Source organism: Endocarpon pusillum (assembly GCF_000464535.1).
Source record: "Endocarpon pusillum Z07020 unplaced genomic scaffold scaffold1300, whole genome shotgun sequence".
Lineage (NCBI taxonomy): Eukaryota > Fungi > Ascomycota > Eurotiomycetes > Verrucariales > Verrucariaceae > Endocarpon > Endocarpon pusillum.
The window spans coordinates 1-59,427 of NW_006913659.1; the positions used below are offsets into that span (position 1 = coordinate 1).

General features: G+C 48.1%; 13 protein-coding genes across 13 annotated transcripts; 9 read left to right on the forward strand and 4 right to left on the reverse strand.

Annotated features, from left to right (window-relative positions):
- Positions 1 to 4,546: 4,546 nt before the first annotated feature.
- On the forward strand, positions 4,547 to 6,502 carry EPUS_00669 (uncharacterized protein; the record flags this gene model as incomplete). The annotated part of the gene is made up of 1 exon (XM_007789764.1): positions 4,547 to 6,502. The coding sequence occupies one exon, from the start codon at positions 4,547 to 4,549 to the stop codon at positions 6,500 to 6,502; it is 1,956 nt and encodes a 651-aa protein (XP_007787954.1).
- A 1,427-nt stretch (positions 6,503 to 7,929) lies between these two features.
- On the reverse strand, positions 7,930 to 9,157 carry EPUS_00670 (uncharacterized protein; the record flags this gene model as incomplete). The annotated part of the gene is made up of 2 exons (XM_007789765.1): positions 7,930 to 8,801; positions 8,863 to 9,157. The coding sequence occupies 2 exons, from the start codon at positions 9,155 to 9,157 to the stop codon at positions 7,930 to 7,932; spliced, it is 1,167 nt and encodes a 388-aa protein (XP_007787955.1).
- A 221-nt stretch (positions 9,158 to 9,378) lies between these two features.
- On the forward strand, positions 9,379 to 11,074 carry EPUS_00671 (Arginine N-methyltransferase 2; the record flags this gene model as incomplete). The annotated part of the gene is made up of 2 exons (XM_007789766.1): positions 9,379 to 10,635; positions 10,940 to 11,074. The coding sequence occupies 2 exons, from the start codon at positions 9,379 to 9,381 to the stop codon at positions 11,072 to 11,074; spliced, it is 1,392 nt and encodes a 463-aa protein (XP_007787956.1).
- A 2,683-nt stretch (positions 11,075 to 13,757) lies between these two features.
- Positions 13,758 to 15,056, reverse strand: EPUS_00672 (uncharacterized protein; the record flags this gene model as incomplete). Its single annotated transcript, XM_007789767.1, has 1 exon — positions 13,758 to 15,056. One exon carries the CDS (start codon positions 15,054 to 15,056, stop codon positions 13,758 to 13,760), a length of 1,299 nt encoding a protein of 432 aa, XP_007787957.1.
- Positions 15,057 to 15,740: 684 nt separating this feature from the next.
- EPUS_00673 (uncharacterized protein) lies at positions 15,741 to 16,823 on the forward strand (the record flags this gene model as incomplete). The annotated part of the gene is made up of 1 exon (XM_007789768.1): positions 15,741 to 16,823. One exon carries the CDS (start codon positions 15,741 to 15,743, stop codon positions 16,821 to 16,823), a length of 1,083 nt encoding a protein of 360 aa, XP_007787958.1.
- A 649-nt stretch (positions 16,824 to 17,472) lies between these two features.
- EPUS_00674 (uncharacterized protein) lies at positions 17,473 to 18,774 on the forward strand (the record flags this gene model as incomplete). Its single annotated transcript, XM_007789769.1, has 1 exon — positions 17,473 to 18,774. One exon carries the CDS (start codon positions 17,473 to 17,475, stop codon positions 18,772 to 18,774), a length of 1,302 nt encoding a protein of 433 aa, XP_007787959.1.
- Positions 18,775 to 19,943: 1,169 nt separating this feature from the next.
- EPUS_00675 (uncharacterized protein) lies at positions 19,944 to 20,941 on the reverse strand (the record flags this gene model as incomplete). Its single annotated transcript, XM_007789770.1, has 2 exons — positions 19,944 to 20,839; positions 20,893 to 20,941. The coding sequence occupies 2 exons, from the start codon at positions 20,939 to 20,941 to the stop codon at positions 19,944 to 19,946; spliced, it is 945 nt and encodes a 314-aa protein (XP_007787960.1).
- A 289-nt stretch (positions 20,942 to 21,230) lies between these two features.
- On the forward strand, positions 21,231 to 22,274 carry EPUS_00676 (Prohibitin-2; the record flags this gene model as incomplete). Its single annotated transcript, XM_007789771.1, has 3 exons — positions 21,231 to 21,408; positions 21,468 to 21,536; positions 21,592 to 22,274. The coding sequence occupies 3 exons, from the start codon at positions 21,231 to 21,233 to the stop codon at positions 22,272 to 22,274; spliced, it is 930 nt and encodes a 309-aa protein (XP_007787961.1).
- A 1,066-nt stretch (positions 22,275 to 23,340) lies between these two features.
- On the forward strand, positions 23,341 to 28,283 carry EPUS_00677 (uncharacterized protein; the record flags this gene model as incomplete). The annotated part of the gene is made up of 12 exons (XM_007789772.1): positions 23,341 to 23,391; positions 23,441 to 23,954; positions 24,012 to 24,372; positions 24,423 to 24,449; positions 24,504 to 26,466; positions 26,526 to 26,592; positions 26,642 to 26,854; positions 26,911 to 27,174; positions 27,225 to 27,266; positions 27,329 to 27,408; positions 27,489 to 27,764; positions 28,062 to 28,283. The coding sequence occupies 12 exons, from the start codon at positions 23,341 to 23,343 to the stop codon at positions 28,281 to 28,283; spliced, it is 4,080 nt and encodes a 1,359-aa protein (XP_007787962.1).
- Positions 28,284 to 34,659: 6,376 nt separating this feature from the next.
- On the forward strand, positions 34,660 to 36,372 carry EPUS_00678 (uncharacterized protein; the record flags this gene model as incomplete). The annotated part of the gene is made up of 2 exons (XM_007789773.1): positions 34,660 to 34,759; positions 34,817 to 36,372. The coding sequence occupies 2 exons, from the start codon at positions 34,660 to 34,662 to the stop codon at positions 36,370 to 36,372; spliced, it is 1,656 nt and encodes a 551-aa protein (XP_007787963.1).
- A 2,432-nt stretch (positions 36,373 to 38,804) lies between these two features.
- On the forward strand, positions 38,805 to 41,691 carry EPUS_00679 (uncharacterized protein; the record flags this gene model as incomplete). The annotated part of the gene is made up of 4 exons (XM_007789774.1): positions 38,805 to 38,892; positions 39,332 to 40,927; positions 40,977 to 41,064; positions 41,112 to 41,691. The coding sequence occupies 4 exons, from the start codon at positions 38,805 to 38,807 to the stop codon at positions 41,689 to 41,691; spliced, it is 2,352 nt and encodes a 783-aa protein (XP_007787964.1).
- Positions 41,692 to 47,445: 5,754 nt separating this feature from the next.
- EPUS_00680 (uncharacterized protein) lies at positions 47,446 to 48,545 on the forward strand (the record flags this gene model as incomplete). Its single annotated transcript, XM_007801460.1, has 2 exons — positions 47,446 to 47,953; positions 48,055 to 48,545. 2 exons carry the CDS (start codon positions 47,446 to 47,448, stop codon positions 48,543 to 48,545), a joined length of 999 nt encoding a protein of 332 aa, XP_007799651.1.
- A 1,359-nt stretch (positions 48,546 to 49,904) lies between these two features.
- Positions 49,905 to 55,363, reverse strand: EPUS_00681 (uncharacterized protein; the record flags this gene model as incomplete). Its single annotated transcript, XM_007801461.1, has 3 exons — positions 49,905 to 53,870; positions 54,989 to 55,077; positions 55,198 to 55,363. 3 exons carry the CDS (start codon positions 55,361 to 55,363, stop codon positions 49,905 to 49,907), a joined length of 4,221 nt encoding a protein of 1,406 aa, XP_007799652.1.
- Between the last annotated feature and the right edge of the window lie 4,064 nt (positions 55,364 to 59,427).

The following is a 59,427-nucleotide window of genomic DNA, read 5'->3' on the forward strand; positions in this document are numbered from 1 at the left end:
AATATTAATAAGATAGAAAGAGGACTAGGCATAGTATTAATAAGCAAATAATTATAAAAAGCGAGCTATTAATAAAGCTAAGCGGATTAACTTTAGAACAGGAATCAAATATACTAGTAATAACCTCAGAGGTCTATAGAAACTTGCTAAATAAGCAAGAGCTAATAGTCATCGCTTACGTGACTCCTTTAAGTTTATATTACTAGCAACCTAAGGCGCTATAACACATATCTTTAATGACTAGGTTAAGATGCTTAAAGCCGCCTTCTTCTTGTTACTATTAGAGGCACTTCTTAATGATATCAAAGACGTGATATATCTATAGGCATATTACTGCCTTATAGTCATTACTAAAAAGGAGGTATAGAACGCTATTTAGCGTATAAGAGCGGATAGAGCCTTAGGCCTTAATAGGATCTCTAACAGGATTCTTTAGGCCTGTATTAACTAGCTCACATTTACACTTACTTATTTATTCTCCGCCTGCATATTATTAGGATACTACCCTTATACTTTTTAAGAGGCCTATACACTAGCTCTAAGAAAGCCTAATAAATTAGACTACTTATCTCCTAAGGCCTATAGATTAATAGTCTTACTTAATATAATAGGCAAGACGCTAGAGTCTATTATAACATAATAAATTATCTTCTTAGCTAAGTAATATAATACTCTTCTAAAGACGTAGATAAGAGTAAGGGACAACTACTTAACTAAGACAGCGCTAAAGCTCCTTACTAAATAAATATATATAGTCTAGAACTAAGAAAGAAATAAGATAGCTTCTTTATTAAGTATAAATACATCAAGCGTTTATATTAATAATTAATTCATAATCTGAGAAAGCGTAAGATCTCTCTTATAATTACTAAATAGGTAGCAAGCTTCCTGTCAAACCAGGCTTCTATACTTTCTATAAGTAATAAGATGTCTAAGAGATTTAAGGTCTATATAAGGATCCTTTAAGGCTTTTTAGTCTTATTTATTTTATACCTCTTTTATAATATAAATCTATTAAATATTACTAATTATTAAGGGACTAAGGCAACCGCTTTTAGCTTTATTAATAATATTAATATACTTATATTTAGCTAAAGCATAAAGAAAAACTATAAATGCTTAAAACAGTTATATAATAAGTGCTTATACTAGGCGTATACTAATAAGAAAGAATAATAAAGAAACATTTTTACTAAAGTTTTTAACTCTAGATTTAGTCTTTAAGACAAAGACTAACTAAAGAGGGAATAATATTATAACGCCTCTTAGTAAGGGAAGGTTACCTAAGCCACACAGCCTAGAGCTAGGCACTAGGCTTAGACACTAAGGCAAGACTACCCGGATAATTGCTCATGAACAGCCAAGACTAAGCACACTTAAGGTTGCTCACCTCTGCTTATTACTAAGCACTACTGAGCACATACAGGTTGCTTACCTCTGCTCACTACTAAGCAGGACTAAGCATACGAATCTCTTATCTATATAAGCGCACTCCTTTCGCAGATAGTCAGATAGTTCTTCTTACTCTGTAGTCAACTCATGTTATTAGCTTATACCTAAGTTAAAGACATCTTAGTATTGTTTACTACATTTCCTATTCTACCTAATTAACTCTTTAGACCTAGCTTCTAGTTAAGACTTGTCTTAACTAGTTAAGCCTTAACAAGAGTATTAAACAAAAAATATAATAGTTTAGTAGCCTAACATACTTATTTAATTAAAGAAAGAATAGAATAAGCTAGATAAAAGCCTATCTAACTTATTTAAGAGAAGTAAAGCTTGTCAGAGCTGCCTCCTTGCTTATCTATTTAGTGATTACGAAGCCGGGCTTATAACCTGTTAAAGTTCTCACTCTGTAGTGTTGTGTATACTCCTATCTAGATTTTTTAGTAATTATCTAAATAGGATTTTCTGTGCTAAAGTACAGGAAATCAGGGCACGTGACGCGCCAGAGTAGCGCTAAGCCGCTTTGGGATTTGGCTGTACATGTACAGCCACATCCTCTTGGCAGTTGCGGCAGCTCGCGCTGCCTTGCAAGGAGGATGTTAGCTATACGCCCGTACCAGCTAAAGCTGTGTTGCTCAACACAACCCACCCATTCTATCAACAAATTATGCCCCTACGAAGGCCACTACGCGAAATCAGTGGTAATAGGCCTCTTCATTATGAGTTAACGCCTATTAAGCGCGCAGAGATAGTAGGCACAGCTAAATATGGAGTGAGATTCGCTGAAATTGGTCGCATACTCAATTTCGCGCCCTTAACCATCTAATATACCTACGAACTATCTGAATAACGCAACCTCTACAAATCGATCTCGAGTTCAGGCAGACCCTCTATAACGTCTGAAAGAGATAAAAGAACTATTGTATAATATGCTCGTTCCTATCCTAAATCAACTTATACATAAATGCATCAAGATCTACAGATTTAACTCTCTGATAATACTATTAAGCGAATTCTACTTCCTTATTATCTCTATAAATAGTAATACAAAAAAAGACTAGAATTAATACTAAAATTAATTAATCTTTAATATTAGTAGGTATTAAATTATAAAGACTAGAGTATTAAAGAGTAAACTATAATAATATTCTTAAATAAATTAAGTATTAAATATAGCAAAAAAGATTAATATAAATAAGCCTAGTATATAGCTATACAGAAATAAGATCCTTAATTTATATAAACTTATAAAAAGAGTTATAATATAAGTATTATAATATAGAGTGCTATTTAGATTAAAGGATATTCTAATTTAATTATTATAATTTATAATAAGTAAATATAATATAATAAATACTTAGCTAATTCTTATATTAATATACTTGACTAAATTATTAAGAGATACTAGTAATCTAATATAACATTTATATAAGATAATACCTTAATTTATATAGCTAAAAAAGTTACGAAATAGTTTAAAGATCAAGGTATACTAGTACTTAATTAGGCACCTTATTCCCTAGATTTGAACCTAATTGAACACGTCTAGGCTTAGATGAAGCAGTGGATTAATCAGCAGTATCCACATCTTAAGGATCTAAGGGATTTGCAAGCAGTGTACGATAAATTAGCTCAAGTAATCGTAGAAGCATAAGAGGCTATTCCGCAGGATAAAATCGACTCCCTAATCAAGTCAATAGATAACCGGGTGAATGCTGTACTGCGGGCAAAAGGATGGCATACCAGATACTAAATCAAGAGACCTAATTAGGAAATTAGTACGATTACAATGGCTAGACATTAACGGTTATTTTTGTCAGAATCCCTGCGCATACGATACGTATCTGTTACGTATTAGCAGGATGATACAGGGGTCCCCGCATGCGAAACGCACGAAACGCTCTTGTAACTTTTACGCCCTGTTATTTATGGCAGTGAGCATTGCTATACGAATTGAACGCCAAATGCTGTTTCTGAGCTGTTGCAGTAATGCGCTTCCATAGCTATTAGTGTGAGCAAATGCTCCTCTTGATAGGAGTAACTCAATCAATTCAATTGGATCTCCGTACGCTATTTGCTACATCCTCTAACAATTTTGAGCTATTTTTCATAAAATTCCGATCAGAGTTCAGTGTGTAGTAGTAAAATGTATAGAGTAGAGAACAGTTAGGGGGGGTGGTAAAATTCGTGTGCACGGAGACTTTTGACCTAGTACTGTAGATGTTTGAAACAACCCGTCTAGACGAGCCTTCCAAATACGACTTTCATGAATTGCCGTCTAGGATCATATGAGCGCCCCTAAAGTAAGTATTAATATCGCTATTAACTTGACGCAGGTGCTGTTTTCTGCTTAACATAAACCCGCTCCGTTTTGGTCGTCTGCGATAGATCGAGACTGCAAACAGAGGTTAGTTGAATTATAGCGCGGCCTTGTACCTCATTGTTGCTGTATCGCAACCTCCTTATAATAATTGGCCGACTATCGCTTCTTATTTTTGCTGACGATCACTTGTTCCGCTGTATCTGTCCTCCCTTCCGCCCCTGACATGGAGTGTCAGCACATCCCCGCCAAGGATGACGACGGAAGGGAACAAGCAGCAAATATCCAAGAGCAAGGAAAATATGGTCTTGGCCTGAGAAATTTCCCCAGCGACTTGAAGAACGCTGGCACCGCAAGTGGGGAATGGACTGCGCCTGATAGAGATTTTGTCAATCCTGGAGAACGGTCTCCTTTGCGTGACGCCCTCGATGTGGCCTGATTGACCTTAATCAGAGGTCTGGGGTGGACTGCCCGACAGAAGGCGATATCCTCATGAGCCCTTGGTCATCTTTGACCATATCCATACAGGTGTTATCCATCTATTCTACGATTTTCTCTGGGATCTTCCTGGGCATAGCATTGGCGAAGCCTCGATGGGGCCAACAAATCGGTGTACAAGGCAAGATGTCTTACTCAACTGCCACGTTGCTGAGCGCCCTATTTTCCAAAACGATAGAGCTGTCTTTTGTCACCGTCTTTGTTGCATTGCTCGGACAGCTACTCAGTAGACGGGCATTCGCAAAAGGTTCGGGGCATGTTGAAAGAAATTCCAATGCCAACATGTCCGTTAGATTTTGGATCACGCAACCAGGGACCTTGATCACGCATTGGAAAGAGGTGCTGAGTCGATGGGCATTCGCCAAAGGTTCGGGGCACGGTGAAGGGATCTCGATCGCCGAGATGTCAATGAGATCGTGGATCATGCAGCCAGGAACCTTGATCACACATTGGAGAACTGTCAAATACGCAGCCATCACCCTTGTGGGGGGATTGGCGCTTGTCGCGACTCTTGCTGCAACGTTCTACACCACCGCTGCTGAAGCGCTGGTGGCTCCGAAATTGAGGTTTGGACCTCAGCAAGAGCGCGTCCTCTTGGGAACAGTGGCAACATCATTTGCAAACGCTAAATATCTAAGCAAGAACTGTAAGACCCCGGTGTCAGAGGATCAGGACCCAGAAGAGGGTGGAAGGACCTGTCTACAGGTTGAGTATGCCGGCCAATCATATCACGACTTCAAAACATGGCTCGCAGACTGGTCCGAAACGGTGCTTCTGGGAAACAACACCAGTACATCCTCCCTTGATGGACGGCCGCAACCTGTTGCGATGCTACACGATAATACTACGGTGACCGGCCAATGGATCTCTTCGGGCAAAGAGAACATCACCGCAGACTCCGCTGCGCGTGGACGTCTCGTGCAGGATGTGACCATGGCAATGCCGCATGCAAACGTGTTCAATGCCGTCATGAATCCAGCCAATCGCATTTTACAACCACAAGATCTTCAAGGGCAGGGAGAGTATGAAATCAGCGCGTCGACTCCTGCTCCGGCGCTTAAAGTTCTCTGTGTTAGCTTGAACGCCACAGAGCTGTCACCTCTAATTGAAACTGATGGAGGACCTCGTCCATTTTCGCCTCAAACAGTCGTGGACGAGCTGTTCGGTTTCGGCAACGAATCACCGCAGGAGCCTGCCCCTCAGTTCCGCAAAATTCCGTTTAAGTACAATACAATCCATAATATATCCGAACCCTGGGGCCCGAGTGCTGTCTATCTTCTCGCGACCCCGCCACCTTCACTTTGGACTGAAATTTACGTTCTCTGCTCATTGAGAGCCACACAGTATCCCTACTGCACAACCAAGTACCACGCTGCCCAGTCTGGTGGCCAGCTTTCAGTCCACTGTGACGACAGCCCAGACAATACAATGCCTTATATACGATCCAACCCTTCTGCCACGCCTGTGTCCATCGTGCCGGATTGGAAAGACGTTGGCTCGGAGTGGATCAGGTCAACAGGGCTCACTCAGGGCGTTTCTGACGCCAACGCTTCGATTGCGCGACTGGTTACTCAGATGGTCCCTATCAACGACAAGCAAATTCCTGTGCTTAACCCAAACTTGCCATCGATAGCCGAAGCATTAGCCGTCCTTGCTGGCTGCACGTTAGTCATGTCCAGTGCCCATGCGCCATTCGTCCCTTATTATAATTATACGATTAACATTCTCGAATCACCGCAAACCCAATATTTTAATGCCTCTTTGAGATACAAGGACTATGCGTCCGGAGCAAACCATGATTGGCAGGATATGTTCTACGTCATCCTCTTCTTGGTTTTTGCAATAAACGTCTTCTCTTTGATTTATCTGATCAAACAGGTTTGCGGGGATGGGCAGGTGACCGACTACACGGAGCCTGAGAACCTTTTCGCAATTGCCAACTTGATTCCACCCAACCACATATTGCAAGGCGCGTGTGGTGGTGGACCGAGGGGAGGAATGTTGGGAAAGAAGTGGAGAGTAGATATGAAGAATCCAGACGATACGCAGTCTATAACGCATGGGATGAGAAGACATCCACACTTCTATGTCAAGTGCGTAGAGGATGACTTGGGGAGTCCCGAAGTGAGCGGTAAAGAGAGAAAGAGGAGAATCAGGCCAAAGAGCATTGGGCAGTGGTACATGATGGATCAGGCGGAAAGTCCGGCTATCGAGCAGTATAGGAGGCTGACTGGTTAAGGTTTGACGTTTGAGATCTGACAGTTATGATATCACGGTTTAGATACTGCTGGGGACTATCTAATGTATCGAATGATAATCATGTTGGTAATGATGATCGCGAGGCTACTGAAGCACCTGAAGTCCTCTTAGGCTCGATTGAGAGCATGGTGAGCATGATAGGTTATCGCTTGGGTCCGACCAGAAATGCTTGCGAAGATGTCCGCGTGGGTATCTTGCGAAGAGTTCGCGGCAAACTGCGCACGTCTTGACATGCAGAGACACGTAAGAGACGTAAAGAGGCCTTTGTACAGTGCAACATAGTTATTTATGTGTCACAGTGTGGTTTTATCAGGTGTCGTCGAATTGCCGTAAGTATCCAGAGATGCCAGGATCTCCTAGGCCCCTGGGCTCCCAGCCCCCCGTCCTAACAGCCTCACCTTCACCTTCAATACAACTAAGCCAATTCTCTGCTACGGAATCCAAGCATAAGTACTAGCCTCAGGCTCGCTCACGGTGTCCTTAAAGCCCGAGGCAAGTCATGTAGCAGACTTTTTCCAATGAAGATTAAGCCTACGATGGTATATCACCAAAGCTCCGAAAGCGAATACAAGAAAACCCCACAAAGATAGTCTCTTCTTGATGAAATAATTGATAGAACGTGCGCCCCAGGTGCGTATTCCAATATCTTTACATAATATTTTCCGTGCAAGGTAAATGTGTACTAAAGACTTCAGTTCGTAAGCGCTTTGAGGCTCAAAAGAGCATAGCTCGTGATACAGGTTTCCATACCTGCATATTGTTTTTGTTTGCCACCTGAAAGAAAAACTTTCAGTTCGTCTGGTTTTCCTATATCCAACCCCTCATATAAGGCCCTGGGGGCCTCCAGTAGGAAAGGGGTATAATTTCTGGCATTTCAATTCCTATAGCGCCATAAACGGAAGAGCAGCACCAGTGAGATTCACTTTCGTTTTTGGACACAGTCATGGCAATGGCCAGCGATCGAGCCACAAGTTGACCCATCCTTTTTTGGTTGAGCTTTTTGCGAATTGTCCGCACAGAGATGGCGTTCGCAGCATTTGCTTCAATACCGTGTAGTCTGAAACTTGTTTGGCAATTGGGGTCTTTATGAGTATGTCTGAGAGTACATACCGGAAGTCATGTTGTTGCTGACCATCTGTCCTGCCGAATGTCACCGCCTATGAGCCTGTTTGGAGCTCCACTCACATCGATAGATTCATGTTGGAAGTTCAAACGCGAGTTGCAATAGTCAATTCAACGGGGTCTCCCAACTTAGTCTGGTGCCCTTACGGAGAAATTAAGGAGTGGGTACGGTTGCCCATCGAGAGGTGCCTTTTGGCTGCTATATGTAGCTTCTCGGACAGCATCCCAAGTCCGGATATAGAGAAGGCATAGGAAAATGCAATGTGCCTTCTCACCTACCAAATCTACCAATCAGGAATCAAAAGATTGCTCTCTCCGTTTTCTTCATCCACAACTTTCAGAGCACCCTCCGGTCCAACTACAGGTAGCTTGTCAACTTCTTTCTCCGCGCCCTCTTTCGTCGTCTTGAAGGTCGCTGGCACCAATAGAGGATCAAGAAGTCCAACTTGTACCAGTACGCTGGCTTGATCCCAGTGAATATGTTCGTGATACAACTTCTGACCACGTATGCAAACAACGGCAACGATTATGATGTCGACTCTCTTACCAGTAGCTGGTACGCCGGGCAACATCCAAGGTATTTCTTTCGTGTGAGTGAACGAGGCGAGTAGCTCGTCTACCACTCTGTCAGTTCCAACGGTTCTGCTGAGGAGCTTCATTTTCGTGTCCGGCGGATTCCCTGGAATGAAGAACTCGGCATAGAACTTCTTCAAATCATTATAACCAATACCCCCTGTCATGGTCGGAACGTGGTTGACGTAGGGCTCAGCTACCATTGTCTGCATCGTTGCTTCAGCGTCCTTGGCGGCAAACTCAAGAGCCGTATGGTTCTCCCATATTGCTTCGAGGTCTACATTAATATCAAATCCTCTTCGCATCAAGCCAAGACTTCTAGACCAAGCCAGCCGCGAACCAATTTTGTCATATTGATCAGCATCATGCTCTGCAAAGCCTGGAGCTGTATCTGGGTACGTGTACGATGGGTAACGACTACCAAAGTTCTGCGAGGAAGCAATATGAACCTGCACAAGGAGGGAAGGTGGAAAAGCGGTGCTCGTTGTTGGAAGCCGTGTGGGATAATAGGCGACTATGGCACATAGCTTAGGCATTGGCTTCATACAAGCTTCAAGACAAAGTGACGCGGCTTCTCCATAAGCTATACAAAAGAAATCTAATCAGCTTGGTCTCTTGTATGCACTGCACAGAGGGAACAGTACCCACGATGGCGTACTTGTCACCAAGTTCAAGAGGATCGGCCAGGTGTTGTAGGCTGTTTCTGTAGGCCTTTGCATCACTATCATATGGGAGGTACACGACGGCAAAACCCTCCTCTTTCCAGTGTGAGATACTAGTTGGATCAAAGTCTGGAGAGCTGCTGGTCAGCACCAGCCTTGGGCTGAGATGGTGCCAGCTAAAATGCATGGGTGAGGAGTTGATTGAAGGTGATCTTTTGATCATCTCCTCAAGTCTACACTCTGGTGCAGCTTTAAAGTCTACCTCGACCTTGACCATGTCAAGTAGTCCGCAAAGCAGTAGGTCTTCCCAGAATACGAGGAGAAGTACTCCTAACTGACCTAGGAGATGAGGTAGAAGCAATCCGTCAGCTGCAGCATCAGCTATTGGGTTGTAGCTTCACCTCCCCACACTTGACCAAAATTATTTTCCATGCGATCTCCCAGTCCAACAACTCCAAACTCTGTGGCTTGAAATCGCTATACAAGACGACAGTTGCCATGAACAGCAACAACGAAGCAGAGAATGTTGAACTGCACTTACAGGAGATTTTGCTCGCGGCTTCTCAGCATGATCTGACCACATTGCGACATCTCCTGCGATCATATACTTTCTCTAACTGCAAATCTGTCGATGTACAAGATCCAGAAACAGGCTACACACCACTACATGCGGCCATAGCTGCGTGCGAAGCTGAGGAAGACATAGAGCCGGCCACCTCCGCAACTCCGCGCAATGGATCTTCCCTCGAGCAGGTGACCAACGGCGCCCCAGCAACCTCAGGCAGATCGAGCCAGGAGAAAGAGCTTATGCTACGCGCACAAGAGACTGTGCGATGTTTGCTTCAAAATGGTGCCATCTGGAACCAGCTCGACAAGAACGATGAGACGCCAGGGTGCATTGCGAATAGACTGGGCTTTCAGCAACTGTATGAGCTCATGGTAGACGCTGGGGTACGCGCGGAACTACTCTTGAATCGTCTTGAAGGATATGAAAAGCTGGATGACTCGGAAGAAGATGAAGTAACCGGGCCTGCAGACGACCGGACAAATGAAACAAGCCAATCTTGTGATGAGCCTCCGCAATCAAACATAGTCGTGCCCCTAGAGACTGAAAGCAATATTGCTCATTATCTGTCTTCTGCTCTCTCTATCAGCGCCGAGAGGATTCTCGACGAGGACTCGAATGGTGTCATGATGTCTTGGGAATCAGAGATAATGTCACAATCAGCGAATGCGTTGTTGGTGGCCCCAAATATGAAAGTCATGAATATAGGGTTTGGCATGGGCATAATCGATGACCAGTTTCAACTCCACCACAACAGACCTTCAAGTCATCATATTGTTGAAGCACATCCTACTGTGCTAGCGGACATGAAGGCTAAAGGCTGGCATGAGAAAACAGGCGTCCTGGTTCACGATGGGCGATGGCAAGACATCCTACCAAAGCTTGTCTCTGAAGGCCAGACTTTCGATGCGATTTATTTTGACACCTACGCCGAATCTTACTCGGATTTCCGAGATTTCTTCTCCGAGCAAGTGATCGGCCTCCTGGACCCTACGGGAAAATTCTCCTTCTTCAATGGACTGGGTGCAGATAGGCAGATAAGCTACGATGTGTATCAGAAGGTCCTAGAGATGGACTTGTTTGAGGCGGGCTTCGATGTTGATTGGCAGGAGCTGGAGGTTCCCAAGCTTACCGATGAATGGGAAGGTGTCAATAGGAGGTACTGGAACATCGAAAAGTATCGATTGCCCGTGTGCAGCTACATGGGATGATTCACCAAGAAGCCGGCAATACACATCACAAACACTGGCGCGGTAGCAGGTCGACAAATCTTCTCAACTTGCAAGATAAATCTCACAGTGCACCCCTGGTGATACCTGAGGTAATGATAGAGGCGACTAGCTCTACGTGAAGACAATGCCACCCTCAATTAACAGAGTCTGAGTTGTCACAAAAAGGGCTGTCGCTGGAGCAGAGGAATCCGCTCACGACATTCGAGACATCTTCTGGAACGCTGACTCTGCCTAGAGCTGTTTTTTTGCTGTACTTTTGTAGCGACTCGCCTTTCGCTCGACCTTCTACCTCCCCCAGCCTCTCGTCGACCAGATCCCACGTCGCCGTTCCAACAATGCAACATCGAACATTCTTCTCACGTCATCTTCCGAGATGTCAAGCACAGGTGCGACTTGAGCAATACCAGCATTGGCGACATTACAGTCAGCGGGCCTAGAGCCTTGACTGTTGCTTGCATCATGGACTGGGCTTCTGAGGATTTGGTCACATCAGCGACGATGCGAACTGCTGTCCCTTCGCCATGTTTTTGGTTGAGCCCAGCGACAAGGTTGTCAGTAGCAGACTTTTTAGCCTGAAAATCGTTGACCCAAACCGTGTACTTCTCGGCTGCCAGACGCCGGGCAATAGCTCCTCCACTCGTAGGTCAAGCATCAGTCATGTCAACACAAGTTCCCTGGATGTCAATCCATACATTCCGCGGCTGGAACCCGTTAAATAGCTGTTCGATTCGCCATATAATTAATCCCATGAAACCGTCGATACGTCTTACGGAGGTCCTCCAGCGTACCCAGTTACAGTTGTTATGCCGCCAGGGAAGAGGGTTTGGGCGCTTCCATCTCCATTGTTGCGGAGAGTGTACTCCGTACTGGAAGCTTGTCTGAGGTTTGCGGCGCGGGCTCAACTTCGTCCCTCGGCTGCGTTCAAATCATGCCATGGCATGTTGTGAGGGGCACCGCATCTTGGGAACAACTATCTTGGGAACAGAAAAGAGGAGTAAAACGAATCGACTAAAAAGCCGACGATTAGGACTAAACCCATTTTCATTTCAAAGCTCTCGGATATTCACAACACATAAACACCTGTCCAAGATTCCTAGCACTGCGTATCTTTTATATCCTAAAAATTTCTTGCTTGCATCGCTCTCCTTGACTTCCTATTGTGTACCTACATATCTTCGTGTGTTCTTATTTGCTGAACTGCTTCAGTCTGATCGAGCGGCCAGCTAGATCCGAATTGGCCTCAGATCGAGGTCAAATCCATATAAGGTAGCTGCTTTTCTCAACGCTGTATGATTTGATCCGTCTCGCTTCTTGCGCCCTGTCGATGCTGGATACGTTCCCCATTCTGTCCAGCTCATACTCGATGGTAGGTATTGATCCCAGGCCACATAGTAAATGTTGCTTCCACAGACTTTAGGCCTGATCGTACCTTACCGGAGTCCGCAGTTCATGGCTTGCCATGATGTTTATCCAGCGACAAATACGATATCTTCACTGACAAAGCCTTGGGATAGAGTGCTAGTGACCTGGAAACAGCCCACTCTCGGAGCCTTCCATCTTTGCTACCTCTGTGAAACGGGCAGAGTGATATCGAAAGTATCTAGCATCGGTATCGCATGTAAGATAGTAAAGGTCGAGGACTGAAACCACCCGTTGACGGAGGTAATATTGAGGATGGTACTAGAATACCGATTGTGGTTACTCGCTACCCCGTTGCAGCAGGGAGCAAGAATGCAATCGAGGTGAAGTTAGAGGTGAGCCGCAACGTTGCGATATGGCCTTTTCCCTATCAGTTCTTAGAAGTCGCAATAGTCTGGTACGAATATGCTTTTCCATCCTAAGTTCTTTGGCCGTCTCGCCTCTTAGTCTAATGCTGATAAGGGTTTCTAGAATTTTCTCTCTTGACTTAAATTCCCTCTCTCTCAACTAATCAGACAATGTCAAAATTTACGCCAGAATGGGGGGTACGTCTGAGCAGTCTGATGTCTTATTCAAGGAATGTCAGGCGATCTGCCTAACCTGATTCCATTCCTTAGAGTGCTGTACTTTGCTTGACGAAGACATGGCGAGTAATGCTTCTTGTCATACAAGCAGATGGACTTATGGCAGCAACATCTTGAGCTCTGCAGGTCTGTGGGTGTTTCTCTTTCTGCACTTAGTACGCGCATGAACAGCTAAGCCTGAGCTTGGCGGTGAGTAGCAAAAGCCAGCAATAGCCGAGGTGATCTGGGTGGTATTGGTGCGTTGATGCATAGAAACCTCAAATTATTATTAAAAACCCTAGCCACTAATCCAAAGATCACAAAATAACAATTGCAGGATTGTCTTATCTTGTGGAGATAATGATAGCCCTTGAGCGAAAGCGAGTTGAAAATTGAATTCAGCCGTTCAGCCTCAATGGTCCGCCGTACCCAAAATCATGTGACCCTTTTTGTTTCACAGCCATCTGAGATTTCTTACTGAAATAACTCTGCAGATCTAATAGGCGTACTTCACCACGAATGGGATGTGTCATGGTAATCCTTTATGTGTCCGTCTACGCTTTAGTGCCACATCCATACATGGTCCGAGAAATCGATCACTGCCACGTTGAAAGGCGGGTGTAGTCCTGGAGGAACTAAATATGGCTTTCTTTGGTCTTTACACGGCTCTTAGTTCTTTTACAGAGGAGAAATATGCATCACGAAAGGGCTTTTTTTGATCTGTCAACTCAAGTGAACTGTCATTTGAGATTTCATTTTGCCGTGATTTCGGTCTCTTTACTCCGTACAGCTGAAACGATTGTGTGTCTTGGATTTCAAACTGGGGTTGATCTAAAATGATGTTGAATATTTAAAAAGATACGTGAAAGAGCTTGGTATGGAGAACTAATACTGTAAGATCAGGGGGCAGAAGCTCGAGAATGCTAAATGATCGATTCAACAACTCTGTTCGACCATGGAGGGCTCCCCGCGGGGGGACATTTGCAGAGAAAACATGGAATAGCATTTTCGAACCGACTACACTACCTTCCTCGCCACAGATTGCCGCGGCATTAGCAAATATCTCGACTATCAAGGATGAGTTGAGTCATCAGATCCTCAGCGGGTCGACCAAGTCGCCGAAAATCTTGCTACGGCAGCATGTCCAGTCACCACCAGCTCTTTCACACGAGCAAGCGAAGGCTTCCAGAGTCCGGCTCTTGATGAATCCGTCTCCGTATATTGGCTGACTGAGAGAGGCACCGCCTCTGATAGGTCTTGATGATCGAGCACAGACGTATGGTCACAAACCATTGTGTCTGGGCGAGCCACAATTCCGGCTCTATGCCATTTCATCCTCTCAAGCTCTCGTGCATCCTCCCAGCGCCCGATCTTGGGTTTGTACCATTCATCAGCATGCGTGCTACAACCTTCTCCAAAGTTTACCGAGTCGACATCCCAGTCGTCGCCTTGCGCACTCACTGGTGAAGTCGAAATGTTTGCTGCAATTCCTTCTCGCCATGCTTCGATGAAATCCATGCCCTTCTCTTCCACGAATGTCGCATATCTGTCACCAGAACAGAGACCGTCCTCTGGATCATCCACGAAGTGGCATGATTGATTCGAGTCGTCAGGGCTGTAGCCCACTTCAACCGCAAAGCGGCCTGCATCACTGTAAGCTTTTTCAGCTTCCACAAGCTCCCTGGTAAGGTCCATCCTCAGAGCTAGTTGCTCAAGGTCAAACTCTGTCCTCGTCATGTCCTGCCACTCCGGGACTATGCCATCTTCAAAGTCTCGCCGTTGTTCCTCGCAGAGTCTGTCGAGCTGACGAAACCTCATGCCGACATCTTGAACGTTGTTCCTTGTGGCTTCCAGTAAAGACATTGCTTTTCGCATCTGTTCTCTGGTGGTGTCAGGGTCGTCGTTCATTGCGCAGTCCTGCCCAGCATCTGGATCGTTTTGCCTAAGTACGACGTCATGATGGCTGTTTATTGGATGGCAACTGTCTTCCATGCTTTGCCCATGCGGGCTCAATCCTGAATCTGAGATGTCATCATCAGGTCTTACCTGCCCGCTCTGTATCAATGCCAGCCAGATTTCGTCCTCCAAGAGTTCCCGGAAAAACAAACGACTTGACTTATGGTTGCTGAGTTCTTCGGCAAGGCTCACCTTCAGACTGTCGAGCTTCTTAAGATCTGATCCGATTTGCTTGATCGCGTCTAGCTGATCCTTGCCCCCAGTTTCTTCCTGCACTTCGTCATACTCCTGTAGCAGCCTCTCTATTCTGTCTTCGTCGCTTGTAATCTCGTCATTAATCTCGTTCAACTTTTGCTGTTTCTGGGAAATATGTCTCGCGTTGCTCCGGATCTGTCGCATGAAATCCACCGTTCTGTCCGTTACACGTATTCTTCCTCCCATAACGTCGATTGCTAAATGGCGTGTGCGGCAGACTTGTCAAGGTATCTTGCAGTCGTTGTTTAATTTCTTGCGAGCTTATTTGGTTCTGTAATTGTTAATACAGGACAATACCCGAACTGGACAGTCTTCACGTCGACTTCCTGATTGCGTATTGCTGGTTTGCAGTTTTTTTGCGGGACTAAGACCGAATTGCAACAGCAGAAGCTGAGCGGGATCTCGCAATTTCAAAGCTGACGGTCCATTAAAGAGTCTTTGTTACGCCTTCATTCTTTGTCGGAATGTAGCTGGAGCTGTCTATTTTCGCTGATCTATCGCTTCATTGACTGGATGACTCTCCCATTGTTCTAATTATGTGAGTATGTAGACACTCCGTCTTTGTTATGCATACGGACTGATGCCTCGGTGATAAAGGCCCTTTCTTTCGCTTTGTTTTCATCGTCATCTCTTGAAGATCAATCTTGTCTTTATATCACGATACTCCCGCGATATGCTCGTCGCCTATTGCTATACCCAATTTCTTCCACAACCTCGAACCTCACTATCCACGAATATATCCATCAACCATACTGCGGCTTCTACTATCAGTATCTCAATCCCAACAACGGTTGACGTCAAGTACGTCACTGGAAACTCCAAATATATCTCTACCACTCTTTGAATCTATATTTTCTACGCAGGTGGATTATGGCGGCTCTTCATAGCAACCAGCATGCTCCAACACAGAGCTTCATAGCAAGGTCCCCGTCGGTCCTAAAGGCGTATACTCCAAGCAGACTATATTCTGTCGCTAGTCGTGGTGACTTCTATCGACCAGGTGAAAGTACGGGTGATAAACGACGCTTAAGAGACGACGGCAACTCTACAACCTCAAAGGCCTCTCGCTGCACGTATAATTCCCGTTATCCCAGCCGAACCTATGGACAGCAGAACCGGATCGTGCGCAATACACCATCTATTCAAAAACAAGAGTTGTTTAAGACAGGCACAATCATACGTGGTGACCATGTGGAAGAAGCATATAAAAATGGCACCACTTTGATGGATAAAAGCATGATTCATGTCCCTGGCCACAACCCAATATGCAAGAAGGCAAGATTCTTCATTGTTCTGGCAGGACATGCAATGAGTTATGTATGCCTACCAATCTTCACTCACAATGGAAATGGAACAAGAAATAAGCCCAGGCCGGAAGAATTCGTGTCTATTCGAGATCATCGTGCAACTATCGAAGTACAACCGCAGTCTGGCCACGAGCCGTTGATGACGCTAGAAATGTCAGGAATGGAGCTTAAAGCGTCCTCTGTCGTTCATTTAGCGTATCCCACTTCTCGGAGTTATGAACTCCCAGTTGAGGTGATTGGCCGACTTACCGCTACGTCCACAAACCGATGCATTCAGCTTTTCAGGAGGTACATGCCAGTTGAGGTCAGCGAAAGGTCTCCCGCATCTGGCACTGGTGTCTTGATTAACGCTGGCGTGAGCGTGTCCAGAGCCCTTACGAATCTACGCTTCGAAGAATTTACCCATCTCTTCCGCAATATGTCATGGAGCAAAGTCACTTGTCTGACGGAAAGAGAGTTAGGAGCGAAAGGAATCATTTCACAGACGGATCGCCAGCAGATACTTGCAGTCTTTGACCAGATTGCAAAAGCAATCATGTCTGGGCCTGATTGGACCGTGAGCATCAACAATGATACTCTGGCAAAGAAGGTCACTGTAACAGACAAGGATACTGCGGTACACAAGGATACCGTAGCTGTCCTATAAGGGTTTCAACTTCCAGCTAAGTTCAACTGAGCCCCATACAACCTTGTTGCCATCTCTCTGTTTTGTTCAGCCTTAACTGACCAAGTGGTAGAGGAGGTGGCTTCAAAGCCGTTCGGAGCTCTGGATCGCAGCTAGCCACGCGCGAGATTATAAACATTGAATGTGGTCACTACGAACAAGGTGAGTACTCATTCCTATCTTATATCTTGCTGGAAGGGGAATGGCTCGAATAGGTGAGGAATGCGGCTTTGAGATTTGGAGTCTATGTATGTCAACTATTAGTCATCAACATTAGAACCTTTCGTGTTTTGTGCTAGTACTTTGTTGATGCTGTTTGCAATTCCGAATTTGGAAGTACTTGTCCTCGCCTTTCTGTGTGCGGTTGTTGTGTTGCCTCCTCGACTGTGCCGCATCCGGCACAAGGATATCGTCTCATAATGAGCTCGTTGTTTGACGATGGTGGTCAACAATGAACCCACCGAGATTTTCTGTCGATTTTTTTCTCTGGATCGGGGGATACGGTTAGAGAGGAGCATCATCCGCCCTTCATAAAGCTCATTAACTCTGTGTGTATATCAAGCAAGCAATCGAAGAGTAAGGGACTTTAACGGACTGGTTAGACCGCAACATCGCTAAGATCGCATGCCACATGTCGGATCAATTTCCATTGAAAGGCTCCTCCTATTCTACAGTGCTCAAAACACCGGCAGAGGTTGTCAAGGACACACCTGACAAATCTACGATCCTCAAGACCCCGTCAAAACCTGAACAGAAGAGAATGGAGGCACCCAAAGCAAAAGGAAGGGCTGCTGAGATAGACAAGTCGAACAGATTTGAACATCGGAGACTGGACCCTGGCACGATATTCATCGCGGAGCACTACGAAGGGGCTGGTAGTGATTCAAATTTCGGACTCATTAGAGAGGATGGTGTGACGGCAGATGGCATCACCACCTGTGCGTCTCACCGCCCAATCGTCATCAAAGATCGCAAGTTCATCGTCCTTTTCGTGCACACATATCAGTATATATGCATCCCTCTTTTTACCTACCAGAAAGATGGTGCCAACAGCAGGCGAGACGAGGAAGAGCATGTTTCTGTCGAAGATTGCCGACTACATACACCACGGACAATTCAGCAGTCGCAATGGAAACCTCTACGAACTCTTTATATGACGCCCGAAGCTCATGCTTTAGCTGCGAACACCGCTGCGAGAGTCACCTTCCCTATCTCCAGAGCCAAAAACTTCCCAGTCGAAGTCCTCGGGGCTCTTGACAACGAATCAATCGAGAGGCTTAAGGAGCTATTTATCATATTCAACGACTTGGCTCCAAACGGAGAGGTAAAGACCCGGCTCGAAAATAAGCATAGAGATCCAACTTGGACTGGTGCACCTTCTGCAATGACGATCCCGGGCTCGACCACCGCCAATGAAAATCTGAATCCTCCTCCAGGACTAGGTCTACCCACCGCATCGACATCGTTCGGGTCTACCTCGCCAGCGGCCCGTTCCCAGCGCACGTTTGGTCAGAGCTGGAGAACCCACAGCTCAGGCCAGTCCGGTAGTTACCAGGCGGGGGGATTTGATTGGGGCCGTCTGGGGCAACGCCGCGCCGGCGCTGCATCCAGATCTCAAGGAAGCCAGGGTGAAGGAGCGGGGCAAGGAGGCGGTGACAGTCAAGGATCAGACCAGCAATCTGGCCGTGGTCATCTGCCACAGAGTTTCTTCTATGCACAGAGGCGTGCTAGGAGGTCATGGAGGCCGGTTATGGACAAGATTGGGATGAAGGCGTCAGCGTGGAGTGGTGACGGCGGTAGTGCGAAGAAGAATAAGAGGAAGGCGGAGGACCGTGGTGATGATGAAGGTGGTGAGAAGCGACGTGACCAGCCACAAGGGCAAGTCAGGAGGAGCGGCAGGAAGCGGACTAAGGTTGGGAGTTATGCTGAATGATTCGGGTACCTTTCCCTTTCACAGGGCTTGATGCTCACTCATCTCCTATCCTTTTCTGTCCACTTGCTCTTCGCTGCTTGCAGGTACTCAATTCAGCTCCAGCTTTTTAACTTCTCGAAGTGGATTTTTAACTCCGCTAGCTAGCAATCCCTCCTCTCTCAATTCCGATGTATTCAATTACCTGTCTCTTGCTCTGTACTCCCCATCCTCTGCATATCACACGCTTTCATAGTCCGTCCCGTCAACGCCAGCACATTAAATTGCAACATTCCATCCCTAGCCTCCATCCTACACCATGAGGTCTTACTATTTCATCATCTAATTACCATCTCGTTCCCAACCTCATCGAACAAAGAAATCGACGTTAAATACAAAGTCTGACACATGCATGCTTAAACTGATTTTTCATTTCCCCTTCACACCCAAGAACACATCCCTGGCGATCATGATAGAATCTACTCATGATATAATCTACGTCACTTTGGCACTTGTTTTGAACGAACCCCGATCGCCTTTCAGGAGAGACGCCACCAACTAGACAAGTTAGTTCACTATCAAACGGGGTTGGGAGGTCAAGAACATAGTGGATGATCGCCTGGCTCGTGATGGATTGGGTACGCACGGAGCTCGAACGGGAATGATATGGGATGTGACCCTTTACATAGACTGGGGATGTACCAGAGGATGATGGGATTACGGGTGTGCTACGACGAGAAAGCTCAGATACATTAAATAGGAGAAGCCGATCATCAGCAGTCAGCTGAGTGTATTCTCTTGGATACCACAGGTAGCAGCTTCCAAGCTCACAACTATGTTTGTGTCTTCTCAGCCAGGATGTGAAATGACACCCCAGCTCCGGTGCTCAGTTGATAGAAATCCTGCAAGAACAGGCCCGCACACTGAGCTTTCGTGTCTTCACGGCGTCTTTCGGACGATGCCAGGTGCGGGAACCGACGTCCTTCAGTCAACTGTTCATGCACACCCTCTCGTGGCTTTCTTGGAGGGCCCTAAAACTACCATTCCATATCAAATCCGCCACAGAATTTTTCCACGGATGCCAGTTCTTTTGCTTCCTAGATATCCTTGATATCTGCCCACCTAGGAGGAGAGCAATCGTTGTCTCATCCTGACTTGTAAAATAATTCTTATGCCGCATTGCCATTCTATGCTCATCTTACACCCATCTGCTGATATTGCTGCCGCAATTGCATGATCTGCATGCGCTCATTCGGCGGCAACGAATCAATGGTCCTCTGATCCAACTGCATGACCTGCTCCAACATCTGTCTTTGCTCAGGCGACATCCCGGGTGGTGTAGCCTGCGGTTGTGGTATCTGGGCTGGAGGAGGTGGCGGAGCAGCATACTGTTGCGGCGTCGGAATGGTCCTATTCTGCATCTGCGCAGGTGGAGGGTAGCCGTACTGTGGTGGTGGAGGCTGCTGCTGCGGGATTGTTGGAGGCTGCTGTTGTTGCGGCTGCTGCTGAAGTGGGATTTGAGCGTTACTGGCTTGTACGTTTTGCTCCACGACTGTGGCGAGGACGTTTGGATCGACCAGGTTCATAAGGACTAGGGCTTGGAAGACCGCGTAGGCGAGTTGAGGGGCTTCTTTCATCAGGCGTTTCGCCGTTTCTGGGTCGCTCATGGTGAGGGTTTTCATCTGGGAGAGGATATCAAGGAGTTGAGGTGGTGGGAGGGTTTTCAAGGTGTTTGAGATAGCGTCGGCGCATTTCAGGTTCGGTGGTAGGTCGACTCCCAGAGGCAGGGGTGGCAGGGCAGGAGGGCCTCCAGGCGGACCGGCTGCCATGTCGTTGCTGGTGTTGACTTGACTGTAGTCTTGGGGTACCGAGTCCTTTTCGTTGTTATGAGGCCAGTCTACCCTGATCTTTCGGCCCTGGATCTCATGATCATTGAGGTTTCGTACTGCCGAGGCGGCTGAGTCTGCGTCTGAGAAATCTGCGAAACCGAAGCCTTTCGGTTTGCCTGTGTCTGGATTGGTCATGAGTCGAAATTTGGTGACTGTGCCGGCTGAACTGAGCATGTGTACGATCTCCTCTTCACTCATGTCTAGGAGAGAAGTCAGCAACAGGTGATTGGACAGCGAGTAGACATCGACTTACTGAAAGGGATATTCCCAATGAAGATGCTCTTGCCCTTGTCTGGCGCCATGGCTGAAAGAGCTGGAGAGACGATGTTGGTCTAGCTATTGAACACTTCCAGAGAGGTAACTGCGTCGACGACGGTCTCTGTAAGCGAAGAAACTGTCATGTATTGCTAGTTATGCTCAATGGTTGTTGGAAGATTGTATTTATCTGAGATTCCTCTTATCCCTCTCCGCAAAATGCGCTAGTCATCAAGCACCCAGCATCAAGCATCAAAACTTTACTCCGCAGTCTACACGTTCAGCAGCTTGGGACCATCACCAGGAGACTTGGATCAACCAGTAATACCTGTCAAGATGGCACAAGATCCCCGAGAGGCCTTTCGAAGGCTTCAGCAGACCCTACAACAGCGAACTCGTGGTGGATTCGGCGGCAGGGGCGGCGGCGTTCCAGGTGGTGCTTCTGTCAGACCACTTGCTGGTCTGATCCTCCTTGGGTTGGGAGGTCTTGTCGTATCCAACGCACTCTTCAACGGTATGCTCACTGGCTCAGCCTGCCGTAGGAAGGATTGATAGCTAAGCAGACATGGACAGTCGACGGTGGACACCGAGCTATTAAATACACCAGAATCGGTGGAGTCAAGAAAGAAATCTACAATGAAGGTGTGGATATACCCTCAGCTATCTCCTCCTCCCCGCATGTGCTCACAGGATCTAGGTACTCATCTTCGAATTCCGTGGTTCGAGACTCCCATCGACTATGATGTCCGCGCTCGCCCTCGGAACGTCGCCTCCTTGACCGGGACCAAAGATCTTCAAATGGTCAACATCACCTGCAGAGTCCTCTCCCGACCACATGTTCAGCATCTACCTCAAATCTACCGCACGCTAGGAACTGATTACGATGAGCGAGTATTGCCATCGATCGTCAATGAAGTCTTAAAGTCGGTTGTCGCGCAGTTCAATGCCTCGCAACTCATTACTCAGCGAGAGAACGTGGCCCGCCTTGTCCGAGACAACCTCGAACGTCGCGCGGCGCGATTCAATATTCTCCTTGACGATGTTTCTCTTACTCACCTCGCCTTCTCACCCGAGTTTACCGCCGCCGTCGAAGCCAAGCAAGTCGCCCAGCAAGAAGCACAACGTGCGGCTTTCGTTGTCGACAAAGCCCGCCAGGAAAAACAGGCCACCATCGTACGGGCACAGGGTGAGGCACAGTCGGCACAACTCATTGGTGATGCAATCCAGAAGAGCAGAAGTTACGTGGATTTAAGACAGATCGAGAATGCAAGACAGATCGCCACCATACTGCAGGAGGCGGGTGGAAAGAACAAGCTCTACCTGGACAGCCGTGGACTAGGGCTCAATGTTCATGCTGGCGAGGCGGACAAGAAGCAATGAACGAGGAACTTGTAGGATTTGTGGAGATGGACACGGTCGGCATTGAATGGCTCAGTAGAGCATCCTCCGTGACTGCGTCCTGTCATATTACCTCTGCTACAATTCAGCGTGCACTAGTAAGGGCATTTCTCTTCACTCGGGCTTAGCACTCCCTACCCTAACGGGCACGCTTTCCCCACGACCAAATCTTAATTCACTTGTATTAAGCCTCCTTGTTGACCAGACTCGGCGTTTCGCATGACGGCCATGCTGCGTAAAAATTCTATAGCAGCCATCAGTAATGATCCGTAAGGCTTGAAATTTGTCCCCCGGGTATTGGTGATTGTTATACTCCGTATGCGGCACTAACTAGTTGATTTATACTACGTAGTATCATCAACGCTGTAATGATCTGCCCTGCCGACCAATCATTCAATCTATAACGATCACTTGGATACTATCCTACTAGGCGGCCACAGATAGCTTTGTGGATATCATCTGTAGTCAGTCGCACGGGGTACAAGTCGTGGTAAGCAGAGGGCTGAGAAAGGGTGTTTGATCGCACAACAGAACTCTTCATGCAAACAGTCTTTTGACCAGAGGATGGCACTTGTTAAATCTCGGGACTTTCGTTGCCACTCACCCCATCTCCATGTGCCATTTGATATAGATCATAGAGCAGACTGGCCGTCAGCAGATGATGACAGACGAGAAAGCAGTCCGCCTCGGTCTGGGACATTGGCCAACACCATGTCATCGAATCTGGGTACAGTGCTCTACGGCTGCTTGACCAGCCCCATCAATGGAGTGCTGATAATGGTGAGGATAGGACCCCGTGGAAGCTCGCTTTGAGCAATGCTTTCTTCCTATCATTCCCACCATCCCAGCAGGTGTTGCAGTCTGCATCCTTCTTAGTACTGCAATTGCCCCTTTATTCAAGTATCAACCAGCATGGACTAAGCCGTTTGTAGAGGAGTTGATGGATCGTCCACAAGAACTCCTCACATGTGTGAAAAAGCATTGGCACAGCTCAACAATTGCCCTTCTGGTCATTTCTATTCTAGGACTCCTCGCGCAATGTATTGCGATGTTCTATACCTCGTCCCGAATCATTATTGTCTTGACCAGCACATCTTGGGTAAGCTTCGTTTCCAAGTAAAGAATGTGTCCTTACTGTTCTACACAAGGTTGTTGCTAGCGCTCTGGTGGTCATCAATCGTCCAAAGACTACCCCGTTCTCACTACTCGCGCTTTACAGCAGTCTTCTCGTGTCACACTCCATCATCTTCATTGAAAATCACCCAGCGCGGCGCCATGATAGCATTGCCACCATTTTGGGAGCGTTGGCGGCTCTACTTGCCATTGCAATCATTCTGCATATGCCAATGCGAGACTCTGATCTCCCAGACGACCAGATCAGCCAGGTCTTCGAAGCGCCTGATCCGCGACTTCGCAGCCCTGAGGATAATCTGACTCTGTGGCAATTTATGACTATCTCGTGGATGGAGCCTCTCATTTCCTTGGGGGCGAAACGGCAATTGAACGATCAAGATGTCTGGCAACTGGGCTATGAATTTCAGCACAAGAGACTGCACGACAAGTTTCGTGAGCTGGGAGGCACGGTGCTGAGCCGTGTCCTTGACGCAAACAAGATTGATCTGGTTCTCGTGTCGTTCCTTGGTCTCGTGGAGTTACTCGCAGGTATGATTCTCTTGACCCGCAAAGTCGGAAAGAAGCGGTAACTGAGCTGCATCACAGATTATTCGACTCCTGTATTGCTACAGCAACTTCTCCGATCTATGGAAGATGTTCATGCACCTAGACGTGCTGCGGTCGTTTATGCTGTTCTGTCGCTGGTTGCTCGACTCATTGCAGGTCAGACCGCGGTCTTTAGTCTCTGGTATAGCAGGCGTTGCTTCGAGAGGTCACGTGGAGAAATGATAATGATGCTTTACGAGAAGATGTTAATGAGGAAAGTAGTTGGTCTTGAGGAAGATCGACCCGAGACAGATTCTGAACTGGCCATAGGAAGGCCTCCTGAACACCCAGGTGGGACAAACGAAAAACGCGGGCAACCGAAGCAGTCAGCGTCGATGGGCAAGGTATTAAATCTCATGCGGTAAGCTGAGGATAATTTATCTGAGGGTCACATCACTGACTCCTTTACAGTGGCGATGTCTATGAAGTGGCACAAAGGTAGAGATTGCTTCAATAGCCTCTTCGCCCCTGTGCTGACATCTGCCTGATCAGGTTTTGGGAGTGCTCATCACTAACTACGAAACCTCTTGGCCTTATCTTCTCGGCCATATTTATCTGGCGGCTAATCGGTTGGCCTTGTTTCCTCGGCGTCCTTACAGTATTCGTTGCTCAAGCGCTAAACGCGCTGATTGCCCGAGGCCTATTAATGTGGGAGAGACGCCGCAGAGGAGCAACGGACATCAAGCTTCAGCTCATTACCCAATTCGTGGAAGCAATCCGCCATCTACGCTGGTATGGTTGGCAGGACACGTGGCTACGCAGAATTATGGAAGCAAGGCAACACGAACTAAACCTTCGTGTTGTGACTAGCATGTGGAGTACCTTGATCGGCTTTACTAATACCTTTGCCAATGGCATGTTCCCCGTTGCTGCGTTCTACGCCTATACATATCTTGCAGGACAACCGCTGCGAATAGACATCATCTTTCCTGCTCTGCAGCTGTTCGGCATGTTGGGGAGTAATCTTCGCGATATTCCTGGTCTTATCACCGCTTTGCTGAATGCCTATGTTGCGGTTGGCCGTCTTGAAGCTTTCATGCGTGAGCCAAACAAGCCAGAGTCAGAGATAATGCCAGTCGCAGGCGCACAGCTGCAGCTGAAGCATGCATCCTTTTCTTGGCCAGGTGCACGCCGATTGGTGCTAGATGATGTGAGTGTCGCTTTCCCTTCAGGCTTGACCGTTGTCTGCGGTAAAGTTGCCGCAGGGAAGACCGCTCTATTGCAAGCATTACTTGGAGAGCTAGATATGCGAGGTGGCGAGCTTGTTCGACCAACGGAGATGTTCGGGTATTGCGCTCAAACGCCTTGGCTGCAAAGTATGAGCATACGGGAGAACATACTTTTCTCCGCTCCTTACAACGACTCTCGCTATAAGCACGTTATTGCAGCATGCGCCTTGACTGAAGATCTGGCTGCCTTGGAGCATGGTGATCTGTCGAACATTGGAGAGAACGGTGTAGGTCTGTCTGGCGGGCAGAAAGCACGTGTGGCACTGGCACGCGCGCTTTACAGCCAAGCCAATATTCTCCTTCTGGATGATCCAATCTCGGCCTTGGATCAGCGGACAGCGGAGACTGTGGTTCAAAGGTGCTTTGAGGCTTCTTTCTTGGCCGACAGAACAACCGTGCTTGTCACTCACCGTACGGATCTCTGCTGTAGTCTGGCAAAGCAGGTGGTCGAGATTTCCGAAGGCAGAGCTCGACTTCTGGGGCCAGGTACCTCTTTTTCAAGTAGTCTGAGCTCGATGCAGTCATCAAATACGATGACCAACGCAGACCATGCGAAAGACGCAGAGCGTGAACTGGCAGCCGTGCCTGAGAAATTCATTGAAGACGAGTACAGAGCGACTGGGGGAGTCAGAGCGCGAGTGTATTGGGCCTACATCAGAGCTGGAAAACTGCGTTGGTGGCTCGTATTGGTGTGCGTCCTTACTCTATTTCGCTTGATCACCGTGGGCAAGGCGTGGTTTCTCAAACAGTGGGGTGAAGCATACAACCAGCCGGAAGCGTTGACTATTTCTGATCCATTCAAAAGATTTCCATCCCCAGAAGCCAACATCCGACCGTGGCTGATTGTCTTTTTCCTGATCGCTGTCATCCAGGCGGTCATATTTCTCGTTTCTAGATGCTTGATGTTGATCATCATCTATATCGCCGGTCGTCAAATGTTCAAAGATATCATGAAAAGCGTGTCTTATGCTACTTTTCGGTTCTACGATGTTACCCCGGTTGGCCGCTTGATGAATCGTCTTACATCGGATATTGGCACCATTGATGGAAACATCAGTCAGCAATTCCAAAATGTTGCCTGGCTGTTAATCGAATGGGTGTCTTCGATCGTTGTCATCGCATCTGTCACACCAGGATTTCTTGTCTTCTCGTTTCTGCTTACTCTCGGGTTCGTCCTCATCTTCCTGCGGTTCCTTCCAACTTCACAAAGCCTGCGAAGACTTGAGGTACGTACCGGTTGGCCTGTCTATAATATTTGCAAATCCACTGACCAATTCCACTTCAGACGGTCTCCCTAAGCCCGCTAATGTCTAACTTTGGTGCATTGTCTGACGGGCTGGCAACCGTCAGAGGTATATTGCATTAAACACTATTTACTCGCAAATAGCTGACCAACTTTAGCATTCTGTGCACAACATCGCTTCCAAAACCGAGTCATCACCGTAACAGACGCATTCCAGAAGATGGACCATTTCTACTGGAGCCTGCAGGCCTGGCTAATGTACCGATTTGATATACTATCGGCCTCCTCTACCTTTCTTCTGACCTTACTCGCACTGTATACGGGCGTGTCACCTGGTCTCACAGCCTTCGTCCTGGTGGCGGCTTCAAGGTGTAGGTCAAGGTTCAATGACCTTTCATCATACCTCGAACCTGACTAGAATGTATAGTTGTCACCTCCACACATTCATTATGCAGGCAATACGGCCAACTCCAAATGGACTTTGTCTCGGTGGAACGGGTGGTCGAGCTGCTACACGTAGATCAAGAGCCGCCAGGGACCGTCAGTCCTCCAGCTTGGTGGCCTTCGTTTAATGGCGACGTCGTTTTCGAGAATGTTACGATCCGATACGCTCCTCATCTTGATCCGGCATTGTCCTCGGTTTCGTTCAGAATCAAAGCCGGATCCAAAACCGCTATCATCGGAAGGACTGGTACATGTCATATACCTTGGTTGTTGGCGCAGCATTGCTAATCTCGGCAGGCTCTGGCAAAAGCACGTTGGCACTGGCACTGCTCGCAACAAGTAAATCATGCATATGAGACCTTACAGTCCGGTCTTACTTTCCGCTGACAACATCGAACCAGTCCTCCCCGAATCCGGCCGTATCTTCATTGACGGCATAGACATCTCGACCGTTGACACCCAAGCCCTCCGCTCGCGCGTGGTAAGCCATCCTTCCCCATATCCCCATCCTTCCACCCCCCCCAACCAGCCTCATACTCACTTCTCTCAACCCAAACACAGACCTTCCTAGCCCAAGAACCCCTCCTCTTCCCCGGCACGCTACGTCAAAACCTCGACCCGCTGAACCAACACAGCGACCCCGAATGCGAAGCCGTCCTATCCAAGATCCTGGACCAAAGCCGTAGCCACAACATCGACACCAGCCACGGCGACAGACGGTGGAGTCTCTCCACCCAAATCGACACAGCCGGCCGCAACCTCAGCCAAGGCCAACGCCAGCTCATCGGCCTTGCGAGAGCCGTCCTTCGAAAAAGCCCCGTCATCATCCTGGATGAGGTAAGCGTAGCCGGCCCTACACCACCCTTTCTTTACCTACACTTCGTCAGCCTCTCCAAGTCATTCTACCTTACGGTACGGAGTATGAAATTGAGAATCTCTTGATTCTCTTTCTGGTCGCCCGGCTAGAGCTCGGATAGCTGGCTCGCTCGCTAGGCAGTTCTACCCCCCTTCTCTGCCTGAACTTCTTACTGGGCTTTTGTTTTTTGGGGGGGTGGTTTCCTCTCGCCCCTTGCCTACCCCAGATATTTTCCAAATTTGGCTGACTTGTTGCTGGTGGCGGTGGTGGCGAAACAGGCAACGGCGTCGATCGATCTACCAACCGCACTCAGGATCCAACAGGTCCTGGCCGAGGAGATGGAGGCATCTACCGTGATCACGATCGCGCATCGGGTGGAGGCGGTCAGGCAGTGGGGGAGGGCTTGTGAGGTCTGGGGGAATGGGAATGGGAATGGAGGGCGAGGAAATCGGGAGGGGAATAGGGGAAGTGGGAATGTTCTGCAGGGGAGGGATGAGTGAGAAAAGCGATAAATGGATGGACGGATGGGAAATTGTAGGGGACTGCGGTTGGTCTGAGGATGCAGAGGTTTCGGGGTAGTCACGAGTAAGATGATCTGAAAGGGGGGGCGCTGTAAGAGTCAGTGCAAGATGGATGGACGAAAAAAAGTAGGTGCTGAACGATTTACTTCCTCGCAACTAACTAGACTTCGGGTGCTCGTCTACCACTCTACAGATTTTTTTTAGGACAGAAACAAAATGCTTCTTGTTTTTTCTCTCTTTCTTTTGCTTCTTCAGTGCCCCCCTTGGCTGGTCCGAAGCGGATTTGGGGTGGCTATTAAAATCTACTTGGTTCGAGATGGGATGAAAAAAGGGCTGCAACGATGACGGTGCAGCTGCGGAGCAGACAGCGTACCGATTGCATTGCTTGCTTGCTTGCCTGCCTGCTTTGATGGCATGGACGAATGAATGGGAGAGTGGGGGATATTGGAAAAATTCTGGCGCCCCCACCCTCTCCCTTCCCACTCTGTTCTCCCGCTGCTGCTCGTCTTTTCACTTGAAGGATCGTTGCTAAAATCATAATGAACCCCGGTGACGGGGAATAGAGTTTGTTGGCGCGAACATGAAGAGATGGGGCGGAACTGCTTGGCTGGTTTACTGTGGGAGTTTGGATTTTGTAGAAGGGTCGGGAAAGGTGCTGAGAGTTAGTTGATGGTGGTCATGGACTTCGGTTGTCTGGAGGGATGAAGAGCGGTCCTTGCGTGGAGGGTTGGGTCACGAGGAGGTGGAGGCGTATTGGAGGTTCTGGATCTGGGATGAATGGTAAATGGCTGATGCAGCGCGCCTCAGCTCAGTGGTCTAGGAAGGCATGTTGTTTAAATATAATTTGCTTTTAGGAGGGATAGGTGGGGGAAGAGCGAGGGGGGGAGAGAGAGGAGTCTGGGACGTTGACCAGCGAGTAGTAAGAATACATAAGATGGTATTCGGCGGGGTGGACTTCTTGAGATCGACTTTCAAGCCGGATGCTGGACGGACGGGAGAACAGAGCCATAAGTAAAGAGTGCAGGGCTCGCCGGTTACGTCGCTCTTTGTTTAGTTCTGCAGCATGTTGATTTTATGTCGAGAATCAACTGCTTTTGATAGAAAATATATCCATGGGCGGCGGTCAGGCCCTCTTCTGCTTCTGTTGGGGTGAGTATAGAATCCAAAGAAGCGCAAAGGTACGGTAGAGGGACATTATCAAGCACATTCCAGGAACCATATCTTGAGCCAGTAGTAAGCGAGTACGGGTCAGTTGATAAGTGACAAGGAGGTCTGGATCACGGACGTCAATGTGATAACCCACTCTCTACTGATGAAACAACTCGACTTCTTGCATTGGTGAACATTTCCAATGTAACCAAACGAGCGCAGTCCCTCTCGCTTGCATTATTCACCAAACCCCAAGCAGCTTGCTACTTTCCTGCAAAAGCAGAGATAACGAGCAGCAGGTGAGCAGGGATGCTCATGTACCGGAATGCGAGCTGCTCAGATTGCGGAGAATCTCACCTCGCACAATGCTGACGCCGAGTCAAGGGGATTGTTCTTGATGGTGGTACCGACCTATCTAGAGGTCTTGGACCCATGTGAATTAATCATCACACAGCAGCAACCCCTGCGCTGCAGCATGCTTACATATCTTATTCTGGATAACGATAGCCTTCCGGTTGGGCGATACTTGAGATCCCATACTACGTACATGCAGCACTGGAAGAGTCGCGGATGCAGGCACGAAAGTTAGATAAGGTAGTACGTAGTGAACCCGTAGTGAACCAGTAGTGAACCAGTAGTGAACCAGTAGTGAACCAGTAGTGAACCAGTTCGCGCAGGCATACGTACTACTTTCCGAATACAGTGTAGCCGAACAGTCCAACGTCAAAATGCTTGGTCGAGCACGTGTGGCCGCCAGCCTGTCAATATTGCAGGTTGTTATTATGGTGAAACACAACTCCTCTTCGACCTTAAATAGAACGTAATCAGTGTTTTGGTATTCGAGTAGATCAAGCCTGTGAAACCGGAGAGGATGACATTTGAAATATTCAAAACTGGTCCGATACAGAAGCGTGATCATCACAATTAATCACATATCACTATCGGAATAATTCGGTCGCAAGCCACGGGGGGGATTCCCTCCGGAGTTAGGAGCCGGAGACGATGCGCTATCGATAATTTTGGAGCATTGGAAGAACAGTAATTCCAGTCCTAAATTGGCCAAGTTAGTGTTGGAGGACAGCCGAGGCGAGACGATGAACCATCCGATACACACTTACAGTAGCAAACTAAATCAAGGGCCCTCCCAATTCGTCTGAATCGTGAATTCGGCTTAGCGTTCACGATTCTGGTAGGTGATGGCGAGTCAAATAGAACTGGGAACCAACGTGGTCTCTTCTCGAAGCGTGCCGGGATCATCGCTGTCCCCGGGTCCGGGATTGCGTCTGGCCGCAAACGGAATGAAGGTGGGGTTTGGCAGTTGGTACTAACCAAGCCAAGTCTGTCTTGATCTTGCTCTGCTTGCAAGTCTGCCATCAGATCTGGCTAGTATGTTAGTCGCAATATTGCGGACGGGGGGACCCCGGGGGGGAAGTCAAAGGCGCTCCAAGGGCGATTCCAGCGATAGCAGAGATCCTGGAGACACTACGGCGTTGGCCTAACTAGCGGAGGAGACATTTGCTGCAGTTAGCCAGAATCTAGCGCTCCCGGCGGCAGGATGTTCCCCGCGGAGCAGCGGTGTGGCTATGGTCATGTAGCATGCAAAATTTCCACCGTCCCCAGCGTTGTGGTGTGACAACCGCCTTACAACTTTCCCCGGAGGTAGGCCTGATTTCACAAACCTTGTTGTTGGTCATGGAGTGGATATGTTTGTCGGTTTGGGAAAGTGTTATCAATCACTTTCAGAAGTCGGTATCGGCCCCTGTACCCTGGCACTATCTTCTAACATAATGTGTGTAGAGGGAACTCGCAAGAGATCTAGCTAATCGAGGTTGGTAATTGTTTAACCACTTTGCAATGCAGTATCAAGGTATGTTAGAAGGACTGCGGTACGCATAACCCAAGGAATGTCTAGAGAAGAGGACGAGCATGACTGTGTAACTGAAGCAGAATCACTATTACTACACGATTCGTGAACTCCTGCGAGCCGCCATCATGTTTGGGAGTCGAATACGTAGTAAACAACCAGTTCTATTTAAGCCGGATTATAGAAAGTGATTTCTCCGCAAGGGCCGAACGGGTCACAAGGGACTTCCGAACCGACAAAAAGGTCCGATCCGCGAAGGATTCTGGCAATGATGACTCCACAGGAAATCAGGGAGAACCAACAGTTGGATAAACGTTAGCAACCTACTACGTATGTGTTGGTTGGCGTAACTGTTGGATGGCAGCCTTGTGCCAGTTCCAAGTCCCCAGTTGTGTGAAAATGTGTCGATCAGGAGGAGGATAGTCTTCGAACGCAAGCGACTTTGATGCCCGATGCAGCTCCATGGCAGTCACCTGCACAAAGGTCATTGTCATGTAATCGAGGTTGTCATTTAATGCACATCCAGAGTAAGAGGGAGCTCTCAGGCCAAGCGAATGGGATTTGGCCCCTCACTCCCAAAGTCGCCACCTCTGTTGATCAACACATACAAAGCTGCAGTATTAGCGCGTAGCTGTTGGAGGGAACAGGTTTGGATCAGGATTTCTGCGTGGTGAAGTCGTTGGCTTTTGCAATAACCGGAAAAAGGTGACAGATGATGGACAACGCATCCATCACATGGTGTCGCGCCTCGCGGCGGCTGCCTGCGCCACCATCATTACCAACGTCTGAGAGGTCAAATAGAGATGCTTAGCAACCAGTCATATTAAGACGAAGAGAGGCGGTGATAGACAAAGACTATTCATCCGACGTGTTTCTCGAATTCAGTGGTCGATACGCAAGCGATGTCAGATGGATCGATCCTTTCGGCGTATCATCATCCCAGGGTGATCACACATCAACGTTATTTGCACCCGCGGAGGCATACGGCTAAGTGGAGTGAGATGATAATTGCTGTACTGAACAGTAGGGAGGTTGTGACTCGATTGAGAAGTCATTATCACATTTTGTGAGTAGTAAAGGTCCTCTTTACGTTGAATGATGGGTCACCAAGAGCACACTCGCGATTACCCGCATACGTAATCATCATTGCTTGTCGATTGAATCCATTCATAACATCATCCATGCAACGTGGGTGAGACGTGGATGTTCACTCTGTACTCAGAGGATTGGTACAGAACGAGTTGATTTTCATCGTAACTACTCCGTATTACCTCGGAAATTGTGGACATTGAACCCATTCGGATCGAAATTGTTTCCTGTTGGGAAGGGCTGTATGGCTCGCTCAAGAATTCCATTATGATGCACGATTGGGAGAATCAAAATGCCAGTGGCTGCCTCGCGGGTGAACGCCTCACCCATGGAATGGCTGAAAGCGTTGGATTGGGGCTTCTTTCGGAACATAAAGTGCGCTTTCCGCGTAGTAGCGTGAAGCCTCTTTCGGCTAAGCAAACTAAGACCTATGATTTATTAGGGGTAGTTTGGGCAGTGTGACTTGCAAACAGGGAGCGCCCAGAGCAGATCACTGCAGACCAGGGTTCATTTCAGCGCCCAATACTAGTAGTGGGGTTCCCCTGGTCTCAGAATCGAATGGTAGCTTCTAGATTCAACTACTACGTATTATGGTACCTCTGTGACTCGGAATCAGAGGTCTGGGTAAGAGAATTGTGCCAAAAATACAAACGAGAAGATTGAGTAACCGTGGAAACAATCAATCGAGGACAGACCTGGGTCTGTTCGTCACACACGTGACTGTCGTTGGGCAGCGATCGGTCAAGCTCTTTTGAGAATCAACAAATGCCAAAAAGGACAGTTGTACTGAGGTCGCTCGTCATGACGGACCCTATTGTTATTGTGATTTTGCCGGATTCCAAATGGTCCGACATGCTTGGTGCTGATGACACGGACTTTACGAGGATAAGGGAAAGTCTTGTGAGACTTTGAAGATGATTCCCCACTTCTGCTTTACCAGGATCAGGGGGGAGTCAGACCGAGGCGGCGGCAAAACCAAATGCGCAGTACTAGGCAGCGTGCCCGGAGCATGGGCATGGCATGGCATGATGGGGTACATGACTTTTAGCTGAGATGGCGTGCCAAGTAGAAATACCAGCATAATTGTCGAATGCCTAAACTGCCTCCATGTCCAAATTACCGGATCTTGGTCCCCTAGAAGCCCATGATTGTACAGTACGCCGCCGCTATCAAATTCGTGGTAAGGGCAGAATCAGATGCAATCACCCTTGGTTCTTTCCGGTTAAAGTCCTGAAGAACGGGATGCCGTAAAGCAAAATCCATCTTCCAGCTCCCCGGTATTAGCGTAGATCCTATTTGGCCGAGGGAGGCCCATAAAGTAGTACATAATAGTACACGTCCAAGGAAGAGGTAGCAGTAACTAACTGGCAGGACATGTCTTGCCATGTGATGCGGTTCGATCTGGGGCAATCTCATGCTTTGGGATCCATCGTGACTACAGGTGTGTACTGCTCGGCCATGTGGGTACCTGAAGGAAACTGTCAGGTCACTGACATTGGACAGAGTGACAAGAGAGGTAGGACAGCAGAGGCAGGTCAAGCAAAAGATAGCAGTTAGCGAGAATGGGAGTTTAGGCAGGTGATGGAAACGCAATCTATCTCCATTGATGGATCCAGATGCAAAGGCTGTGGCACCGGAGATGGGTACTAACCTAGTTGAACAAAGGGATGTGTTTGATCGGTGTGGCCTTAGCCAGTCTCAGCTTGTCGACGACATAGCCCCAGAGCAAAAATACATTTGTAATGACGGTATGGTATTAGTGTATTTACTATAATCGATCGCATTCGGTTCCGTTCCCATTGCTGACTCTGTCCCACCGCCGTCTCATATGTATACAGCCCTCTCTCCGCGCCTCCCCTTCCAACATCCCTCATATTCTCGTCCCTGTCGCACGATTTTCCACCTGATTCTCAAGAGCACCGTGCATGAAACCCTCCACATCACACATTACATTTCACATCTACGAATAATCGCCTCTAACCCCCAGGCCCTCGGTCCACCCGCTTTCGGACTCCCTGACTCGCGCTACTACCGGAACGATTCAGCGAGTTGTTGAGACATTCGTACGTGGCACCGACGAGAACTAGAACCAGGAAAACAAGTCTTGTGTTTGCTCTACAAAGACACAGACGCATTTGTGTTTGTTCCGCATCTCAAACAAATAGATGCTGCACCTGCTCCAGCTGCTCTCACCTTTTTGTCAATCAGAAGCCTCAGATCTTTGACATTTACCGCGTGCGGCTGCTCGACACGATGCCTTCGCGTCTGGCCGCGCCTGTCCTCACAGTGGATGCCGGCAAAATGCACAAGGTGGACCCCCGGAATGTGGAGAGCCTGTTTGGAATGTGGACTGGTAAGTGGCATTCGCTTGCGTACTGAGTTGGTGCGCGTGATCTGACTTGGTAATTAGTCTTCTCCAAATGCGCAGAATCAATTGAAGGAGGGAAGCGACTAGAAAATCTTAGTTGGCGTTTATGGAACCGAGAAACCCTTTGTTGCGAAGCTCAACCGCAATATTCTATCACACCCGCCATTGATGTATCTCGTCAACGCCCAAGCCAGAAAGAAGTCCCTGCCCTGTCATCTAGTGTCGACTCTGCCGATTCTGATGAGCCATCCGAGCAAGAAACTTGCTCGGGCCAGTCGCCACTGAGCGACGACTCTGCATTGAGCCGAAGTAGAGGCAAAGAAAAGCACCTTACGTCGCTTGAATTGGAGAAAATGGTCTTCAACATTAAAGAACAGACCGAACTCGAACCTCTTTCGCCTTCAGTGGCGGCAAATTGTCCTGTAACGGCAAGCGAGACGCATAAACCCTCCTCACCATCACCTCAGGTCGAACCGATGCACCCCGAGCCCTCCGCTTCTCTGCACAACTCCTCTGATTCCTGTTACTCCGCTGCCATCGGCCAGAGCTCACGCCACGGTGATCATCGCGATTCTGACACCAGCGTATCCTCTGGCAGCATCATCAAATCCGGCAGTATTGTTCATGGCTTTGCCCCATCGCTCTTTTCAAGTTCCTACCGAGCACGAATGAGCCCAGACTCCACCACCCTAATACCGAATGACTCGTCGTCAAAGCCAGAGGTGTGCAAGAAGAAGGCGGGTGGCATGTTCACGCTTGGCGGCTCTTCTGGTGATGATGAGAGCTCATTTGAAGACAGAATGTGCAAACAGCCGCAACTCAGCTCGTTATCCGATCGATTAAAGTACCCAGAGGCTGTTTCGAGACCGAGCTCGTTCAGAGCTGCTCTGCAATCCGGACAAATACGGACTATCAAAGAGGGCCAAGATGAAGATGAAGGTGCAATCGAAAGTGACGATGAGGAGATGGACGAAAGTGCCATAGAGGAAGAGGAAGACTCTGACTGGGAGGACTCTGTCACAGAAAGCGGTCTATCGAGCGTGCCTGAGGAAAAGCCCGTGTTCAAACGGGTTGATTCTCGTGCTAATCTTGTCTCACGAAAGTCTCTGTTGACTCGAGGTCTGCATGAGCCACAGCGCGCAGCAGCTATGGCTGAGGCAGCAATGAAGTCCTCTGCTGCACTTCGTCGATCTCGAACTTCGTCACCCCATGGCCCATCCGTGCTTGCCTCACCAACCACTACAGCTGAAAGCGGTAACGCCGGACTTGGCGTGGACGTCATACGGTCTAAGCCTATCATATGCACCACTTCCAACACTCACCTCCCAGCGCATTCCCCCCGTACAACGCGCAGAAATATGCTAGCTACGGAGCTTACCGAGTCCCTAAGAAGGCACCTGCTGTGGGAGCGTCAGCAGAAGAGTACAACGGCCAATGCCGTCTACAAGCGCCGTCATACTGCTCACAATGAAATGGCCAACCTACAAGACTTTCCTGGGCCGAAGGTTGTGCAACCGCTCAAAGAAGTTTCAAAGAACAATTCCTGGAATCATTACTTCGACTACGGCCCCTGGGAATACCATACCAAGGGATGGTGAACCGCCAGCAACATATTTGCTTGGCAAGACCATTTTTCCTGGCAATTCGTCCGGATCATTACAAGAGCGCGAGCTCTGCCGGCCCCCTAATAGCAATGACTTACCTCTATCAATCGAAAGGCAAAAGTGGATACTTTAGCGACGCTTTTTTCTTTGGTTTTTTTTCCCTCTTAGGAGTCAAGAATCATCTGTGTGACCTCGGCATTAATAGCGAAGAGTCACTCACATGTCACTCACATGTTCAATGTACGAATATCAGGAGACAAGCCCTTATGACATGTACTACTTATTTTGTTTCTTTGATTTTTCGCGTCTCATTGTTTAGCGATGATACCCAAGGATGGCCTTTGGTCTTCTAGTGCGGCTGCGGCGACCATGCAAGGCAGAATGGTCTGCTCAGCTGGTCAGCATGGCACCAGGCCAAAGGAGCTTTATAGATGAGCGGATGGATTGAACACTTTCTTCCAAGTTCAATACTGTTTGCACCTCTTATTGGTAATTCTGTGGTCTCGCGACCGCTAGGAAACGACACAATACAATAATGATGTTAGATCCCCAAATATTACCGGTACCATTGAGCTGTCACGTAGTCCCATTTCTTGAGGAGCTAGTCTCCATCGTCTCCATCGTCTCTATAGTACTATTTAATTAATATTCGGTGGCAATGAGCTCTGGACTTGCTACTACTAGCTACGCCATCCGGAGCAATGTCAGCGGAGTGGCGAGAGACACCAAGACTGTTCATTATTCCATGGCCTGCACACATAACACCAGTAAAGTCAAGTCCAACTTGGATCATGTGAAACAGTCTCAATAATACAGTGTCCGAATTGAGGTCTACGGGCGGCATTGTTCTAGAGCACATTTCCCAATCAGGCCATCCCAATATTTCTTGCATATGCCGCCACGAAGATGACACACGGCCAATAGTCTAGGCGATATGCGGAATTACCACCACAGTGCTGAATGTCGAGCTGCAGGACGCATCTCTTAGTCACTCAGCTGACGTTGACTCTGGCTCTTGTCAATCTCTGTGGAGGAAGACCACCAAGTTACTGTTACTTGCATGCTACTAGATACAACTGGCTGGCACACATGAACCACAACGTGCAATCAGTGAACAATCCCTGTACTTGATCAGCTTCTTCCCTTTGGTGTTGGTGACACGGGCACTGTCCTCCAAAGGATTCTGACCACAACAAGGGCGAATACGGACGCGGTGAACAAATGACAGAAGATCAATATAATACCCGTAACACAATTTACCACCTTCCAATTCACCGAGTTCAGAGAGGGAGAAAAAGTTTTGGACATGACGAAAAAAGAAGCGATAGTGTGCTCATGATGACGCTGTCGTGAATCTGCAGAAGTGCTGTTGCAATATGGATCGGAAGTGGATACGGGATCTACGTGGTAAGGTCCCCCCATCCGTAATGATTCTTCAGTGCGAGGTACTTGGGAAATTAGAACTCGGCAGTATTTGGCATGTAGATCATGGCAGATCAAACTGGATCGTCTGTTCAGAAGCCGGATGTTGCCCATTGCACGGTACCGCATTCTGGTTCACTCATGATAACAGCAGTGACTCTTCCAGACCTTTGCTTTTCCTCGGTCGGTCGAGGTCTGGTGCTTGCTAGTTAGTATTTCCGGGATGGTGGTCCTCTTGGTGACATCGTGTCGCAATCTGACAGCGGTTGAACCACGCTGGTAGGTTGGTCAAAATTCATTCGCCTCTGCTACTCGTAAATGAACAGCTCATCCACAACCTGCCAATGAAAGCCCGCGCACGAGGCTACTGTAAAACTCTGCTGCATCACCAGTGCGACCCCCCGTTGGGCCTTATGACTCAGGCGTCCCTATGTTCGCCAGCTACCAGTCACCAGAATCACCACCACCAATCCCAACTCTTGGAAATGATTCCGACATATACGAGAGGATCTTCTTAAGGCCACTCGTTGTCCGTCTTGATTGTGCAATATCCAAAAGACTAAATCACGTCAAGTGATACGCCTGGAATCTCCGCCTTTCCTCCATTCCATTCCATTCCCTTCCCGCTCTGGTGGCATCTGACTTTCAGCACAGAGAGAAACTGCCCCTGGACCCTGGCTGGTGTGTGCCCTTGTGACCGACTTTTCGGTGAACTATTCGGTATTTCCTACGCCTAACTATTCAGCCGTTGTGTGACACCAACGCAGTTCTAAATGCACCAGTGTCTCGGGTCGCTAAATCGTCTTCCTGCAGGAAACGACTGCGCAAGGCTGAACAGTGAACCCGCGACGAACTGATTAGATCCGTCTAGAAGATCTCAAGCCTCTGACGAATCGTCGCTCAACCCCCGGCCCCCACATTCGGCACTTGACAATCTCCTATCTCCTAACTAAGCCGAGCTCGCAAGCTTGCCCGCTATCGACACTTCCGCTGCATCATCAAGCATGCAAGAATCGATGGACCCGACTGAAGCTATAGCAGGAAGCCAACACCCATCACACGACCGGGATAGTGATCTGGCTGAGATTCATGGTGAGTCCAAAACCGGTGCATTCCTCTTTTGGGGGGAGACTAGCCCACGTGCAACGCTACCCAATAAATGGCCAATTGTCGGAACCTCTTACACACCCTTACCCCCAGGGACGGCGGCGTTTCTTTTGTTAGCATCACTTCCCCTAGTAAGCGCTTATTGAGTTGTTGGACTAGGCGTCTCTCAGGCACTACCCAGCCTTTCGCCCCCATTCCAATCACACCCCGAAACAAGGAGGAGGAAATGTCGATACTTCTTCAGCAGTGGTAAGTTACTGTGTCTTAGCCTGTATCACACTACGTGTGATTCCATCTGCTTGTGTTCTGGTCATATCCGAACAATGCGATATGCATTGTTGACGGAGTGACTACAAGTCGCCTGACCTGAAGCTTTGGTCTTCGACGTACCGCAATAGCTGACCAAGCCTCTTATCACGTGTAGGCTGCAAGGCTGGCGCCGCTTGCTCTTTTAGCCATGAAGCTGCGGCCAATGCACCCAAAAGCGGAAATGAACCAATTCGGCCTCACAAGCAAGGCTCTCCGTCCAGCCTGACGCCGGTTCCGATCCATCACAGATCAAACGGGTCTCGCGAGACGAGTCAAGTTATCGGGACCGGAAGGTCAGATGAACAACCTAATTCGAGTGATAGTCGAGTTGCACCACCAACAGAGAAGAGAGTCTTCCAGCCTATCCCAGAGACCCAGAGGGCTGATCCACGGCAATTTCAGCTCAACCAGCTGCGACGGAGGTTCTCTCCAGAGGAGAAAGAGGTCCATGAGGCAACGGCCTTGACATTCAGGCTGGTGCCTACAGATCCTGACTTTCCATTCGAAATGATGGCTTTGCAATGTACACTGCTTGTTCCTCATTCTTATCCTACAAGAGGACGGCCGTCATTACGCGTTACCAATCCTGAGATGGACAGGGGCTACCAGATCAACGTAGAGCGTGGCTTTGACTCTCTTGTGACGACAATGTCTAAGAGTACGTTACTCGCCTTGATGAATGAACTTGACAAACGTCTTGAAGGCTTTCTTGTGTCTGAAAAGGCTCAGACCATCAAACTTGTGACCAATACAGGTAAGGGACCCTCCAACATAGCATTAAGGTCAACAGCCCCCCCGGCACAACCTGCGGCGATCTCTTCCGAGAAAGAACCTTCGTCAATATCATCACCCCCTCAGCATTCCTCGCAGAAGATATCCGAAGCGGCAGTGAAGCGGGAATCCGATATCCGACAGCTCGAAGCCAGAATGGGAAGGCAACCTCACTTCTCCAAGTCTCCAGGCGGTCTTTCTTTCTTTGTGCCTCTCCAGATCTCCCAGTTAAGCAAGCTACCAGTTTCCCTTCAACCTCTCAAAAGCGTGAGACTTTTCGTTCCTCTCTTATACAATTTAGAACCCTGTTCGATATCACTGGTGGATGTTTCGTCAAAAGAGGCGGATACTGTTCAAGCAGCATTCCGAAGTCATGCCACAGCCCATCCCGAGATGACCCTAATGGCTCATGTCAATCACTTAGCTCAAAATCTACACACGATGGCAATAGAGGCGCCAGCAGCAGCCACCACTCCACGTTCGCCGCCCCTGGCGCCATCGCCAAGTACTGAGCCGCCGGTGCGAACGTCCAAAGATGTCGGCATAGATCAAGAGGAAGATCGACCGCATATTCACATCATACCCCGTCCACCAGAATGGGACAGGCCTCGAGATGACATTGACCAAAACTCATCTGGTACAGATGGGTCCGAATTTGAATCTTCTGAGTATGGAACTGATGACGACGGTGGCGCCGCTGTTCCCGCAGAAGCACGAGTAGGTACCGATATTGGCCCGGATCTTGGAATTCTCCTGTCGTTCCCATCCCTTGCGCTTTATGGTGCAGAGTTGCTTCAACTATTTTCGATTTCCCTAACCCTTAAATGTGATCGATGCAAGGAAATGAAGGATGTGAAGAGTGTCAAGTCATACACCCCAGCCGATACGTCACTGATCAAGCATGAAAGTTGTAACAAGTGTGCGGCTCAACTTAGCATAGGTAGGTGGTCTTGACACATCATGACCCAGCATTGATTGATGGTTTGCAGGCTATCGGTCAGAGCTCATGCACCCTACTAGTGTCCGAGCCGGTCATCTGGACCTTGATGGCTGCAGCATTGTTGACCTTCTCCCTAGGTACGACTTGGTATCGTTATAGCTCTCAGATAACCTAATTATTCCAGCAACTTCATTCCGACGTGTTCTCAATGTTCCACACCCTACCCTGCGCCTGGTGTAGTGTCTTTCAGAGGCGAGTCCACTATGGTCATGTGTCGAGAATGTCACCAAAAAATGAGCTTCAAGATTCCTGATGTCAAATTTCTACGTGTGTCAGCTGCCGGCGTTGGCAAGAACCGGCCTCTCCCCAGGAAACGGCCCAAGGAGAACTTAGGCATTGTCTCTGGCCAGGAGCTACCCCGGCGTGGACGTTGCCAGCACTACGCGAAGAGTTACCGCTGGTTCCGATTTTCATGCTGTTCCAAAGTTTACCCTTGCGACCGGTGTCACGATGCCACCGAGGAGCATCCCAATGAACATGCCAACAGGATGATATGTGGGTTTTGCTCGAGAGAGCAGATCTATCGGCCAGAGGATTGCATTCATTGTCATAGCTCCGTCATCCGGAAACATGGAGGTGGATTTTGGGAAGGCGGGAAAGGGACACGGGACAAAGTTAGGATGAATAGGAAGGATCCCAGGAAGTACAAAAGGCGACCAGGAGGGACTGTAGGTGGAGGCGGGAAGGACAAGACGAAGAAATGATGAAATATACTCTTCAGGACTATTCTGCCGATGCCGCTGATAGCGGATTATGGGATAGCAGCGTGGCGTTATGATCATTCAAAACTGCTTCGGACCTCGTCATCTGCATGCTCCTCAACATCAGCAATTTCTCAATGCAAACTTCCACGTAACAATAATAAGTGACCTTTTGTTTCATGGCATCCAAAACCTGTTTGTAGTGATTAGTAGATAATCTCACTTAGAGTCACTCCTTCTATAGCCATAGAAGACTTCATTTATAGCTCTACCTGCTCTCTGAGATCACCATGAGCCATAACAACACGAGGAGTCATCTTCAGTGTTGGTCACATATCCCAAGCCTCTTTGGCGAGGACGCTATTGAGTGTTTCCTCCGGCTGAGTTGACAGGTCAAAAAATCAAACACCAACGAACAACTTGTTTATCTCTCCTGTCCTGGCTCGAGGGATTCAAGATTCTCTGCGCTTCGGCAACTGAAGGTCCAACTGTATTCGCTCCCTTTTGATGGCTGATTTGTTTGAGTCGCAAAGTTGCCCTTTCTCCCAGTTTGACCTCAGATTGGAAATCTGTAGTAAAGTCTCCACGAAATCGTTAATTGACGATATCCTCAGCTCCAAGTAGGAGTTGAGTATTTGGCGAACCGACAGGAGCCTTTGGGCCTTCAAGCTAAGGATCAACGACAACCGCCCAGGTTTCTGGTCCTTATTTACTGGAGCTGATTTGTGACGACCGATCTAGCGCAGCGGCATAAATAGCTTCGTTTTAGGGATCAGGCACGAAGACAAATCAGACACCACAACTTCCTCAAAACCCCGAGACTCTTTTGGACCAGCCAAATCCCTTCAAAATGAGATACCTAGCCACTACTCCGTAGCCCACATCTTATTTCTTTCCTGAACCAGCCATCCGCAACTTCGTATGCGAGATACACAGGCGCCAAACTAAGACATCGGAAAAGCACAAGTTTCAAGCTCCAATGACACCCTTCCATTACCTTTATAGCACTTTTTCTTCTTCATCATAGTCAAGCTAACTAGACGTCCAGGTCAAATAACAAGCATTTAAGATTTTTGAAGAGGAATTCATTGGGACTAGAGACCATCGCCGCCAGCAACATTGCAAGAACCCAAGCCTGAATTCCACAAGCTGGTTGCTGAAGAGATGCATTGCGAATGTATACTATTGCCAGAGGGCCTCGTACGGGGTAATTAACACGACTCTAATCCCTCATCTATGTTACCCCCCATGTCTCACTCATTGGTCACCTCGAGGGCTGATCCGCGGCTTGATTGATGGGAGTGTACAATGACCTCAGCCTGCTCAACCAGCGCACGATAGCACCGTTCCTTAATAACTACTGTCCAGCAGGAAGGCCAGGGAATCGAGCTCTACCAAGAGCTCAATTGCAACGTCCGGTGGCCTTCTTTCTCGTGCGCTTGGCGCTTGGTGGGCTTAGAGGGTTCTTGGGACCGACTTTTACGCTTTGGAAATTTTTGACAGTAAGTTGCCGTTATTCCGGACCAGCATGCACTCGAACCAGGTTTTGCTCTTGGGTCGATAGGTGAGTAAGCATGTCAGATTTAGGTCTTGCTAAACAAATATCTGCTTTAGTTCCGCTTGATCTTTTGTTTTAAAGAAAGAAGACTCGTTGTGGAGGTTCGACAGGATGCCATTGCTGTAGGTAGAAAACCTTTTCAAGGTAGAGAATAGAGGAGTTTCAAATACTGCTCCATGGACTGAAGATATAGGTTCTACGTTGCATTATGACCTGTTCACCAATGCATATTCTTTCCTCTTAACCTCCTACTGAAGTCAAGCGTATTGCAGATCGTTGTTGTCAGCCCAGAAACAGGCTCTCCTGACACGAAAACTAGACCACAAGCAGGACGGGATCAAGGAACGAGTACCAACCACACCAAGTCTAATAATGCCTGGCCTTCCAACCCATGACTCATCCTTGATACTGAAGCTTGCTGCCTCTATGACGAAATATCCTCAACCTCCGATGAGGTGTTCTTAAGCTCTTACAGCGGCCTTTTGCCTCTGCGGAAAGACAACAAGTGCCTTAGGAGCAATTCAAGACGCCCCATGCAGACCTCAGAAGGTGTATACCTCTCGCCATCCTTCTTAGGAACGGAGAAGACTTCCAAGCAATGACACCTGTGTTACGGGTGGAATTTCTATTCGCAATGATACTCGGAGTCTCAACGTGGCAGTTGGCCTACTTTCCCAGAGCTGTTGTTATGAACCTTGATATGGCCATGGCACCATCATCTCGGCAGAGCTGGCGAACGCGTCAGGGAACAACGCAGCATTCAGTCGCACGATTGGTGCGAAACGTGTTAAGGCAGTTGAAGACGGTGAGTGTCCCTGCAGAAATCCATGCTACTCAAAGGTAGCTCGTTGCTCTTGAATAAGAAGGCAAGAGCAGATTTCAAAATCAGGCAGCGAAATTCAATCACTTGTCGCTACTGGCAGAATTAGTTAATTCTTTCGTGCGAGAGGTGCAACCCAAATCCCAAGACTGTCCTGTTTTGATTACAACAACGGCAGAGTTCACATGCTTGAAACCCTCGAATTGCTGTCTAGGATTCGTATGCTTGCCACTTATTACCCATTCCAGCCTGAGAGCTACCGGCAAAATATATTGTCCACTAACACAAACCGATTCAGATCCCACCTGGTCCTCAGCTCATTACTACCAATGGTTGAAGCCAATATCTACAGCGCCGTCCACGCAAACGTCAGAGCGCTGACATGTGCAGGTGTGGATTGGGTAGGAAATCAAGAACCATTCCGATGTGGCCCTTGTTACAAGTCGTAATACGAGGGTGTCCTGATGGCAGGAGATGTCTGCTAATAGGTCTGTGCGATCCTTGAGGAAACAAGCTAGTGTTCTCTAGGTTTGCACAGTCAGAGCTGTCCAATTGCTGTTTCGAGGCTTTTCTATTTCAGAACTGATATAAGGCATAACACCACGCTTATAACCGCACTCCATTTGAACCTAAGATCACCATAAGAACTTCCTGTCATGTCCATCTACTCCCGGATGATTCAAAAAGTTTCTTTGGCTCCCTGCTTCCATCGCGTTCATCTTGTTTGATTTGTCGCCTCGACATTCCTTCCGAAAAGGCTGTTGAGAACCTTGGCCAAGCTTCCTCGTTGTCCCTCCACTTTGCTGCTGTTTCGTGATGACAAGCTAGAGCCTCGGCTGCTGAGGTATAACATCTCCGAGGGTCGACCTGAGCGGCCGAAGTCAGCAACCATGAACTCGGCCAGGTATGATATGACGGCTGCTTACGGAAGTTTCCTGCTCCGCCAATGCCATAGAAAACGCGTTGCTCTTCCATCCTCTGTTCTGTCCTTGTATTGGGTGATGGTATAAGTTACAAACGAACGAGGTTGATAGAATGTGATATGAAGAAAAGAACTAATGTGGTTTCTCTACCAGTTAAGTAGTATGAAGACATTGACAGAGAAGCCGGCAAGAAGAGGGTTTATATACTCCTAGAAGAATGCCACCCCCAATCCAGCCGCTCTTGCCATTATTCTCGTTACAAGGTTTTTCTTGCAAATTAGGTTCCTGTCTCTACGGTCGAACGAATGGTCTCCACGCATCCCAGCGCCACCAAACATCTACATTCAGAGCGATTCCGAATGGAAGATTTGGCTTTTACCATTGACCGCTGCCTCGGGGCTGAAAGTAGGACCATCAAAGCCAAGCTTTGCGGCGAATGGTCCACTACTTAGTAATCAGGAAGTTGCCCCTTTTCTAACGGGGTCTAGATGTCGCAAGTCGGTGCCAACAGAAGAGGGACACATCAACCACTCCACCAAAAGGACAGCCTTGTGGGATTTCGAACCAAACTTAATTGATGTATCCCCACAGACTCCAACCTCTTAGAAGGCTCAGTGTTTCAGCACATGTACGGTATCCCCGGTGGTAGGGTTTTCTTGTTCGGAACCTTGAGTTCAGCGTCTCAGGCCACTTACGGTAAGTGACTTGATTGGAAGGCACCTGGCTCAGCCAAGTCGGCGTGCTTGGAGAGGAGCTGGACGAAGCCCACACGGCTGGCTGAGCCATGCTTCCCTTTTCTCTGAGCCACAAGACAATCTACCATTGGGGCGTTTTCTGGATCGTCTAGATGTCAGAATGTTATTTTTAGGTCCAGTCTCACGAAGCACAGGCGATTCATTTGCTTCCATTCTCCTATTTGGATAGACTTCCTGCCAGCATATTCTACAATGGCTAGGTAAGGAGGTCACCCAATCATAGACATGAGTCTTCACGCACTTATGTCAGAGTGTTTGAATAGTGACATCTGTAACCTGAGGAAGCAAACGTTGCAGTGATTCAGCGGGGCAACGAGTCTGTGTAGGTAGTGCTAGTACTTTAAAGAACATGTAGAAGGCCAATCATATAATGAGACCAGGATTGAGAATCTGCCTCAGCTCAGTGAGATACGCCTTAATCATGGCTTGTCTCTGAGGAATCAGACTCAACAGCCTTCACAATCCTGGCAATCTACATGTGATGCATCATCTAGTAATCATCTGTGTGCGCTGTTCCTTGATACACATACCAAGACTGAGTAGATTTGATATTGTCAAGGCCTCAGAGACTACGGCGGACTGTTACAGGATTAAGGCTAATTCAAAATTTTGGATTTTCAAAATTCATTTGAAAATTTAAGATCACTTCATACAGTAAAACTCTCTTAGGGACACCCTCTTAAAGATACTCTCTTAGGGGCACCCTCTTAGGGCACCCTCTCTAGAAGAACCCTCTCAGGGGAGATTCTTTTAGGAGCACTCTAGAGACACCCTCCTAGGGACATCCTCTTTGACGATATCCTCTCCAGAAGAACCCTGTTTAGAAGAACCCTCTTTAGAGACACCGTCTCTAGGGGCACTGTCTCTAGGGGAATTCTCTCTAGGAGAATTCTCTTAAAAGTACGAGTACCCTACGGTCAATCAATTGAATCTTCGTACATACTCCTGTAGTGTGAATTCAGGATAGAATGATTAGTGAGGGCTGCAGGGAATCTAAAATGGATTCTGAAAATCTAAATTTTTGAATTGGCCTTAAGCCTGTAACAGTCCGCCGTAAGAGACAAAGCTGCATCAATCAATCAGGAAAAAATTGAACTTTGGCCTGCAAAGCCAAGCCAATGTGAGTAATACTTCGGGAAGGCGGGCCGTGACCTCGCTTGACCTGCCTCAAGTGACATATCATTATCGCTGTGTGCATGTGATGACATGGTCCGTTGCTTGGAAACAAAGAATGAATCTTGGTGCCTACGCAATATGACGACCCCTCTCGGTGACTCGTTCATTTCTATATGTATATAGGACTGAACGTTCACTCCGCTACTATCTATCCTGCTCTTATTATTAGTATCGTGGTATTTTTCTTCGGTCTACCTTGAGCTTCATACCCTCCACGACAAATACCTGATAACCTGTTTCCATCTTGCGGCAGCAGGCTCCTCAAGACCGTGCAGACCCAGCTCTTAATCTCTCAAAGATGCCACATACCGTTCACTGTGTGCGGCATGCACAGGTAAGGAAGTGACATGCTCCCCAGGCTTTGAATTTCAGTACGAATAAAGTTCAAGAGTGTGTTACAAGCAGAGAGCAGAGAGCAATCCAACCGGTTCTCTCAACTGTGATACCATTTACCCAGTTTAGAGCTGTAGAAGCTAATTATCCATTGCCTAGGGCTTTCACAACCTAAGCGAGGCCAACCACACTATGCACGACCCTTCGTTGACCCCTTTTGGTGAACAACAATGCGCTGCTCTCCGCGAAACATTTCCCTACCACGACAAGCTCTGTCTCCTCGTCTCTTCACCTCTCCGTCGTACCATCTACACGACTCTTCTCAGCTTTACTCCTGCCCTCAACAACGGCCGTTGCCAACAGAACATTGTCGCTCTGCCTGAAATGCAGGAATCATCCGATTTTCCCTGTGATACGGGGAGCGATCCGCACCAGCTCGCTGAGGAAATGGCAGAAAACCATGTACCTGTTGACTTGAGTTTGGTGAAAGAAGGCTGGAACGTTAAAAAGTTGGACAGCAAGTGGGCACCTACTTCTGAAGCATTGAGTAAGAGAGCCAGGGAAGCGAGGATCTACATTCGCGATCGAATCCTCGACTTACAGAAGGGAGGTGAAAAGAGTCCAGAGGTCGTTGTCGTTACTCATGGAGGATTTTTGCACTATTTCACAGAGGATTGGGAAGATAGTGGTGCGTACAATGGTGAGTTCTCAGAACCCAGTTCCGGTTTCATTTCTTCGAGGTGCAGCTCGCATAACCTTTCCATCTCGGTCCTAATTTCATCTATCTCTTCTGTATTCTAGCGTACAAGAACGACAGAATTAACGAATTGCGTTGGGACATTCCAGGCACGGGTTGGCGCAATACAGAATACAGATCCTTCAACTTCGCCGACCTCAACCCCTCCAGCACCTCCGAATCCATCAAGGGCACGCAAAGCAACGAACATCTCGATGACTACGAAAACGCCACTCTCCGCGAAACCAACGAATCCCGTGCTCGTCGGGGCAAAGAAGAGCCTCAACATGGACGAGACAAACAAGCCGAGCTTTTCAATGCAGCAATGTGGGGATGGAAAGACCAAGGCACGCAGAATCCCGACAAGATTGGGGAAGTTGAGGAGGAGGGAGATGAAGAAGAGGCGCTGCTTAGAGTGCTAACGAAGGGTAGTGAAAATGTGGATAAGAAAGGTGGAGAGGCCCCAGCGACGGACAGGAGGGGCGAATCGACTGCCGATGCTGTTGCTAAGGAGAGGGAGAGAAGCAGGAGTTTGAGCGTAAGGGTGGCGGCATAGGACATGTCTTGCATGGATGTAGGTGGAAGTTGTCCCGGCGCAAGCTTGTCCGGGCCTACAGCTTCCTAGATTGCATGGTTGGGCGTTGTGTCTTTTCCCCCTTCATCCGGCTGAAGCATCGAACCCCTAACGGCACGGGAACGGCAACGGCAACCCCAGGTCTGGCTTAAAAACTGGAGGGTATCATCAGGCTGTTGACGCGTCAAAGACTAACACTCTCACCACCTCATCTGAAGACTCACCAATCGCACAGCTTTCCATAGACCAGATAGACAAAGTTCTTGGGTAAAAAATACCGAATCATGAAAGAACACAAGAGCCTAGACGCACGTGTCTGATTCATAGTCCCCCCCAAATTCAATTTCCCCCCCGTGTCACACAGTACCTATTACCTATTACGTAGTAAGTTAATACCCCAGCTGCTTCCCGTGTGGTAGCCCAATCGCTTTTCTCGAGCAATCCGATTCAGATTCAGATTCAGATTCAGATTCAGATCCAGATTGCAGATCCAGATTGCAGATCCCAATCTCTAGATCGATCGGTTTCCTTTCCTTGCTTCCTTTCCTCATTCATTCTTCCCGCTTCGTTAGAGAAAAAGCAAGCAGCAAACAGCAACATCTCATCTCATCTAGTTAACTACTGAGTCGCTTAGCTGCGCTTAGCTTACATTAACTAAGCTCTGCTCTGGGGGTAAAGCGCTAGAGAAATATCAATCCAGAGAACCCCCAGTGCAATGGATCAAGTTACTTGATTGAATCGTACGTGCATGGAGAAGAGGAAGCTGATAAGCAGCAAGAGCTAATCTAAGAAGCAGCGGCGCCAAGGTAGAGCTAACGGAACCGGCACGTGACACCCAGGGAGGAGGGAAAAAGAAGAGGGACACATCAACCACTCCACCAAAAGGACAGCCTTGTGGGATTTCGAACCAAACTTAATTGATGTATCCCCACAGACTCCAACCTCTTAGAAGGCTCAGTGTTTCAGCACATGTACGGTATCCCCGGTGGTATCATTATATGTGTTGTGCTGTGTGGTGGCGATTGATGAAGGGAGATGAGGCTTTGCGTGTTCACGTAGCTGATTGAATGACCGGGGTCTTGTTGGTTCTGTTTCCTTTACCGTCGGCAAACAAGACCGGCAAGCTGACTGCAATGTTCTCGAGACAGACACCTGATTTCGCATACAGAACAGGCCTGGATTTTGGATTCTCCTCTTGTCTTCTCTTCATGCAGGGAAGATTGGGATTCGGGGTGTTGGGTTTGTGTCACTTCTCCGAATGAAACCAGTGTATCATCATTCCCACTCCTCTCGTCTATTCATCAAGTATAGTCTGAACCCCCCTTCATGCTCTGCCACCCATCAAGCAACACCAAACCCCTTGGCGTTCTCGATCGCCTTTCCCAGTTTCTCTTCCAGAACCTCCCGGCTCGAATACTGCGGCAACAGCAACCTCCCAAAACAAGTCATACTGGTCGGTAATCTCCTATCATCGAAGCCGTTCCTCTGAATCACAAATACAATACTGCTCAACCCATTGACCGGCACCCGATCACTCGCCGTAACAAACTCCAGTAGACCCCTCTTCTTCTCGTCTGGAAAGGAGCGAACCACGTCCCAGAAATGGAGGATAGTGGGTGTATCGACGGTGAAGCCATCTTCGTAATTGGTGATGGATTGTAGTTCGTCGATGTCGATGTGCTGTGAGCCTTCTACGACGGATTTGAGGGCGGCCGGGTTGAAGATGGAAAGGGCGGTGCGGTCGAGACAGGTGTAGAAGCCGCGGGAGAAGGCTTCGTATTGGGGGTGGATGGATTTGCTGGTCAGCCAGAAGACGTAGTCTTTGACATATTGTTTGCGGTTGGCGTTGGTGACGAGGGCGGCTTCGCAGGTGGTGCTCGGTTCGGATAAGGATGAACTGCAAACTCCACTCTTGCACGAGGTAGGTATTTTATTCAGCATCTCCTTGTTGTCTAGGTCTTCGCCTTCGGATCCGGATGGCGTGCCGCTTGACTTGGTTTTCTGAGTCGATTTGTTCTGTTGATTGGGAGACGGCCACGGTTGGTCTCGAGAGATCTTCTGCATATCCACGTCAACATGCTCTCCAAAAGCGTCGAAGCTGAACTGATAAGTCCTCATGAAAATATCTCCAACGTCACCTTCAGACCAATTGAGCATCTCTTGAAGACCTTTAGCGAGACCAGGCCAGCCATCTTGAATGTGATCCAACTTCTTTACGTGTAGATCCAAGAGCTTGCGGTAGAATGCAAGTGGAAAGGTGACCGGCAAAGTGATCGAGTTATACACAGCAATGGAGAAAAGTATCCCAAGCATCTCGAACTTGTACAGCGGCTCCAACGAGCACGGCTGAAACCAGGTCATCTTTGTTCTTTCATCAATCGTGAACATTCCATATGAGGGATCCAATGCTTCTGCAAAGAGACAGCGAAAGAATTCTTGCTGGACACCACCATGATCTACACCTTCTTCACCCTCATCCATACCCATCCTCACCTTCAGAGGTCGCATCAGCTCTCGTTTCTGACGTCTCCAAAGTTGATTCATGGCGTCCAGAAGGACACTGTCACGGCGCACGTTTAGAACGAGGTAGGAGGCCACGGCTGGTCTCATCGTTGACTGTAGCTGCCCAGTGTTCGCTGCTTGGATGAAACCAGAGCGCATGAATTGCGTGACGTGTTTAGAGGTGATCAGGGCTGTTTCGAACGATTTGGACATTGTCGCGAAGTTCAGAGCTCGAAAGTATGTGACTAGACTAGAAGGTGGAAAGAGAAATGAGAAGGAGAGGAGATGGAAGGTCTTGTTATCAGGTCGGTAGGAAAGCCACTCTACTGGCATTTCCATCGAGTCGAATCTCTCAGCGAAGAAGGGGGTGTGAAAAAGCTTTTCGTCAAGACGTAGACTCACACGATCCTCATAGATTGCTGCTAGCATCTGCAAGGCACCACCTATAGCCCCTTGTCGACGAACAACGGCATGACCATTCCAATCACGCAACAAAATCGTGCGCAACCATTCAAGGGTTGTGGATGATAGTAGTGCAGGGTCTTGGGATTCGGTGAGGCTGAAGTGGCGGACACTGAAGTCCTTGAGGTACTCGATGAGAAATTGGAGGATAGACTGACGTTTGATGGACGATTCCTGCTTTGCACGAGCGTTCGAGATTTCTGAGAATGTTAGGCGATTGCTGATGGCTCTGGCCAGCTTTGACACCAAATCTAGAGCAATTTCACATTGAAACACGTCAACCAGGCACTGTAAATGGGCAAGGTGGCAATCCGGAACATTCTCCTTTTCAAGAATGTCAACGAAATCTGCCGGGAGTATTCGACCAAACGACCTGATTCGGCAAAAGAGACGCCAGCAAATATCGGCATGCAAGAGCTCAGAGCACCGGTGGGAGATGGCTGAGAAACGACCTATGGCATACAAACTCACAGCGAGAACGAAAGCTGCTTGTCTATCACTCAGTCCAGCCCCGTTGCCATCGACGGATTGCTTGGCGGATAAGGTAACTCCCGAGTACCAACCACGATTGGTCCGGCTGCGAGGTGGGCGCATAAGCTCATGTGTGCTAAGAAAGACCTGGTCTAACGAATGTGACAGATAGTGTAGTATTTCCTCTGAAGGCCGCAGATGATAAAGAGCCCCAAAGATTTCTAGTCCTTTGATTGGTAAAATAGAAGTTGGCCATGTGTAAGTATCAGCGTTTTCTTCAGGCTTCTGATCCCATTTGAATGCTCGGGCCAGGCGGGCAGAGTCCTTCAGCAGGTAGAAGCAGGATTGTTTCACAAAAGCAGTCCAATCAGAGAAACGCAGAGCATGATCTGGCAGGGCCTTCGCGTCATCCGGCCAGGGCCTTGGATTCGTGAGCCGGTATCCTAGGCACTCCTTCTCCAGCGTCGCTTGCATCGAACGCAAGTCAGTGAAGGTCTGCCAGGAGACTTTTTCTAATGTATATGTGGTCGTTGAGGCATCCTTGTCAACTGTAGTAGTTTTGGAGAGATGTGATTTATCATCCGTGTCAATTCGATGATCATCCTTTTGAGTGGACTGCACATCGTGAAGAGAGTCGCTCGTCTCCTTTATTTGTTTTTCCGACACTGTCTCGATGCCAAGCACTGGTTTTAATTCAACCGAGAGGGTCGGAGATGAATCTCCTGGATGGGAAGATTTAGCCTCGTCAGGCACAGAGATAGACACAGGAAGACTTTCAGCAGAAGCAGTCGGCTTGGGTTTTAGTGTGTTGAAAACGCTGTTTCTGGTTACGTGTTCGGCTTCCAGAACGAAGTCGTCTTTCTGAACGTTCCGTGCATCACCTTTCGGCCGTTTCTGGTGGAAAGCATCAGAACGCTTTCGAGAGCTATCGGACGGAAGCCGCCTTGAAAGATCTCGTTTGACTGGGATAGAATCGGTTTGACTCGTTTGTCGCGTTGGAGTTTCTCTCGTATCCTTGGACGTCCTGATAGCGGAATTCTCACTCTCTGTTGCGTATCGTTCAGGAGCACTGTGATACTGTGTGTCGTTCTGATTTCCTGGGCGCGGCTGAAACGGCAACCATTCCAGCATTCGCAATGGCAGAGTCTCAAAGAGACTTTGAGTGAACGATTTTGGGTCACGAGCCGGACTCTCATCGGCGTAGGTTCCAACTGAAACGTTTCCCCATCCCTCATCAACCTGCTCACCACGAATGCATGCCCTGCCGTTTCCAGAGATTGACGCACCTCGGCTCGACGATATCAAAACACCAGGCCTGGACCTTCTGATGTCCGAATTTGCTAGACGACCATTCGCCGCGATTTTTTGGGTGGCACAATTGCTGTCTTCTTTCTCGATAGACTCAAAAGTAACATTATGTGACTTTCCCCTCGGCCGTTTTTTCAATGCAGGCTGAGATTCGTGCTCTGGAAAGACTTGAGGGCAGTTTGGACAGAGAGCAGCTTCAGGGTTTGACTCGGAAGCCAAATAGCATGCGAGGGTTCGGGCACTTAAGGAGGTAAGCTTGCGCAAGGGAACTTTGGTAGTACGTTTCTGATAGCTGAGGCATGTTGGGGTTTTGCAGGCAGGGTTAGTACATCCATGTAGGATTTGGTAGACGAAGCGCCGTATCAGGAGATGATAGTTGCGCTCTCGACGGCTCTGAAAGTCTCTAAAGATATCGTCAGGCTCGGTGACGGGTACGACATGTCGGGATATGGATGCTGGCAAGTCTTGGGGAATCCTGAATCGACGCTGGAGTTGATGTCCATGTTGCGAAGGATGTGACTCTGCTCCTGTAAGAGACCTCATGACCACCACTGATGTCGGGCCCTGAGTAATGCGCGGTCTGTGAAATGTATCATTGCATGACTACAGCATTCATCATCACTTTGAGGTGCTACCATAGAATGGCGAAAATCGTTCTGATAAACGCCAAGCATCGGAGAAACCACGGGGTTAACTATACAGGGAGCAGGCGGACCTCGGGACTTTTGGCGAAGCAGTTATCAAACTCAATGCGTACAACCTTGCATCTGCCACTTCCACAAACCTACTCTAGTACATTCATTCGCGCAATGTGATATTCACCTCCCAGGCTCTGCTCCAAGGATCAAAATTCAATGCCACATGCATGGAACTCATGTCTTCGGCTTCACGGGCAACGATCACGAGTGCTTCGAGACATGCCTCTTACAAGTCACATTCAGAAGCTGTGGAGTCATCCTTGCTCCGTCTTTCGCGCTTTGACAAAGGCTAGACATACAAGCAGCGCGGAGTTTCCATTGAATGATGTTGAGAATACCCATCTTTGCATGCCATTTCCATGTATCGAGCTTGTTGATACATCAGGGGCTCTTTCAGCTATGTATATCACCACAAAATTCTTGAAGAGACTGGATACATCTGAAGTATCTTAGATATCGTTGCATACTTCATGTTAATGTCTGACGCCAAGTTTGTCTAAATCATGTTCCCCTACTTACCAGGAGAAGGGCTCTGAAAATGACGCGGTATTGGCAAATGACCATAATCTAGCCATAATTTGGCCGTCATTTTCTTAGAATGACATCTGAGAAAATATAATTTATTAGATTCCAGATGTTTAGCTGCATAAATATATGTACTCCGTAAACTAGATCATATCACAGTTAGGCTGAAACTAAGCACACATTGATGGTAATTTAGGCATAGTTTTTAGATGGCCTTCTCCTGCTAAGTACTCCGTATATATTACATTAAAACCACCTCTCCTATTGCCCCACGTGCATCAATCTGATAGGATAGTCTCCATACCCACCTCTCCCAAGTGAATTGACCGTCTCGGAACTTGTCTATTCCGGATCGTTGCATCGGATACCTAGTCCGAACTAAGGGAAGAAATACGGAGTCGGCAACTCTTTCGTCCCACCACAATTCTGGTGTCTTTCTCAATAAGGAAAGGAACTTACCTCTACCCTCGCGCAGCATTGCGCTACATAATCACCCTGTTCGCCGCAGATTTCGTCGAAATCATCAACGTTCCGAGGGGCGACTTCGACTGTTCAAAGAGGCCAGTAAGTACAAGCCAGCATAAGTTTGTGGCTCCTGCGTTCAAGTGGTTTGTATGATCTAGCATTGCAAGATTCCAGTAGTGCAAAGTTCTTGTTCAAGGACTTACGTCGTTTACATTCACTAGATATTACGCCGAAGTCGAGGACATAACAGCATGCCGCAACGTCACCGCATACGGGTTCAGGTGGGTCACGCGGAGCAACCTGAGGAAGGGCAGAAGCGACAGCCATGGTTGCGACGATGATGGCAGCGAAAGTGAGCGAGGCGCGCATGTCGAGCTTGGGTTGATAAGTTGCCTGGGGTGTGAGTGGAGATTGTAGTGTATGGAATCGGAGTCCTTTGAAAGGGAACTTTGAATGAAGTAGTTACAGAAGTGCTTGAAGAGTGGTGGACATACATGAGCACAGAGGATATCTATCATACTTTATACATTTCAACCACCATCGGCTCATTCACACATGACGCCGAAGCCGGGAGAGCCCAAAGCTACAAGGCCTTGCAAGAAGAGAAGTTACATCCACATCGATAGTCATAATACTTGCTTAGCCTCTGTAAGCCCTATGTATAGTTTGGTGTCAGCCCTTGCAACCACTTGATTGCGCATCCACGCCTCGTGCCAATGGCCCTTGTGGGAAAGTCACCAACACCAACACCAAAAACCGAGAATAAGTGGGTTGTCTCTCGTTGTGAATTGCCCCCTTTAACGACCTCATGATGAATGTATCCCGAGCAGGCTCGGTAGCTTGCTCAGGTAGCTGCTCCGGCAACAGTAGTAGGGTCTTGTCATCAGGACAAGACCCTCACACCGACTGTGCCTCAACATTCAAGAACAAGTGTTCGGTCTTGCAGCGACTGTTGCTCTTTGTAATTGCTTGACATGTGCGGGACGTGATTGACGCCTCGACCAGTATGGGGTACATGGTAATGGGGCCTATAGATTTCCATTCTTGCATCTTGTTACTTCGTATTTGATAGGAGCTGTCATAATGAAGCAGCTCTTACCCAGAACAACCTCCCCTGCGTGATTATCGAACTCTAATGAAAAATTTATCATGACTGTTGCAACAGCACTTTGAAAGCAGAGCAATGGATGCGTTCGAGAACCAAAGCATCGGCGACATCGATGATGGACGGCGCGCCACGAGTGGCGAAGAAGGACGAGGCCTGGTCACGCTTGGCTTGTCAAATGGTAGGCTCAGACATCAGCTCATGATCTGGATGGAAACAAGCTACGGAAGCGATGATGGGCGTGTGCTCCTGATCGACGCCGGAGTAAAGTACAGAAACAGCCCATGTGATGTGTTCTTATGGTGTCTGTCGAGAAGTCTGGGGCAGCTAGGGTTGAGCACAAGTCAAGGCCCTGACTGATGATGCGGGTCTAGATTGAGATATTCCTGCTAGCTCTCGTCGACGATTATGAAGATAGTTAGACGGCTTGTCTCTGTACAACCACACGATCTCAAGCGGGTACCATACAAATCCGTATCAAGCTGGTCATGAATTCTGATCTTGCTTGCCAGTCAACAGAGCGGCCTTGAGATCTACTATGTACAAAAGTACCTTGCTTCAAGTCAGTCATACAGTCGTCGGCCTTTCGGTGAGGCGATGACGTTTAAAGCAAGGTAAAATACACATGCTTGAGCCTGAAACTCCTTGTTGCAATCAGCATCTCTTGTACAACTCGAGACGGCTTACCTGATTGAGGAGGAATGGCCAAGTATTGCACTCACCATCTGGCGGTTAGAACCAACTGGTGGTGTTCATTGCAGTAGGATATTTTCCTTGTATGCTATCGCTCTGCATGCTGCCTCTGGATTACCATCGATGAGCGCATCAAGGCCACCACATAGGTTTCTGTGTGACAATCTGCATAAGATACGTAGAAAGCAAGTTGTTCTATTTAGCTAGGGGGGCCAGGTGGGGGGGGGTCCGTGCGTAGATATATTCGTACAAATCACTGTATGAGTGCGGCACAGCAAAATTACAAGCGAAAGTGCAGGCGAAATATTGATCAAACGCAGGCGAAACGCAGGGCCTTCGCGTAGAAATTCCAACCAATAAGTGCTCATACAGTTCGACAGTTCCAAAGCCGCATTTGCTTCTAATTTAGCGTTACCAACTAGTTAGTACGGAGTATTTATCTTCAAATAGACACCTCACACCTTACTACGTACTACGTAGTACGTACACTGTGTCAGAATCCCTGCGCATACGATACGTATCTGTTACGTATTAGCAGGATGATACAGGGGTCCCCGCATGCGAAACGCTCTTGTAACTTTTACGCCCTGTTATTTATGGCAGTGAGCATTGCTATACGTATTGAACGCCAAATGCTGTTTCTGAGCTGTTGCAGTAATGCGCTTCTATAGCTATTAGTGTGAGCAAATGCTCCTCTTGATAGGAGTAACTCAATCAATTCAATTGGTATCTCCGTACGCTATTTGCTACATCCTCTAACACACTGTGCTATGTATGCATGTATTTGGAGCCATATCCAAAAGGCACACCACCTACACCCAACACAAGTCATCGGGTCTCGTGCTTGGCTCTTCTGCTGCACAACTTCAAGCTGAACATGGATCGTGTATCCACAATTGGCCAACCTCCCCGTCTCTCCTAGGAACGCAGGCGACAATAATCGCCTAAGTTTAGTGATGCAGCCACATGGCTCCATGATGCAGGATGGAGCTGATTATAATCGGAATTGTCAATCGAAGTATCTTATGGCAGGTTTAGCGCTTGCTGACCCAAGAAACTGGTCATTCCTCTACTAGTATGGGGCAAGTCCTGCCCAAGTCATTGCTATGGAGGTTCATTACCACCCACCGTTCAGCATTGCTGTTTCCTCCACTGATCTTAAGTATCCCTCCTAGCTCCGAGTTCCTACCCGATGCTAGCTGCAACACAGGTCCTCATGACTGGAACTGTGGTGATAGAAAGAGCCTAGACTTCGATGGCGACCTTCTTCAGCCGCTTTCTACTACGTAAGTTTTTCTTCCACCGTCTTCTAATGGCGGTGGCTTTCCGCGGATCAGCATTAAAACGCCTGAATTGATTGGCGCCATTGACCAAACAGGGTGGATTCAACGATACCGGTTGTCGTTAATGGTTTAGGTAGAATATGGAATCCATGCTGCCAGGAATGACCGGCACATAGCCTGAAAGCTTGCAGTGAATGGCCAGGCTTTTATGAACAATTCAAGCCCTTAGTCCACGGGCCACGATCCATGGCCGCCTTTTCCCCTTTAGTCCTGTCCAGAACAGCGGCAACGAACCCCAGCTACCCTACCTGAACCTTGGACCACCACAGGTTGGGAGTTGACCGGTTCCATCAACCATTCTCCTACAGGTCAAATGAGATGAGCTATTTTGCCAGAACAAGATGTTGTGAGCAGCCCAGCCGCTTTTATGGCTTGCATATATGATTTTCACGGCCTCTCTGATTTCCCAGTCAATGATCTGCAATTTGCACTCGAAGCCAGGTGCGATGTTCTTGACGCACCGCACCCTTATGCAGATCGGAAAGGAAAATCTTTCTACCAGCACAGACGTCCCGCACATTACAGCAGGCTACAATGATTATTACGGCACGTCTGAAGGAGTCATACAATCTTCATCAATCACCAACCACTGGAGATGCATGGGCATCAATGGGCCAGTGCAAACCTAATATATCCGGGATGAGATAACGTGAAAGCTACACAGCATTCTACGGGTTGTACAAGATGGCATGTCGAGGAACGGCCAGCCGAAAGACACAAATACACCCTCTTCACCAACCACCACCCAGGAGAACGTAGCAAATATATTCCTCAGCCAACTCGGTTGCTTGTACAGGAGGAAACTGCCTTCCATCCATCTGTTAAGGAATGTGAATCTTGAAAAACTTCAACAGTCATATTAGATAGCATATATATATGGAACTTTGAGACCATGAAAACCCCCTAACGTTACATCCGTGCCTGGGGGAGGTGTGAGAGAAACGAGAGATCTTCCATTTCCATGTCCATTTTCCATGTGACCAAGATAAGAAAACCTCTTCTTTGTATGAGAGGTGTTTCTACGATGAAGAACAAATATAGGGAGAAACTTTCTACCAATGTCTGATCCATTACTTTAATAAGATTCATCGATATCTAGCAGCAACCCTCCTACCTACGGCGGACTGTCAGCCACTTAGTCATGTCACTTTACTTGACCCACTTCATCCCCCTTTTACTACTACAAGTCAAGTCCTACCCCTACGGTGAATGATGTTCAAGCTCATCGAGCGTCTCGCCCATAAAGCAAGTGCAAGAAGGAGCAGAAGAAAATGAAGCAGGAGAAGATGGAG